The sequence below is a fragment of the Gossypium hirsutum genome, chromosome D01 (genome assembly GCF_007990345.1).
Source record: "Gossypium hirsutum isolate 1008001.06 chromosome D01, Gossypium_hirsutum_v2.1, whole genome shotgun sequence".
NCBI lineage: Eukaryota > Viridiplantae > Streptophyta > Magnoliopsida > Malvales > Malvaceae > Gossypium > Gossypium hirsutum.
Window position 1 is genome coordinate 25,570,301 of NC_053437.1, and position 72,089 is coordinate 25,642,389.

Sequence of the window (72,089 nt, forward strand, 5' to 3'; positions counted from 1 at the left end):
CGCGGCTGTGTCGCCTGGCCGTGTGTCACACATGGTTGAGTTACACGCCCGTTTCTCAAGCCGTGTGGACATGAATTTTCTCAAAAACAAGACATTTCTAACACCAAACCATACAACCATCTAAAGGTCTTTAGAACACCATATCAAGGCATTAACACATGACCCAAAACCTACATAAAATGAGAAAATCAATAGTCTAAGACCATTTAACCAATCTGTCATACAATACACCTCAATAACAATTACCAAAACCTACCAAAACATACAAACTTTACCAAATACATTCATCAACTACAAATTCCAAAAACCTAATAAATATATAACCTAAAGTAGCTCCATGACTCAAGCCATCAAATGATACCAATAAACCATTCTCATTCATTATTAAAAGTAACCAAAAGTACCTTTTAAAGCAAGCATCATTACCAATAATGCATACATGGCATCAAAATACAAACACATTTAGTTATTATATACACATTCATCAAATACCATTTTATAACATCCTAAATACGTTTTGACCCCAAATTCAGGTAGTTAAGTTTATGCATGCCATTACCCTAGGAGATACAAAAACTACCAAAGTCGGTGCATAGTGCGAGCTGAAGATTTGATCCGTCCAAAGTGTTAGCAACAATGATCTACAAAACAATCTACAAAAATGAATAAGCTTATAGAGCTTAGTAAGAACATAGCATATCATTTAATCTATCAATAAATTGAATACATATCATATATTATTCAATTCAGAATTATCAAAGTCTAAACAGAGTACAAAAGTACATCTAGGGGTATCGAAGTACAAACAGGGGCACGTTTGTGCAATTCAGGGGTACCGAAGTACGAACGGGGACACGTATGAGCAATTCAAGGGTACCGAAGTACAAACAGGTGCACGTATGTGCAATTCAAGGGTACTAAAGTACAAACAGGGGCACGTATGTGCAATTTAAGGGTACCGAAGTACAACTAGGGGCACGTATGTGCAATTCATCATTATTCATCTAGTAACGTAATAATTATAGCATGAAAATATAAGTACACAAATAGAAAATTCATTACATATTAAAAACACTATGAACTTACCTCGACAATTATAACGTAGAAATGGAACAGACTAATCCGAGGTTTTAGCTTTTCCCCGATCTAAATCTATTCTTGGTCCATCTTGATATAAATAAAAAAATTCAATCCATTTAATATCTCTATTATTCGATTCAGTCCACATTTCATATTTTTGCAAAATTACAATTTTGCCCCTAATATTTTAACTTTTTACAATTTAGTCTTTTAAGCTCGAAAATTAAAATCTAAGCATTTTAATCCTCATATCATGCCAACCAAATTCACTAGTGACCTATATCAATACATACAAACCTACATTTCACAAATTTACCATGAATTTTTATCATTTTCACAAATAAGCCCTTAAACACAATTTTCATCAAAATTCACTTTACAAAACTAGTTTATTTATTAACAAAGACTCATAATCTTTATTTAAACATCAAGAATCATGCAAGAGCATTCATGGAAAAACCCTAAATCTTTAACAATTTTGCAATTTGATCCCCAAGCTAGCTAGACTAAACTACAATGATCCCGAAAACATAAAAATCATTAAAAATAGGATTGAAAAACATACCATACAAGCAAGAAGAAGTGGTCGAATGTTTCAAACCCTAAAAATGGCTTATTTCCCCTTCAATTTCGGTGGAAGCCTATTTTTAAGAAGATGAATGCTTTGTTTTATTTACTTTTGAATTTTTTTTTCATTTACCTTTTTAACCTTTAAAATCATTCAAAATTACATTAATACATTATCCATAAATGTCCAGTAACCCTATAATTGGTATATTTACCATCCAAGTCCCTTAGATTAAAATTTCATAGCTATTTGTGTAACACCCCTTACTCGTATTCGACAACAGAATAGGGTACGAGGCATTACCAGAACACAAACGCTTGTAAATGTATTTAACCGTATTATAAAATTTCATCTAAATTAAAATTTTCAAATTTTTTTAACATGATTTTATAATTCTTCACAATATATCCTCAAAATATTATATTCATAATAAATAGGGCCTACGAGACCCGATACATACCCATGCAATTCAATGCTTCATTTCTATTTCATTCAATTCACAATTTCTCATGCTCACAATTCAAATCATATCACTAGCAATTTCCATTTAGGCACTTACCATTTCAATGCATAACTTATAGGTTTAACGTGGCATAATCCAGCCACAACTTGGTCAAAGCCTAAGCATGTACATCAAATATGTTAACCAAATAAACATATAGCATAAGCATTATGAGCATGGATGAGCACAACATTTATTAATGTATCAAACTTACCAACATGTGTTAATTCATAAACCATTCATGACATTACTTCAAGCTAAATCATTTTCAAAATATACCATACACACATACTATAAAACTTTATTTTCCCACAAGAGCTTAAATCATGACCAATAATGCGCAAATATAAGCATCATTTCTATTTCATCGTTTATCAATTATAATCAAGCATATTACCAATTATACACAAACCATTCATATATTTCCCAATTTTCCTCCTCCTCCTCTCCATTCCACATCCTTACTGTGTATAACACACTTAAACAACATTATCCATACTTTCACTATTTTCCTGTATGTAAATTCAAACTGCCTGTCTAAGTCACTAATTTATTTATATATCGAGCTACTGAGCTCCAAATTAAGATCTGTTAATTTTTCCTGAAATTAGACTCACATATCTTCTTACTATAAAATTTTTAGAATTTTTTTCTTAGCCAATAAGTACAGTTTATTCTTTAAATTTTCTCCTTGTTTCACTGCTAGGCAGTAGTAACCTTTCTTCACTAAAAATTAATTATTTCATAATAAAAAATTTAGATAATGTTCTTGTTTGTTTCTTTTGAAAATAGACTCATTCAAGATTCTAAAAATATAAATTTTATCCCATAATTATTTTTTTACAATTTTTAATGATTTTTCAAAGTCAGGATAGGGGATTCTGAAATCATTCTACCCTTTCTAACTAAAATTCAAATATCTCATAATATAAAACTCGTTTACTTGTTTTGTCTCTTTTATGTGAAAATAGACTCATTCAGATTTAATTTCACATCTTATTCACTCTCTAATTCAATTTCCACCATTTTTGGTGATTTTTCAAATTCACACGACTGCTGCTGTCCAAAACTGTTTTGTTGCTAAATTTACTCTTTCATAATTTCACTTACTCCATTGCATCTTACCGATGGTTTGATCAAATATCGAGCACATTGTTCATAAATTTTCACACTTATACCTGCACTCATTCATCACATAGTCATATTCAATTACACTTAGTCGTTACATGATCTCATGTATTTTCACTTAGTCAATTTCTCGATGAACACTTCGGAATAATAACAGATACACGGTGGATCAGCACATAGCACCACCCTTATAGTCAATGATACTCGGTGGAATCAGCACATAGCAACCACCTTCATAATCAATAGTACCCGGTGGAATCAGCACATAGCAACCACCTTTATAATCAATGATACCCGGTGGAATCAGCACACAGCAACCACATTTATAATCAATGGTAACCAGTACACGTAGTAGCCTGCACATAGTACTACACACGTGACCATTACTATCTCTTTAACATAGTGGCCTACACACAGCCCATGCCACACATGTGATCATTATTGTCACTTCATTCGTATCTTTTCTATTCCGGAGGTTCAACCGGGAAATTTCTCACTTTTCTTTTTCACTAAACAAAGTCAATTTCTCGTCTTTCTTGATTTATAATAGCACATTTAACTTACTTAACACTCACATTATTCAATTTAGTCCGAAAATCACACTTTGGAAAAATTACATTTTTGCCCCTAAAGTTTCACAAAATTATAATTTTGCCCCTAGGCTCGTAAAATATTTTTTTATTAATTTCCTTGCATTTTAGGCCTAGTCGAACCATTTTCATAACTATAGCAGTCCACAATTCTCACTTATTCACACACTTGTGACATATTTTATAACTTTTACAAATTAATCCATTTAGGCATTTTCATCGAAAATCACTTAGTAAAAGACGTTCATCACACTCCAAACATTCATATTCTTCCATAAAACATCAAAATACATGCATATCATTCATGGGTAAATTTTTAAACACGAACCCTAGTTCAAAGTAATGGTAAAAATAGGTAAATCTTGTTACGAGGATTTCAAAAACGTAAAAATCATTAAAAACGGGGCTAGAACGGACTTACAATCGAGCTTGGAAGCTTGAAAAGCCCTAGCCATGGTTACTCCATATAATTTTCGGCCTAGGGATTGAAGATGGACAAAAATTGGTTTCTAATTTTGTTTTTAATTCATTTTAATAACTAAATGACCAAAATGCCCTTAATGAAAAACTTTGGAAACATGCCTAACCATGTCCATTTTTGTTCACCAACTTAACCAATGGTCTAACTACCATATAAGAACCTCCAATTTAACATTTCATAACAATTGGACACCTCTAACATGTATATCTCAACTTTTGCACTTTTTACAATTTAGTCCTTTGACTAAATTGAGTGTCCAAACGTCGAAATTTTCACGAAATCATTTTGTGAAATCGAAGACCATAAAAATATAATAAAAATAAATTTTATCCTCGTCAGATTTGTGGTCCCAAAACCACTATTCCGACTAAGCCCAAAATCGGGCTGTTACAATTTGATACCTTTAACTAATAAAACTCTACTTTTGTACCTTTTACGATTTAGTCCTTTTTACGTAATTAAGCATGCAAACATCAAATTTTCTTAACGAAATTTTAATACGACCTTACTAACATCCCATACATTTTAAAATAATAATTTAATCTTCAGATTTGTGGTCTCGAAACCACTATTTTGATTTTACTATAAACAGGCTATTACAGATACCATTTCTTTTCTTTTGTTTTAGCTTAATTTACCTAATTAGCATTTTAACCTTCAAAAACTTTAATAATTTCAATAAAACCTTGCCATGAATGTCCATTAACTATTCAAATGGTCTAATTACCATCTAAGTCCATTCACTTTAAAGTTTCATAACCATTTGACCCTTTTAAGTAATGGAACTCTACTTTTACACTTTTTACTATTTAGTCCTTTTCACTTAATTAATCAAGCAAACATCAAAATTTCATAGCGAAATTTTAATACGGCTTTACTAACATCCCATCGACATTAAAATAATAATAAAATAAAAATTCACACGTTGGATTCATGGTCCCAAAACCACTATTTCAATTTTAATGAAAACGAGCTGTTACAACACTCCCCTCTAAAGAAATTTTGTCCCCGAAAATCATACCAGAAAATAAGTTTAGGTATTGTACTTTCATAGCTTTTTCTAGTTTCTAAGTAACCTCTTCTATTCCATGTCGTTGCCAGAGAACTTTTACTAAAGCTATGCTTTTATTTCTCAATTCCTTAACTTCCTGAGCTAGAATTCTGATCGGTTTTTCACTGTACGTCATATCTGACTGAATCTTAATATCAACTGGGGATATTACGTGTGAAGGATCTGATCGATACCATCGTAACATCAATACATGAAATACATTATGAATCTTTTCTAACTCTGATGGCAAAGCCAACCGGTAAGCTACTGGCCCAATTCTCTCAATGATTTTATATGGCTCGATACCGCGAACTAAGCTTTCTTTTTCGACCAAATCGAAGAACTTTCTTCCAACGTGATACTTTCAAAAATACCTTGTTGTCGACTTGATATTCTATATCTTTTCTTTTTAAATCTGCATAAGATTTCTTTTGATTCGAAGCCGCTTTTAGACTGTCTCGTATTACTTTGACCTTTTATTTGGTTTCTCGATTCAAATAAACACCAAATACCTTTTTCTCACTCAACTCAATCTAGTATAACGGAGTTCGACACTTGTGACCATACAAAGCTTCATACGATGCCATTTTAATGCTTTCTTAATAACTGTTATTATATGCAAATTCAACTAACTATAGAAATCTCTCCTAGTTACCTTCAAACTCTAAAACACAACATCGAAGCATATCTTCGAGTATCTGAATTACTCACTCAGATTGACCATCGATATCCAATGACCCACACAGCATCTTTCTTTCTTGGGGATAGAGGCAATCCCGATATAAAATCCATCGTAACATGCTCCTATTTCCACTCTAGAATTATCACAGATTGTAACAAACCAGAAGGTACCTGATGCTCGGCTTTAACTTGCTAACAAACTAAGCATTTTGATATGAATTCTAAGATCTCTCGTTTCTTACCTGGCCACCAATACATCAGTTTCAAATTGTCGTACATTTTATTACTACTAGGATGAACAAATAAGCTACACTGTGAGCTTCCTGTAAAATCTTCTGAATGAGATCAGAACGTCTCAGAATACAAATTTTGTCTTTGACGTACAAACTATCATCTGAACCAACATGGAAATCTAAATTGGGTGTCGTCTTAATCTGTTTCTGTTTAGCGATAAAATCATCATCACTTTTTTGAGCTTCGCAAATCTGTTGTAAAAATGTCGGTTTAGCTTTTAATTTAGCCAAAATTGAATCGTCATCAATCAGCGTCAGTCGTGTGTTCAATGCTCGTAAAGTAAACAGAGATTTTCTACTCAAAGCATCAACAACAACATTAGCTTTTCCCGGATGATAATCAATGATCAAATCGTAATCTTTCAGTAACTCAAGCCATCTATGTTGTCTCATATTCAAATCTTTTTGTGACATCAAATACTTCAAGCTTTTATGATCCATGAAAATGTGACATTTTTCTCCGTACAGCTGGTGTCGCCAAATCTTTAAAGAAAATACAATAGCTACAAGCTCTAAATCGTGAGTCGGATAATTCTTTTAGTGCGGTTTCAACTGTCAAGAAGCATATGCTATAACTTTGCCTTCTTGTGTCAAAACACAGCCTTAGCCATTCAATGAATCATCACTATAAATCACAAATTCTTTACACAGCCTGGCATACGGGTGTGTGAGGGAATTTCGAGAGTTATACGGCCTGGCACACGGCCGTGTGACCCTACTCAGAGAGTTACACGGCCTGAGGCACGGGCGTGTGTCTCAGCCATGTGAGGCACATGGCCTAGCTACATGGGCGTGTGACCCCTGTATTCAAATTTTTGTATATTTTTCCTAGACTTTCCAAATGATTTCAATTTAGTCCCAAATTGTTTCTAATGTATATTTAGGGCCTCAAGGGCTCGAATTACGGACTATATGTATGTGAATGAAGTTTTATAATATATTTATGATAATGTATGAAATATATGTTTAAATGTTCTGTTTGTACAGTATTACTCTATAACCCTAATTCAGTGATGGATAGGGGTTAAGGGTGTTACATTTAGTGGTATGAAAGCCACGGTAGCGGAATAGAACTTAGTATATACATGCCACATATACCCTGTGATAGTGTGATGCTTTTGATCCGTTCTAATATTGTATTTTCTCATAGATTCAAGATGTCTGCTGAACTGAATCGAGCTATAGTTAATGAAGCTAAAAGTAATGTTCAAGCTTTGAATCTTGAATCAAGTAATAGTGCGTCTATTCCACAATCTATTGGTGATAAGATGAAAATGTATTCCTCGGAATGATGAACCAGTGGTTCACTGAGTTCAAGCAAGCAAATCTTGCAACTCTGCCACCTCCACCCCCTATTGTGCCTCTTCCAGCACCCCTAAATACTCAAAACCCTATACCTATGATGGTTACCCGAGTATTAGTAGATAAAATTTGAAAATGAAGAGTGGAAGAATTTAGAGGTAAAGTGGATAATGATACTTTAAAAGTCGAGTAGTGGCTAATGAATACAGAGAGAGTTTTTGCGAAAGTGATATGCACTATCAAAGATTGTTTGAGATGTGCGGTATCATTATTGAAAGATGAAGTGTATTTATGGTGGACACTTTAAGCACGATGACATCGAATAATCGTATTAATTGGGACTTCTTTCAGACTAAATTCAAGAAGAAGTATGTTAGCCGACTGTTTATTGACAGGAAGAAGAAAGAATTTCTCGAGTTAAAACAAGGAAATTGGACTGTAGCTGAGTATGAACAGGAACTTGTGTAGTTGAGCAAGTACACCCATAAGGTAAAATCCAATGATGAGGAAATGTGTATTAGATTTGAGGACAACTTGAATGATGATATACATATGCCCATGGTAGCACTAAAGTTGCAATAATTTATAGAACTTTCAGAACGGGCTCAGAAAGTTGAAGAAATTTGTAAAAGTAAACGACAGTCAGATTCCAAATTTTGAGATTATAACAAAAGGGGGTCATTCAAGTTTGCTCAAACATATCCATTGAAGAAGTTTAGAAATGAGACAAGTCGTTCAACTGCCCCTTCAAAGTTCACGAGTAGAGAGAAACTAAGGCAAAACATTTTCCAGTCTGTTATTCTCCAATAGCTAGTGTTGGAAGTGTAAGGAATGTTGAGAGAAATGTATCTGTTTGTGAGGAATGCAATAAAAGACATTTTGGTGAGTGTCGATCAAAGTCGGGAGCTTGTTTCTATTGTGGATTCACTGGTCATTTCCTTTGTGACTGTTCGAAAAGCTAAATGATTTTGGTAATCAATCAAATAAGCTTGAAACAACTTCCCAGAGAGGTAGACGATCTGGAAATGCTAGGAATGCTACACCCGATCGAGGGAAGAATAACGAGATGAATGAACAGTTTGAAGCAAGAACACTAACTAGAGCCTATGCAATCCGAGCTCGTGAGGAAGCTACTACTCCAGATGTTATTGCAGTACTTTTTCTCTCTTTGATATTAATGTATATGCATTGATTGATCATGGATCAACTTATTTTATATATGCATTGCATTAGTAGACAAAAAGAAATTACCTGTTGAGTTCACAGAATATACTGTCAAGGTTACAAATCCTCTAGGTCAGTGTGTTTTAGTTAATCAGATATATAGATCATGTCCACTGAGTTAGGGGTTACAAATTCTCCGCTTGTTTGATGTGATTCTGGGTATGGATTGGTTAACTCTCCATAATGCTGTTGTGAATTATAGATGAAAGAATATCATGTTAAAATGTTAGAATGGCAAACAGATCTGAATTGAATCAGATAGATTAGATGTTACACCTAATATAATCTCAGCTAGCGTATCTCACTTATATAGTTGATTCCATGATTTCAGAATCGAAATTAGAATCGATTTCAATTGTGTGAGAGTTCATAGATGTATTCCCAGAGGTATTACCAAGGTTACCATCGGTCAGAGAGGTTGAGTTTGCTATTGAGTTAGTTCCAGGAACATCTCCAATATCGATAGCTCCGTATAGAATGACACCTACAGAATTAAAAGAGTTGAAAGCACAGTTGTAAGAGTTGACAGATAGGGGCTTTGCTCGGCCCAGATTTTCTCCTTAGGGTGCTCTTGTGTTGTTTGTTAAGAAAAAGGACGGGTCAATGCGACTATGTATTGATTATCGACAGCTTAATAAAGTCACGATCAAGAACAAGTATCCATTACCATGTATCAATGATTTGTTTGACCAATTGAAAGGTGCGAAGGTATTCTCAAAGATCGATCTTTGTTCTAGTTATTATCAGCTACGAGTTAAAAACTTTGATGTGCCGAAAACTGCATTCAGAACCAAGTACAGACATAATGAGTTTCTTGTGATGCCATTTGGTTTAAGTAATGCACTGCTGTGTTTATGGATTTAATGAACAGAATATTCAGACCGTATTTAGATAGATTTGTTGTTGTATTCATTGATGACATTCTGATCTATTCATGAGATGAGACAGAGCAATCCCAGCATTTGAGAATTGTTTTGCAAAATTTACGTAAAAAAATTGTTCGCTAAGTTCAGCAAATGTCAGTTCTGGCTCTGAGAAGTCAGATTTTTTGGACATGTAGTGTCAATAGACGGTACTAGAGTTGATTCGAGTAAAATCTAAGCGGTGATGGATTGGAAACCTCAAGTCAGAAGTTTTCTAGGTTTAGTTAGATGTTACAGAAGATTTGTGAAAGTATTTTCGATGACTGTTATGTCATTAACGAAACTGTTGCAAAAAGATACAAAAAGTTGAATACAGGGATCAAACGACCGTGTAGCCAGGCCGTGTAACCATCGAACTAGGGACACACGGCCGTGTCCCAGCCCATGTCCTCACCCGTGTAACTCTCTAAGTAGGGTCACACGGCCATGTCACACGTCGTGTAACTCTCAGAATTTCCTCACACGCCCATGTGTCAAGCCATGTGCTAGGCCGTGTAACTCACTGACTTGCATGCAAAGGACCCTTCAGGAGACACACGGCCGTGTCGCCAGGCTGTGTGTCACATACGGCTAAGTCACATGCCCATGTCTCAGGCCGTGTGGATCTAAAATTTGCCTAAAATCAAGCCATTCCCAACACCAATTCATGCATAATCCTATAAGCCTCTTGTGCACCTAATCAAGGCATCAAAACCATATCACTACATTTAATAACCAATTCAAAAGTCCTAAATCAACTAACCAATATGCCATTCAAGGCACCTTAAATATAATCATCAAGACCTACCTAAACATGCATGTTTTACCACTTACTAATCATTAATTACTAGATCCGATATGAACTCGCTTAGGATATGTAATTGAGTCGTTTGTTTGCCCGATCGTAAATTAAGTAGTTTTGTTTTCGGTTTAACAAAAGGTTAAGTTTTAAGAAGATAGTTTAAATAAGCAGCAGATAAAACAAGATAGTTTGATGGAAAGATGGATAAATGGACTTAAAACAAGAAAGAACCCTTAATAGCGATTAAGGACCCGAATCTTATAAGTTTTAAGGTGAAAATGGTTTTGTTGAAATCGGACCGTGACCCACTATCTAATGAGATAGGAACCAATGGTATCAAAAATGAACACTACACTCGGAAGAGTGATAAGTTTAGAAAAGAAACAAGGTTGACGCCACTAGCTTTGCTAGATAAGTCAAGCTGAATCTCAAAGAAAACGAGAGTGAATAACTCACAAAGTTATATTTCATATAAATGATCAAAGGTCAAAAGATCCCTTCAAAGTTTACAAGAGAAACTATTTATAGGCTGTGATATGACCAGCCAAATAGTCAAACATCAAAATAATTAAGCTAACTTAAATGTCCAGCTGAAACTATCCAATGAACTCGGTGAATGCAATTGTTGATCGGTCTTGGTTCATGGCTCCAATAGGTGAGCTGAATGTAGCTTGATTTGGTGAATGGAGTTGATGTTGTAGGTGTGCCAAATGTGAAGCCTGCTGATGAATGAACTTGTTGGCAGCCGAATGGTTTTCAAGTGTGAACATTCGGTTATGTAGGTGTTTCAAAGAATCACTTAGAAGGCTAGTTGATCAGCTCGTAATCTTTGGCAATGGGTCATGGATAATTCGGCTAATGAATGCACCAAGCTCCCCCAAGGTACATACACAATCGGGTGTATGAATCCTTCATTAATTAGCTACATTGGACATCCAATTGAATAATGAATCCCTTCGTTCATGCATAACCAGGTACATTGCTCTTCAATTAAATGGCTCCAATGTATCAGCTAAGTACATGAATGTTTAGCTAAATTGAGCTCCCCAACATTCGTGCATAATTCGGTGCATGCTCCATATTTAATGAGCTCCAATGAATCAGCTAGATTCATGTATATTCAGCCGCATAGATGGATGTGAGTTGCTCTTTTCTAGAAACCTGTAAGAAACAATTAAACACACACACTTAATTAAATAAAAAAACATTTAAAATAGGTAATTAAGGCTGTAGGAAACTAAACGAAATTAATTTAGCTAAAATAATTAAGAACGTCTAAGTTTAGCTAGCTGAGTTAGCTAGCTAATTTCAAATTCAGCCTTGAACAAATTGTAGATGTTCCTTGTGGAAACATGTAGCACTTGATTAATTAGCTCCTTGGCAACATTTTCCCACATTTGATCCACTAGAGCCAAGATAGACTCTTTGAATCGTTTAGCTCGAGCTCCGGTGATTGTTTCAATAGAAAGCTCGATGGAATCTCGATTGGAGTCAGCTGAGTCCTTGAGCTGGTTCGTATCAATATCCAAAAACTTACTAAACATCCCTCAATTTAACCATTACTATACCATCACAAAACATGCCATTTGATCCATTCAAAACATAAAACATGAGGTAACTCAATGAAACAAACCATCAAATGATAATAATAAACCATTCTCAAACATTATCAAAAGTGACCAAAAGTACTTTCTAAAGCAAACATTATAACCTATTAAGTATACATGACACCAAAACACAAACATATTTAACTACTATTTACATATTCATTGAAACACCATTACAAAACATCCTATACATTTCAACCACAAATTCATTTACATAAGTTTATACATGCCACTACCCTTAGAGACACAAAAAATACCAGCATTAATGGATAGTGTGAGTCATTTGATTGATCAGTCCAAAATGTCAACAACAAATATCTACAAAACAATCCACAAGAATTGATAAGCTTTTCGAGCTTAGTAAGAACATAGTATAGTATTTAATCTATAAAAAATTAAGTACGGTTCATATACTATTTGATTCAAAATTTGCAGAGAGTAAACATGGGCATGAAAGTGCATTCAGAAGTACCGAAGTACAAATAGAGGCACGTATGTGCAATTTACAATATTCTTCTAAAAACACAATACTTAAAGCATCATAGTATAATCACAAAAATAAAAATTCGTTTACATATTGAAAAACTACGAACTTACCTTGACGACTAGGGCGTAGAAATATGATCGAGCTAATCCGTAACTTTCGCCTTTCCTCGGTTTAAATCCAGTTGAGGTTTATCTTGATCTAAATAAATAATTATATTCAATTAAGTATTTTGATTAATCTCAAACATTCAATTCAATCCATAATTCACATTTATACATAATTACCATTTTTCCCTTAATGTTGTAACTTTTCACAATTTAGTCCTTAAGCTCATAAATTGAAATTTAAGCATTTTAATCCCCCATTCAAGCTAACCGAAACTATTAGGGACTTATATAAACTCATACAAACCATCATTTCATAAATTTAACATGAAATTTTACTAGTTCTACAAATTAATCCTTATATATAAATTTTATCAAAAATTATTTTACAAAACTTGTTTATTTAACAACAAAGATCCATAATTTACCATTAAACATCAAGAACCATTAAAAAAATTCATGGAATAACCCTAAATGTTTAACATTTTTACAAATTAACCATCGGACCAGCTAGATTAAGCTAAATCAACTTCAAAAACATAAATATCATTAAAAACGAGATGAAAAATACTTACCATGCACTAATTAAACCTAACCAAAACAAGCTATCAACCATAAAGTCTTTCTTCTCCAATATTCGGTCAAACATGAAGCAAAATAGAAGATGATACCATTTATTTTCTTTTGTTTTAACTGAATTTACCTAATTACCATTTTAACCTTTAAAAACTTTAATAATTTCAATAAAACATTGTCATGAATGTCCACTAACTATTCAAATGGTCTAATTACCATATAAGTCCATTCACTTTAAAGTTTCATAACCATTTGACCCTTTTAAGTAATGGAACCCTACTTTTTACACTTTTTACTATTTAGTCCTTTTCACTTAATTAATCAAGCAAACATAAAAATTTCTTAACAAAATTTTAGTACGACTTTACTAACATCCCATAGACATTAAAATAATAATAAAATAAAAATTTACTCATCGGATTCGTGGTCTCGAAACCACTATTAAAATTTCACTGAAAACGAGTAGTTATACAACTGCAAAAATTTCAAAAGTGAAGGAGGCAAAATAACCTCGAAGAAGACAACTCATAGAATATATATACTTATCTCCCAAAATGCACCAATTTGAAAAACAGGCAACATCTAATGGCAACTCACCACCTATTTGAAAATGATATTGTTCATCATTATCACGATTCCTCAAAAACATAGTCCTCAGAATACATTTATGGTTGAATCTCATGGGTTTTTGACACAACGTTTCATTTTCAATGAATACCACTATTTTTTGAAAGGCAACTAGACAAAGAAGGTATAGCAGAACAAGATGTCTCGAGAAGGGCCACTTTATAACCCCCCTCTCTTGACTTGAATGGGGGGAATATTGTTATGCCCCTAATCCATATAAGGATAAGTGGCAAGCCAAAAAGACACCTGAGCAGCAAGCCAGCCGACAGCGAACCGGGAAGTCATCCATGAGTCTTACCTTCTAACACAACCATCCGACAACCGCAAGCTATACAATACCTAAACCTTTAGGCTTCCATTGGGAATGTGTGTTGTTGGTCACTAACACTATGTGGGTTCAACTGCTCTATACCATCAAGTTAGAATGAGCGAAATGATTTATCCAATCACAAACATCCTCATCCTCTCGAAGACATCCGCCCCACGTGTTTTGTAATGATGACTAGATGGAAAATCTAACATGTTAAAATCACCTTACATAGGAGTTCCGCTTATAAATACCTCCGGGAGCGATGAAGAAATAATCGACTCTCCAAAGATACCAAGCCTATACAGTGTCAACTTAACTCTAGCTCTCAGCCTTAGTACTCTTCTCGCATCTACTCTTTATAACATCTAGTTCTCCGTCTTGACTAGGTGAGCCAACCTTCGCGACAACTGCCACCTTCTCTTCCATATCTCTTCCTTGTCATTATATCAACAAGGTTCGAACTTGAATTATTTATTTAAGAGTGCAATATAACTTAAGACTGTACCTAGAGGGTAATATCAATTCGATTCAATCGGATTTTTTAGATTTTTTTTAACCGCCAATCATAATTTGATTTGGTTCAGTTCGATTCTTGATTTTTCTAAATGAATTTTTGGTTTTGAATTTTTAGACTTATTTTGACAAAATAATTTTTTTATGGCTTTTGAATATTATTTGATAAAATTTTAAGTTTTTTTCATAAATATTTCTAAAAGAATACTTTATTAAAAAAATTATTATTTTTACTATTTTAAATATAAAATATTTATTTTTATATTATAAAAAATTAAAATTAATTATATATTAAATAAAAGTAGAGTAATCACAATTTTAAAACTTTTATTAGATTCTATAAACCTTCCAACCAACTCGGTTGGGTTCATTTTCAATTATTGTTTGTGAGACCGGCAAAATTAAATAATACGGTAGGATTTGAGGAAATGAAAAGAATGAAAAAGGGCGGCCACGGCTATGGGTAAGAAAAATTTGGCGGGTTAAAGTTCGAATTTAAGATTTTGGGTTCAGCGCCTTCTAAAACAATCTTCATCCGTTCCTATTTCTAGTTTCTTCCGTCGCTTATTCTCTCTCTCTCTTTTCTCTCAAGAAGAAGAAAGGACAATTCATTCCCAAAAATGGGGGATCCAAGTCACCTCGAGAAAATGGGCAGGGAGCTGAAATGCCCCATTTGGTATTATTCTCTTCACCTCTTTCCTCTTTCTTTTAATTTGCTTTTCTTAATTTTAACTACTTTATTAAAGAAATTAAATTATGCTGCAGCTTGAGTCTTTTGAACTCTGCCGTTTCGCTCACTTGCAACCATGTCTTCTGCAAGTATGTTATATAGTCCTTTAATTCCTTCCACAGTTTCTTTTTATTTATTTTTGGATCTAATTTTCATCCACTACATTGCAATCCCTGATACCCAAAACTCTCTGTCACTTTTCAGTGTCTGTATTTTGAAATCAATGAAATCGGGTTCCGATTGTCCCGTCTGTAAAGTACCCTGCCGGCGTCGAGGTATGCTTCATTCTTGAGTTTCTGTCCTTTTAAATTGTTAACCTGTTCGTTGTTAGTGAGTTTAATCCTTCCATCTGTCTAAACCACAATTGGGGCCAGCAACATTACTTTGTTCATTCTTGGTTGTTCATTTTTGTGTTCTTTGCTACTGTATCAGACAATGTTGTTTCAATTGGTATTACATTTTAGTCATTTGCTTATATTCAACCATTGCTTTAATTTGTTGAAATAAGTGGCACATGACAATAACTAACAATCAAGCTTCAGTTTCTTGGCTGCTACGCTTTTCAACTTCTTTATTTAATGTTTATGCTGTAGAGGTTCGTCCAGCCCCTCACATGGATAACTTGGTTAGCATCTACAAAAGCATGGAAGTTGCTTCAGGTTTCAATATATTTGTCACTCAGGACGCGCCTCTGGACACTTCAGCAGGTAATATGCCCGGACTTTCATTTTCCACAAGATGTCATAAGATTTATGAACAAAAAAAGGACGTATAATAAGATTTACCCTTTTTTTTTCTTCGTAAAGGCATAATTGTAGACAGGGATATTCTATTTAACCTTATATGTAGTTTGAGTGCTTCCAGTCATCCTCCTTTTTTATGTTCATTACAGATTCTGGAAAGCGAGTTAAAAATGATCTCAATTGTTGTGAAAGAATGGATAATCAGGGAGCAAACAAAGGAAGAGGATCAAGGGAGGCTAAATCAACGGAAACTTCTGATCCCATTTCTGTGAAGCCTTCTTTTCCAACCAACAAAAGGGTTCAGGTGCCACAATATCCCCTTTCAGAAACATCCATGCTGCCTGAAAAGAATGGAGGTGGATTGATTGAAGTCACCGAGGATGAATCTAAAATGAGTTCAGATATTCTGAAGGAGAACAATCTAGGAGAAAAGGGGGAGCAAATACTTTCGCCCTTTTTCTGGTTGAGGGAGGAGGATGTAGAAAGGCCAAGTCAGCTTAGTGATGGGGATCAATGTTTGTACATAACACCACCTGGACTTCCTTCTTTCAGTGATATGAAGGATTCTGATGATGAAGGTTTTTCTAAGGTAAGTGTTCACTTGCTTATGGCATTGCCAGCTAAGTGCATTTCCTAAAATTTGCTAGCCAGTGTCCAAACAATTTTTATTAAACAATAGCATGTGAATCTTCCTTTTATTTATATACTAGTTTTTTGTTTAAGCTACAATTACATTTTACTTAGCTGCCTCTCGCTGCTCTCATGCCTTTTAATGGCAACTGAACTCTGCAAACAGACATGATTTTGTAATGGCCTGAAATTTTTTACTTATTTCTTTCATAAAATCATGTAGGAGGAGGTGCATGGAAACCGTGATCATCTGAATCTTTTTGATAGTGAAATGTTTGAATGGACACAGGGAGCTTGTTCCCCAGAACTTCTTTCAAGTCCTGATAAAATGCAGGTAAAAACAATCTCCTTTAAACCCCCCACCTAAAGCTATTTTGCACTTTTTTCTTTTCCAGGGAAATATTTCATCAGGTTTGGTCATTCTCATTTACTGTTATTTCAAACAAATGCAGGTTGCAGACACCTATGAACCTGCATCACAGGGTGCAAGTACAGCTGAGCCCTGTAATAATGGCACATGCATGATAACAGGACATGATGCTTCAGAGGAGATGCTGCCTAATATAGAATCTCTCAGAATCCAGTGTGTTAGTAGTAATAAGATCAGGAGTTGTAAATCCAAGGAGTTGGGTAAGAAACAGAGAAAGACTGCCCAAAAGAATATAGCTGACAGAACTAGCAGTCATATTTCTGGAGATCATGTCAATCTGGGAAAAGGGTCTGAAGATTTTAATAAAAAACAAAAAGATGACTGTAGTAGTTCTTCATATTTGGCTAAGACTAGGAAAAATTGTAAGGTGGCTGGTTTGGATCACCATGTAACTGAACCAATGGCATCACATTTTTCTGCCAAAGCTCCTAAACAGGAAGACACACCATTGGCTGCCATAGTGGGTATGGGGAAATGTGGTGATGAAAATGAGAATTTGAGGATGGTAAAACGTTGCAGGAAGATCACTGCCCAGTGCCAAAATAAATCTTGTTCAAAGTTGAAGAAACAAAAACTAAGTTTGGTTAAAGTTGATACCCCTAAAGAAGTTTTAACCGTTTGTGGGCAGGCAAATGAATATATGATTCAACAGAAGTCTTCTCTTCCCGTTCCCTTAGCTCATGAAAATGCTGCTGAGCAGTTCAGAAAAGGATTGAGTAAACATACTAGAGAAGTAAAGTTGGCTCCGACTTTGAAAAGTGAAAAAAACTCGGGTTGTAAGAAAAAGATTAAAGTTTATTTTAGTGATGACATGAAAAGCTGGTTGCCTGAAGACCAACAGCAGCAGGGAGGAAATGCTAACATTTCTCTAGAGAGAGTAAGTGAAAAGGTTCATGGGAGGACTACTGTTGGAAATTCAGAGAGCTCAATAGTAAAGAAGTTGCCTCTAGCTAATGGAGTGGCACTGCATAAATGTGAGACCATTACAATTAAAATACAATGTGCTTTCTGTCTTTCTATGGAAGAAACTGAGGTTAGAGCTTTAGCATTTCATACCAACTATTATATGACTAAAACAACCAATCTTTTCTATAAATTGCCCAAGCTTATTTTCTAAATAAAATTGCAGGCTTCTGGAGAGATGGTTCATTACTATGAAGGCAGTTCTGTTCCTCTAGATTACAATGGTGGCTCCAAGGTCATACATTCACACAAGAACTGTACTGAATGGTAAAAGAATTTATACTCTACAAATTTTATTTTGATTTAGACTTTGATTTTATAATCTTGGCATTGTTAATATATTATAGTGAAAATTTTTTTGCAGGGCCCCTAATGTTTATTTTGAAAATGACAAGGCAATCAACCTTGAGGCTGAACTCTCCAGAAGTCGAAAAATAAAATGCTCCTGTTGTGGACTCAAAGGTGCAGCGTTGGGCTGTTATGAAAAAAGTTGTCGGAAGAGTTTCCATGTTCCCTGTGCAAAACTAGTCTCACAATGCCGGTGGGATGTCGTAAGTATTGTACAGATCAAGCACCTTTCCGTTCTTGATGTGATTTTATTGAGAAGTTAAGACAGTTTCTTTTAACATGTATTTATTTTGGATCTCATCTATAGGATAACTTTGTAATTTTATGCCCTCTCCATGCCTCCTCTAAGTTGCCTAATGAAAAGTCAGAGTCCCAAGGAATCCGAAAAAGACGCAATTTAAGAGGGTATGCAGAACATTCATTCAGTTTATTTTAGTTTCCAGATGTACTTACCCAGTTCATGCTCATAAAAATTTCATTATATTCTTGCTTCTTTTACAGACAGTTGCTGATACACCACAATGAAATTCCTATAAATGATGAAGTTAGTGTGCAGAAGAAATGGAATACTTGTGAATCAGGCAACAAATTGGTTCTCTGTTGCTCAGGTCTCACAGTTGAGGAAAAGGTAAGTGAAACTGACTGTTATGCTTGTGCTTCTTTTTTTTTTTATTCACAGAAAGAAATCCTTAACATTTATCTAACTTTGAACTACAGGAAATCATGTCTGAATTTGAGAAATTAGCTGGTGTTACAGTGTTGAAGAGATGGGATTCAATTATTACCCATATCATTGCATCCACCGATGAAAATGGAGCATGCAAAAGAACCCTTAAAATTTTAATGGGTATCTTGGAGGGGAAGTGGATACTGAATATAAAGTGTTAGTGCTTTTTTCACGGAAAAAATTCTTGAATTTTAGTGTTTTAAGATTTTTATGAGCCTAGTATAACTGCTTAAATGCATGCGCCGATTATAGCTGCATCTTGTATTCTGAACTTCTGTAAAACATGTGCTATAGCTTGCATAAATGCATGTGCCAATTATTATTGCATCTAGTAATCTAAATTTCTGTTTGTGTAGGGGTCAAAGCTTGCATCAAAGCCATGAAACTTGTTGATGAGTTGAAATATGAAATAACTATTGATGTTCATGGAATCAGGGATGGTCCCCGACTTGGAAGGCTGAGACTCCAGAATAAGGTCTGTTCCTTTTGGTCTTGGTCTTCAAACTTTTATATTTTTGAAACCCTAGAATGTAGCTGTTACGATGCTCTTGATCTGTCCTAAACTATTATTTCAGTTCTTCATTATTTTGACTCTATTTCTAAAATATAAGATATAGATCAGGCTTCTCGGAAAACTCTTGAAAATGATGCTTGTATGTGTATTTAATATGATCATACTGGTTTATCTGATTTTGTTCTGATCGTTTTTGTTTTCACTGACAACAATGATCTTTGCAGCAACCAAAGCTTTTTGATGGGTGTAAGTTCTATATAATGGGGGATTTTGAACCTTTTTATAAGGGAGATCTACAGGATGTTTTAATCGCAGCAGGAGGTACCATTCTGCATAGAAAACCCATATCAGGTGACCCGGGAGCCCGATTATTGGGTTCCCCTGCATTTCCAATCTTCATAATTTATAGCGTCGAGTTGCCTGTCAAGTGTGATCCCAGCAAGAAGCACATGATTTTAAGCCGCAGGCAATTAAATGCGGAAGCTCTGGCAAGTTCAACTGGAGCCAAAGCAGTAAGCAATTCTTGGGTTTTGAGCTCCATATCTGCATGCAAATTGCTAAGTCTTGGCGAATAATGATACAGATTATAGAACGTTCCTTTCCTTGTATGTCTAAGCAGTTCTATAATTTGTATCTTATGTTTAAATATGGCTTCTTCCAACAATAGGTTTTATATTTTATCGATAGCTTTGACTGCAAGTATGATCACTTGTACCTGTTGGGCTACTTTACGCACCGACAGTTTACTCTTGTATTGTGTAAGACGCAGCAGGCAATTAAAGAAGCGGAATTGTTTTCTGCGCATCCAATACATGAACTTGAATTTTTTTTTTTCAATTTTGTATCTAAGTTTTTTTCTTTTTTTTAATTTGGTATTTGAATGACTTTTTTTAATTTGAGTAAGTTTTTTTTTTCAAATTGATTTTAAACTTTACATTTTTTCTTAATTTGAGTATCCAATGTTATATAAATTATATTAAAACAATATTGTTAGTTTTAATGTATGATTGATATGAAATTTAAAGACATGAATGATTATATTTATTTGGCGAATGTATTTTTGATGTCTTTTTATTACAGAGATTTGATCAAATTAGTCTCTATTGGATCAATTTAGTTTTTATATTGTTGAAAAGAAATAGATAAGATCAAATTGTAATTGAGGTAACATTTGTTATTTTAAAAACTACGATTTATTGTTTAATTGAGTTAATATTTTTAAATTTTTTATAGTTTTGTTTGAAGTTGAACTATAATCGAAAAAATAATTTAAAAGACAATTTTTATATGATAATGTTAATTTTGTTACAATTTGGATTTATTTGATTTTTTTATTAGTATAGAGATTAAATTGATTCATTTAATAATAGAGTGACTAATTTGATCAAGTCTTTATAATACAGGAACTTCTTAGGTATTTTAACCTATTTATTTGGAGTTTTTTTTGTTTTGTTAAACAATATTCTCAAATTTTACTTTTCATAAGAGTTGAGATTTCTTTTCATAGGAATGGTTCAAGAAAGGATGCATTTGTCATGTCTTAACAGAATTTGGCATCCATATAGGCCAACAAACGAGTACAAGCACCATCAAATGGCCTAATAATGCTACATATGGGTTTTTAGTCTACATGAGTCTATAATGCCTTGGAAGATTTTAGATATCTGTAAATTGGCTTGTCCACACTTGATCACCCTTCTTGTATAGCATTTAATGAGTAGTTGAGAGTTAGTAAGGAGTAGATCTCCATTGTACATAGTGGAACTTATAACTCAATCTCAACAGTTGATGTCCATGAGGCTTTGCCTATAAATAGAGGGACACCCTACCCTCATTTGCTCATAAGTCATTTGAGTAAACAGAGCTCCCATTCTTTTAAAGCTTTCTTGTTCTCTTTACCAAGTTTGTTAGGAACAATTTGATTCAACGAGCAAAGTGCTTACTCGAAAGCTTACTTAGGTATACTTGCGATCAACTTTTCAAGCCTAAGGTTACACGATTGCTTAGCTTAAGTTCTAAGCACGTGACAAGTGGTATTAGAGCCTAATCATTTCGAGGTGATCGAAGATGATGAGCTTCGACGTTGTTAACCAACATGGCAATCATGATGAGAATAATGTCGTCAACAAGGGGAAGAAGTGAGGTTTGTCGGCTATTTCAAAGGATTAGGGTCCTTGGAGAGTCGCATGGATAAGATGTCCTTAGCCATGTCCGAGTTTGTCACTCGAGTGGAAGACATCGAGGAGAAGGTTGAGGCACTCAAGACAAAATGTGAAGAACTCAAGAAGAAGCTCATGGATGCGGGCGAAAGGAGTTTGTCTGAGACCGTGAACGACTTTGTCTAACGGAATGAAATCTTTGAGGCCATTCTGTTGACATTTCAAAAAGAAATGGAAGAGATGTGCGGTGAACTCACAAAGTCCAAGATGACTATTGGGAGAGGTGTGCTTGCTATGGCACCAAAACGAGTTGAGGTGACGAAGCCCAAAGAGTTCCTACGCAAGAGGGATGCCAAGGATGATAATTTCCTTTGGGGCATTGAGCAATATTTCAAGGCTATCGACATCGATGACGATGCTACTAAGGCATGCATGACTTCTTTGTATTTGTTTGACATGCTTTTCTTCGGAGGAAATGTAGGAGCGAGGATTCAAAGCGAAACAAGAAAGTCGATATTGAGATGTGGGAGCAATTTCACAAGGAGTTTCGAAAAAATTTTATCCAAAAATGCCAATGCCGGGGTGAGGTCAAGATCTAAGGACTTACTTAACGTGAGGAAGTTCGTGAGTATGTTTGGGAATTTTTAGAGCTTATTTTGCGAATATCCAACCTTGGGGACGAGGAGGCCTTGTTTAGCTTTATGGATAGGCTCAAGCCTTAGGTAAAGCTAGAGCTGCAAAGGAAAGGGCATCCAAGACTAGACTCAAGCTATGTTCGTTGCAGAGTCATTTCTTAAGTTCAAGAAGCAAGACAAAGTCGAGCCCTCCAAGCCTAAAAACAAGGGAAAAGGTGGGGGAGAGAAGGACCGACCATTCAGAAAAGGAAACGAGAAGCCACCATCCGAAAAGTGGAAGTCCTCCAAGGATAAGGACAAGAAGAAAGAATGGGGGTCGATAACATACTTCCTTTGCGAGGGGCCACATAGAGCCTAAGATTGCTCGACTAAAGCCAAAATTTTGGAAATCATTAAGGAGGTCAAAGAGTCGGTAAAAGAGACACTCAAGCTTGGTGATTTGCCATAAATTGATATGGAAAATTAAGTCTTTTTTAACACTTAATGAGCTGGTACTTAAGCAATTTAGGGCTTTATTTCATGTTTTTTTTAGTATTTATTATATTTTTACTTTAGTATTTAGTTTTATGCGTTTTTAGTATGTTTTGGGACCAAAATGGGAAAACTTGCCTTTTGGAGCTTAACAGTTAAATTTGAGCTTGTGCAAGAGGTGACTAAAGCAAAAACCTGAAAAAATCTTCTTGTTGTCTTTTAGGTGGCGACACTAGACTCTTGGTGTCGTGGCAACAAAGCTTTTTGTCACCTTGGCAACTTGAAATTTCAACAATGAAACATTAAAGGTAAACTGGTGACAGAGACGGGACATTAAATGGTGGGAGTCATGACATCGACCTTCATGGTTGCGACATTAAGATCGTAAGGTCGTGACATTGAGGGCAATCACCATGGTTAAGGAATCCTAGCCATCTAAGGGGCCAAAGTTGCGACATCGAATCTGCTAAACATACCTAGGAGTAAGTTGTTGGCAAGGTCGCGACACCAATGCCTAAGTTTCGTGACATCGAGGCTCAATGAGGTAATTGATGCAAGGGCATTTCTCAGCCAAAACAAGCCAAACCAATTGTTACGTAGGGGCAATTTTGTCCATTTTAGGTTAAGCTTGTTAGAACTATATAAGTTAGGGGTGAGCGTTCGATTGAATCGAGTGAAAAAATTTCAAGTTATTCGAGTTGACGAGTCCTACTTTATCATCCTAACTCGATTTCAAATTTTTTCGAATCGATTCGAGTGAAATGAAATTTGAGTTGAGTCGGATCGAGTGAAATTGTTCAAGTTAAATTAAAAAAAATTAAACATGTCAATTTAAAATCTTGTTACAATATAACTAATTCCATGTTAAAACACATAAATTTGAAACCATATATATTTGAAAAATTTTTCAAAGCAAAATAATAAAAAATACTTTAGTATGATAAACTTGAATAATTAATTAACTTATTTAGGTCTCCAAAATTATTACCCTATAAAATTTTTAATTTTTTAACTTTCTTTATATATATTTTTTAGAATTTTTAGAATTTTTTTTATAATATTTTAAAAAATATAAATTCTAAAATTTTTATAAATATTTTGAAATTTAAAAATTATTTTGAAGTTTTTAAAACTATTTTGAATTATTTTGTAATTTTTGTTGAGAGAGACCAATTTTCTCATTTTCAAACTTGATAGGGACCAAAAAGGTATTTGTACCAATCTGTTATTCAAATTATTTGAGTTATTTGAATTGTAAAATTTAACTCAAAAATCAAATTACTTATTCGAGTTGGCTTGAATAATTCGAATAAATCGATTCAATTAACTCAAAATTTGAATCTTTTTTTGATTTTTTTTGAATCGAATCGAGTTTTGCACACTCCTAGTATAAGCTACTTTTAAAACATGCTTAAAGAGAGTTTTTCATTAGGTTGATTTTAGACTAGTGGTTGCTACACATTTAGGATATTTTCTTTGCAATTTTCATCTTTTTCCCCTAAGGTATAGGGACCTTTGATCTGTCGTATTTCTATACATCAGATTAAGTTCTTTTGACACTTAAAAAAGCTTGTTCTCATGTGTTTTATGAAGCTTTTTGTTGCTTTTCATTACTTATTAAATTTTATGTTAGAAGTTAGTTTTATTGTGTTTCTCCTACATTTGATACCTAAATTGACAAAATTATGTCATTGGAAGTTTAATGATTGATTTGAGCTTGTGTAGAGAGGTGATTGAGGTCGAACATCAAAAAGGAGTTCTACTGTGGCTGAGGTCATGACACAAAACCTTCTACCACATTGGGGAAGTTGAAATTCACTAAAACTCAACCTGGAGTAGCTTGTTGTGGAGGTCACAACACTGAGTATAAGTGTCATGACACTGAGCCTTAGAGTTGTGGTTCCAAGCCCTCGAGGTTGCGGCTCTAAGCCAAACCTTGAAGTGGAGGGAATTGTCACATCCCAAAAATCGGGTTAGAAGAAATTAAGATAGTGAAACCAAGAGTGGTCACATCCTATTTTTTAAGTTAAGATACTGAAGATTATGCAAAGTGAGTATTTTGGTTCAGTGGATAGGTGGTGAGCTTGTGTGTGTGTGAGGTTTTGGGTTCAAACCCTTCCCTTGTGATTTTATTATTTTTTTATTCAATCCCTAGCTTTGGACATTTGCCTTAAGTTTAATTTTCGCTCAATTGATGACAGAATGAGCCTGTTGGTTTTGCGGTAAGGTGTCAACTTACCTTCTAGTCTTGTGTTTGAATCCTTGCTTATGCAAAGTAGGAATTATTTTTTGTTTTAAACTCTAGGGAAAAATCTGATAAGAATAATTAGTTAGATTTGGTGGGAGTTAGTAGGGATATGGGTGGTTTTAAAAAAATATATATTATTAACAATTTTATTTCCCCTAAAATTACCCCTCCCAGTCGTCCATGTTTTTCCACTTTTCCCAAAATCCCCATTCTATTTTTCACGTTTATTTCTTTTCTCATCATCTTCTCCTCTTTCCTTCTTCTTTTCTTTTCCTTCGATTATTCTTGTGATTTTCTTTTGTTCTTCTTGGTTCATTTCTTGTTCGCTACCATTTGATTGTCATAGGCCTACGTGGAAAGGTTGTTGCGATTTTAATTTAATCAATAGTGTAAGTTTTGACCATTATTTTTCTGCTATTTCTAGTTGTATTTTGTTTATTGTTCAAGATTAAGTTTGAGTTTTAGCCATTCTATTCTATGATTAAATGTTTCCATGATTGTTGGTTAGGCGAGGGTTTGGAAGATCGAGTTTCTCTAGTAGGGTAGTGCTCATTTAGACGTTGCTTTAGAGTGGTAAGTGCACGAATCGCATATTAAGGATTGAAATTTTGACGTTATAATACGTTTTTGGTCAAGGTTTTTGATGTTTAATCGAAGTGAGTTTAATTAATATTTGTAGGTTTTTGATTTCTGGTGGTGTGGTTTATCAAATCAGTAATCAGGGGTGTGGTTCTAACTTGAAACGACGTTAGAAACTCGAGAAAACTTGAAAATAAATATTATTTTTTGAAAATATTTTGCATCACGTGGCCGTGTGGCAAACTGTGTGAGCCACACGACCGTGTGCCAGACTATGTGGACCACACAGGTGTGTTACACCTTGTCCCAAGCCGTGCGAGCCACATAGGCTTGTGGGCCCATTTTCTAGAAAATTTCACTTAGGCCCGTTATATTCTAAAATTTGTAATTAGACCTTCCATGGGTTCCATTAGGCTTAAATATGATTTTAAAATATGAAATATGATATTTTGAAAATGTACGTGATAGGGATAAGGTATGTATTACAATTGCAAGTGTGTGTAAAATGTGAAATTCGTATATGATCTGTAATCTGATAAGTCTGTTAGTATGTTCTAATGTGAAAAGCATGTATGACGTATGTGCATATGATGTCTGTTAGTATTGGCATGAGTATTGGGGTAGGATATGATATGTGATGGAGAAAATGTGATTCTGGCAGTATTTATGCATCTTCTGGAGGTGTATTTGCAATATCAGTCATGGCAGCTTGACTGCAATTATAGTGGCTTGACCACATATATTTGATTTTGGCAGCCTACTGTAATATTTCTGTTTGGCATCTCAGCTGCACTTATATGTGTAGCATACCACTATGACCCGGTGTGATTGGATGGATGGACTATTGTAGTCCTAATTGGTGTGATTGGTTAAACGAAGTTGGTGTATAGCGGATAGGGGTAGGATTTGTGTCTGCATTTGTTCCGGTCTATCATGACATTCTAGTATGATATATGTGTTTATGAAAATATGATATTCTGATCCGAAATATGTTCAAGAAATATGACATTATGATTTGATATATGTTTCTAGTAATACAACATTATGATATGATATGATATTTGTACATTATAAGTAAAATTTTGTGATGACATTTACACATGAGCTTGTTAAATAAAATTTTGCTTGTGGGCTGAGTCACACATTGGGCTTCTAGCTCATTCATTTGTTTAATACGTTTCAGGGTTAACTTCCGATTTAAGACTGGACGACATGCGAGAGCTTGGACAGGTTTTACGCTTAAGTTGGTTTGGTTATTTTTAATTAATTAAGTTTTTTTTCAGACTTTTGATTTTTGGACTAAGTTTTTTGTTTCAGTTTTGTTTTGGGTTTATGTTATGTTCATCGGCTTTTGGTATTTTAACGTTAGACAACAAAATCGTATGATTTACCAAATTGAAATTTTGATTTTCAAAATTAAAACTCGAGAAAAATTTTGCTGTGAAGATTAAGTAATCACTTAAGTGTTTTCTGTAAATAAATATGTGGTTTTAATGAATGTTTGTTTTTGTACTAGAAATGATCTTTCAACGTTGTACTTTCAAAGCACACGACATGAATTTGAATTTTGGGTTTTAAATAAGTGTTTTCGGATTTTTTTTTCTAAACATGTATGAGAGTTTTGTAAACATTTTATGCTTTCGAAACATGGACTAAGTTTGGTTAAAACAAATGCTTTGAACAAGTTGATGTAATTCCTCAATATTCGATCGTAACTTCTAGGTTGGTGGGGTTTTACAGGAACCCAGTAGCCTGTTGTCAAGGTCGCAACACCAGTAAGGCTATGTCACAACACCAAGTGCCCCCAAGACAAGCTACTGCCCACTGCCATGGGTGCTGCAACACCAAAGCATGAGTGTCGCGGGATTGAAGTCTGACGAGCAAAAAAAATTGCAGGGGCAATTTTGTGTCAAAATAAGCTTAAATAACTTTTCATTTAAAGGCATAATTGTCAATGTTAGGTTTAATGTTAGTAGACTATAAATACTACTTTATAAGTTTTTGGGAGTAGATTTTGGAGGGTAACCATTTTTCTTTACTTTCCATTGGGTAACCATTTTTATATTAGTTTTCTTTTCTTCTTATTTTAGATTAGGTTTTTCCTTTCTTTTTAGAATAAATTTTTATTTTTTGTCATTTTATTTCTTCTTTCTTGTTAAAGACTTTTGTAAATGGAGATGGATTAAGCTTTTAGGTGACATTGGTTCCACATCTAAATGAGCATTTCTTACCCTTACCTTTAAATTGTGCATATTTAAATGTTTACATTGTGTTGACATTGCTTGTTGGTTAATGATGAATTGATTGTTAGATTAAGTTAATGTCTATACTCGATTTTTGGTTATTCTTTTATATCAAAATGATTCATACACTAGAATTGACGCCTCTTGAGGAAGATTTAGATAAACGAGATTGAAAGGAGAGTTTATCATAGATAGTTTGATATAACTATTTCGAATAATGAGATTGAGAGGAGAGCTTAGGTGGTATCTTTTAGTCTAGGATGGGACCAAAAGGAGATTCCTAGCTAAGAGTGGCAAACAATATAATTAGTATAGGTTTATTAGTTTAGTTAGCAATTAACGAATCAATCTACCATTGTTTTAATCATTTACATTGTCTAAAATAATAGGAAGAAAGTTCAGCTTAGTTTGTTTAATTCATAATTAAAATTTAGTTTATAAACAATTTATATTTGAAGTTGCACTAATAATTTCTGACTTGATAGATTAGTAATTGCTTAACTTGTAATTAACTTGATAAACACATTAACCAATATGACAATCCTATAACAACCCATTTTTCAATGGTGCCAAAAACAATGGTTTCGGAACCCCTTTTTTCGATGATCGAGTCAGTAAATATTATTGTTTAATATTTATGAGTCTATCATAGTGTTATATTGATTTTTGGTCTGATAATTTTATTGAACAGTTAGTAATTAAGGTATAAGGACTAAATCATAAAAACTGTAAAAGTTGATCGCTATTGAATTTTATTAGCTAAATGACTTAAAGAGAAATTGCTCAAGGGTTTAGGTGGAAATTAGGCCATATTTAATTGAGTTGGACGGTTGGTGCTTGTTTTCTAATTAATTATATGTTAAATAAAGTTAATAATAAAGTAAACTATGTTAAAACATAAAAAAGATAAAGATATATTCTTCCATTTTTCTTTCCCCACCATTTTTTCATAAGAAGAGAGAATAAAGAAGCCAATTTTTGAAGCTTAAGGTTTGAACCTTGCATGTAAGTGATTTCAAAGCTTGTTTTTCGTAAATTTTATGTTTTTGAGGTCTTAGGAGCTTGATTTAGCTAGCCCAAGTACTAAATCGTAAAACTATTAAATTTTTGAAATGTCACCATTGATGTTTTTTTTTATGCTTTTGGTGTTAATATGTTAGCTTATAAGCTTAGAAATGAAAATGGGACTAAATTGTAAAGTTTAAATGGTTGTTTTGAGTATAGGGACTAAAATGAAAAAGAATTGGAAATTGATGTGAAATTTATATAATTATAGATATTAGAGGGATGTGGACTGATGTGATTGAAATTATATTAAAAACCGAGGCTTAAATGTGAAAGATATGATTGTTTTAGTTTTAGGGACTAAATCGAATGAAATGTGAAACATTGGGGAATTTGTGAAAAGTGAGATTAATATGACATATACATGGAATGAGATAGTATAAGTGATTAGAAATGATAAATTGAAATGAACCACTTAATAGATCAATATTTGAATCAACTGATAAATAATCGAGGAAAAGGGAAAATTACAGATTAATCATCGACACATCGCCTACTATAATTTTTTCCAGGTAAGTTCATATGGTATAGTTCTATATGCAAATGTAATGTATGTGTTTGAATTGTAAATTTATGTTGTGTGAATATATTTTAAATTGTATACGAATTGGGATAATAATGTGAGAAAATGACTAAATTGTAAAGAAAGGAATTAATGTGTTAAATGTGATCAAATGAAAATAAGAAATGGTAGGATACAATTGGCATGCCAATAGGGTTATTTGTGCACTATATGGGATATGGTATGTGATGATACTAATGTACAAAAAATTCACTATTTGTACTGGAATCCAACATCTGTTGCGAATTATCAAGCTTTGTCTTTATAGAGACCATTGTTACTGGTTGTCTTTATGGAGACCTTGGTGCATTCTGGAGGGATGTAATTGTAGGAAAAACAGGGTTGGAAAATGCAGCAGAAAATAAGTTTAAGAGAAAAACCAAAGTTTTAATTTTTTTTTTCTAAAAATAAGAACTTGGTTGTGATAACTAAAGTAATAAATACTTAATCAAAATTGTACCTTTTCAAGTCATCTAGGATGAATGCTTCGACTGAGTAGTATTCTCCGCTATCCCTAAGTTCATCTTTTCCGAGTGTGGGCTCGCTTCAAATCAAAAAAATTTTCACAAAATTACCAGTGGGGCAATTTTGGAATTTCTCTAAACTTCTAGGACAAGTTGTAAATAAAAAATATCTCTAGAAATCTTCTGAAATAATTTTTTCAGAGAATTTTTTCTCTACAACTTTCTCTTGAATTCAAGTTTATGAAAAATAATGACCCACGACTCTCTTTATATAAGGAGAGTTTAGAGAGTTCAACTATGATCAAACTTAATCACTTTAATATTAAATTAATATTAAATCTATTAAATTAATAGAATATTCATCTACAAGATAAATATTAAATTAAATTTAATATTAAATTTATTAAAATAATATTATTTTTGGAATAGTTAATCTGAAATCAAATTATCCGATAGAGTCCCAGCAGGAGTGTGATTCTTCCACTACTCAATCGCTAAAAAACCACAACCGTCGACCACCGGAATTCCAATGTTGCAGCTGTCAGCACCACTATGCCCGGTGGTGTAGGCGTGACACCCTCACGACACCCTAAGCCAGTTCAGCTGCTATTGATTCGGTTTGGGCCAGTGACGACCCGACCAGTCTTGTCTAGCCATTGGTTGGATAGTTGACATGGTTTCACATACTAGGCCCAGTTCGACTAGTTTTGGATCTCGGTATCAATTTTTGGTTCTCGATTTCAACTTTCAATCTCAATTCCAAATTTCAAGTCCAATTACCCTTTGGACCAATTGTTTGACTTGAAAAATAATTTCTAAAGTATCATATTTATTTTAATTAATTTTATTAATTTAATTTTGCTTGATCAAAATTAATTTTCCCAAAAATCACTGAGATTTTCCAAAATTAATTTTTCAAGAAAACTTTTTAATCAAATTCTCTAGTTTAACAATTCTCACTACCGTCTAATTTAATTAAATATCGAATAAATCAATTAAATTAAATTATTTCTAAAGTCGTAGAATTTCCTTTTGATTCAAATGTAGTTCGGTCGAGCTTTTGTTGAGTTAGCAGAGGGACCAATCAAACATATACAATTAGGCTCTAGTAATTGTAATTATGTCTAGAAGCATCGTTCCGATAATTTACAATTTACTTAATCATGGAGTCAGTCCATAAAAAGTACCATGATTGAAAACTCATTATTGTATACTCTTTAGGAAAGAAATTCATCCAACAACTTTGTCCAATGACCTCGTCATGTGTTTGTTCCCCTCATATAATATCCTTGATTCCTTTGAGTTAAAGCTGTCCACTCAACACAATCTTATTTATCTCATTGTCACCATTATGTCTTTTTAATGATTAATATGATCACTGTCAAAAAATGATTGTAACAACCCTCATCCATCTCCGTTGCCAGATTAGGGTTACGGGATGCTGCAGTAAGTAACAAAATAGAATCATACTATTTCATTTCAAAATTTCTTTAAACAATCATTAATCATCAATCATTCATTCAAAACATGTTATTCATACTAAATCGAGATTAAATCGAGCTTATTAAAGCTCTAAAAACAATTAAAACTAAGAAGGGACTAATTTGAAACATTTTAGAAAAATAAGGTAAAAATACAAAAGAGGGGTCACTCGGTCATGTCGCCAGCCGTGTAACTAACTGTGGTCATGTGGACCTAATTGTAAAACATTGAAAACATTCATACGGTCGTGTGGTTGGACCATGTAAGAGACTAAGATAGTGTCAATAATCCTGTATCTAATTTAGCAGTGGCACACGACCGTGTCAACCAACCGTATGTGACACACAGCCGTGTGGCAGACCGTGTAACATCAAAATGGCTATTTTTCAAATTATGCAATCCAAACCTTTAGAAATTACCAAAACACAAGTTTAGGTGCATTTTATCCTGCCTAAATCACTTCATAAACTCAATTCAAAACATGATATAATAAATCCTAGTAGTGCCTAACCAATATGCCATTATGACACTATCACGTCCAAACATTAAACATGCAACTTAACCATTCATACAAGCATAAATAAGCATCATTGTTGTAGCAGCCCGAATTTAGGGCTAGCCGGAATAGTGGTTTCGAGACCACAAATTCAGCGAGAAAAAAATATTTTCATGATATTTTTATGGTCTACGATTTCACAAAATGATTTCATGAAAATTTCGTTCAAAAATTTTGACGTTTGGGCACTCAATTTAGTCAAAAGGACTAAATTGTAAAAAGTGAAAAAGTTGTGTTCTATATATTAGAGGTGTCCAATTGTTATGAAATTTTAAATTGGAGGTTTTATATGGTAATTAGACCATTGGTTAAGTTGGTGGACAAAAATGGATATGGTTCGGCATGTTTCTAAAGTTTTTTATTAAGGGCATTTTGGTCATTTAGTTATTAAAATGAATTAAAAACAAAATTAAAAGCCACTTTTTGTCCATCTTCAACCCCTAGGCCGAAAATTGCATGGAGAAACCATGGCTAGGGTTTTTCAAGCTTCCAAGCTCGATTGTAAGGCCGTTCTATCCCCGTTTTTAATGATTTTTACGTTTTTGAAATCCTCGTAACAAGATTTACCTATTTTTACCATTGTTTTGAACTAGGGTTTGTGTTTGAAAATTTACCCATGAATGATATGCATGTATTTTGAAGTTTTATGGAAGAATATGAATGTTTGGAGTGTGATAAACGATTTGTACAAAGTAATTTTCGATGAAAATGCCTAAAATGATTAATTTGTAAAAGTTATAAAATTTGTCACAAGTGTGTGAATAGGTGAGTATTGTGGACTGCTATAGTTATAAAAATGGTTCAGCTAGGCCTAAAATGAAAGGAAATTGAATAAAAATTATTTTACGAGCCTAGGGGCAAAATTGTAATTTTGTGAAACTTTAGGGGTAAAAATGTAATTTTTCCAAAGTATGATTTTTGGACTGGAATGAATAGTGTGAAGGTTATATAAGTTAAATGTATTGTTATAAATCAAGAAAGACGAGAAATTGAAATTGATCGATAAAAAGAAAAGTGAGAAAAAGTGAAAAATTCCCGAATGAACCTTTGGAATAAAAAGGGATACGAATGAAGTGACAGAAATGATCACATGTGTGGCACGGATTGTGTGTAGGCCACTATGTAAAAGTGAAAGTGATGGTCACGTGTGTAGTACTATGTGCAGGCTACTACGTGTACCGGAATGATAGGTCGCATGTGTAGTACTATGTGCAGGCTACTATGCGTACCGGATAGTTTCGATCACGTGTGTAGTACTATGTGCAGGATACTACGTGTATCGGATGGTAATGGTCACATGTGTAGTACTATGTGCAAGCTACTATGTGAACTGAACATCATTGATTAGTTAGGTGGTTGCTATGTGCTGATTCCACCGGACATCATTGATAATAAGGTGGTTGCTATGTGCTGAATCCACCGAGTATATGTTATTATTCTAAAGTGTTCATTGGAAAATTGACTAAGTGTAATTGAATAATGAATATAGGTGTGGAATTGAATTGAATATCGACTTAGAAATGGAAAAGTGTATTTTTAATTGAATTGTGATTGAAAGTGAAAAAGTGAAATTATGAAAGAGTACATTTAGCAATAAAACAGTTTAGACAACAACAGTTGTGTGACTTTGAAAAACCACCAAAAATGGTGGAGATTGAATTAGAGTTTGAATAATATATGGAATTGAAGCTGAATGAGTCTATTTTCACGTAAAAGAAACAGATCAAGAAAAATAGTTATATATTTTGAGATATTTGAAGTTTAGTTAGACAGAGTCAGAATGAGTTTAGAATCCCCTGTTCTGAATTTGGAAAATTGTAAAAAATTGTAAAAAAATAATTATGAGATAAAGTTTATATGTTTAGAATCCTGATTGAATCTATTTTCAAGAGAAACAAATAGAAACAATATCTGAATTCTGTACAACGAGATAATTAATTTTTAGTGAAACAAGGGAAACTTTAAAGAATAAAATGTACTATTTGGCTAAACAAAAAATTCTGAAAAGTTTATGGTAAGAGGATATGTGAATCTAGTTTTAGGAAAATTTACAGATCTTAATTTAGAGTTTTCTGTAGCTCTGGGTAAAAATAATTTAGTGACTCTGACTCGAATAGATAGCTTTGAATATACATGTGAGTGAATAGTGAAATTGTAGTTAATGTTGTTCAAGTGTGTTATACACATTAAGGATGTGGAATGGAGAGAAGGAGGAGGAAAATTGGAATAACATATGAATTATTTGTGTATAATTGGCCATATGCTCGATTATAATCGATAAACGATTAAAAAGAAATGATGTTTATAATTGTGCATTATTAGTTATAGTTAAAGTTCATGTGAGAAAATAAAGTTTCATAGTATGTGTATATGGTATACTTGGTATATGATTTGGTATGTAGCAATTTCAGAAATGGTTTATGAATTAACTCATGTTGATAAGTTTGATACATAAATGAATGTGGTGCTTATCCATGCTTATAATGCTTATACTATATGTTTATTTGGCTAGCATGTTTGGTGTGTATGCTTAGGTTTGGCCAAGTTGTGGCTGGATTACACCACATTAAATTTATAAAATTATGCATTGAGATGGTAAATGTCTAGATGAAAATATGCTTGTGATTATAAAAGGGTGGTAAGGTTTAAAGTTTGTAATCTTTATTAAAATGGTTTATCATGTGGTTAGTCTTCAAAAATGCTAGCTTGCGACTACGGTTTAGTGTAATGTTGATATATTGTGTGATATGCATAGGAAACAAGAGTGGAAAGGAAATGAAATACTAGGTTCATTCTTGAAGTGTAAAATGATGCAAAAAGGGGACTTTAAGTTAAACGATAAATATGTATTAGTATTGAACTTAATGAAATTGAATTGTACGTGAATTAAATGGAAATTGCAAATGATATGATTTGAATTAAATGAATTATTGTGGTATTGAAATGTATATTGGATTGAGAAATTGAATCGTGAAAATGAGAATCGTGAATTAAATGAAATGGAAATGAAGTATTGAATTCATGAGTATGTATTGGGTCTTAGAAGCCCTATTTGTTACAAATATAGTATTTTGAAGTTATAACGTGAAGATTTATAAAAGCATGTTAAAATTTTGAAGAGTTTAAATTTGAATGAAATTTTATAACTTGGTTTATCATGTTTATAAGTGTATGTGTTTTGATAATGCCTCGTACCCTATTCCGGCATTGAATACGGGTAAGGGGTGTTACAATGTGACATCGCCAGATTCGGTCATAACGTTTAGACCGGATTTGGGGTGTTACAATTGTGCATTTTACCATAAATACCTATCAAATCTTACCTTTCTATCAACAAAAAATATGTTTTAATACAAACCAATATTGACCATATAAGTCTCATGCAAAAAATTAAACATATAACATGCAAAGTTCATCTAAACCTGAATTTTAATTCATCCATTCATGATTCAAGGAATATCATATGACTGACTAATAAGCAACCATTCATCAAAACATTACCAGTTCATAATCTTTTTCATGATTCAAGGATAAGCACACATCCAAAGGCATGTTTAAACCATTCATTCCATCAAGCATGCTAAATAACCTTGAATAACACATTACATATAGACCATATAAATCACATTACAACATTTACCACATAATCCCAAAATAATCTATATACATGAAATATATCCATTCAAATCATAAAACACAATCAATAACCAAAGTGCCAATATTCAAGATTTACCAAAAACAAAGCGCCTATATACATGCCACAAAACCAAGTTTTAAATGATAAAAAATACTACTGGAACAATACTAGGATAGTGTGAAATTTAGATGATCTGCTTGACATGGTCCACAAGTTGGCAATCTACAAGGAAAGAGAAAAACAAACGAGGTAAACATATACAATGCTTAGTTAGTTCATATGTATTAAACCAAGTAAATTAACTCAGGTTATAAATATACACTACATGATACTTAGCTTGATGAAGTTTGTCTATCATGGCAAATCAAATATCAAAAGGTAAGTTCAACATTTATCATATTATATTGTAACTCAATCACATAACATTTTAGTTTACTTATTCAACATTTCATTAGCATTCACAAAACAAATAATCATTTGATTAATTCACTATCTTAATCATATCATACAATCTTCTTACTTGCAATATAATCCATTTCAGATGAATGCCAAACATTATTTTCATTTCATAATTTGAATTTCTCAATCCAATTAATATTAAACCATATGAACTTTATTCTCGTATCATATCAATTCATCTTTATACCATAGATATTAAATGTCAATCACTACTTTGTTTCATAGTACGAATTTTGAATCACTTTCATCGATTTGTCACGTTTTCACATTGGCCCTATGGGCTTGTATAACCAATTCTCAATATATATATCATCCGATCATCACATAAACTCAATCTGGATATCATTTATTCCATTTACATTATACATGACAGATACATGGATCCAACCAACACACTAATTTGGCACATAGTGCTTGTTAGATAAATTCGAAAATAATAAGTCGTGCCCTAAACTGGTTGGTAAAATTGAAAAATAGATGTGCCTAGCTTTGGTCAGTATAACCGGCAAATGGGGTGTCTAGCACTCCTCGACACATAGTCAAATAACCTTGAACTCTTCCTATCCTATGGCATTCCAACTATATCCGACTTTGCCCGAATAGTTAACAGGGTAACAGTTTCTCAATTTCATTACATAATTTCATCAACCAAACAATCAATTTTCAAATATAATAGCATATCACATAACCATACTAATTCAATTTCTCGTTTACAACATTATATCATACTTTCACATATATTCAATTCGGTCCTTATCACTATCAACCTGTCTGAATCAAATAAATTCCGCTCATTTCATCACATCATCACATAACATATCCTGTTTTAGTCCAATTTAAGGTTAATTTCATAATTATTTCAATTTGCAATTCATCGTATTCAATTTAATCCTCTATCTCACCTTTTTGTTCCGAATCATAAAAATTAAAATTTTAATTAAACATAATTACAATTATAATTCTAAATACATAACAATTTAACACAAACATATTGTACGAACTTACCTAGTCTAGACAACAAACAAACAACTCTCTAAGGACTAGTTAGCAAAATTTTCTTTTTTCTTGATTATTTTCAATTTGGTCCAATTTTTTTTATCTATTCAATAATACAATTCTATTTATCAATTCAAAACATTCTATATCATCCTATTATAAGTATATATGTTTAATTTTATTATTCAAACACCCCTAAACTTTTGTATTTTATTCAATTTAGTCCCTAAAATTGAACTTATTATATCTTCAGAATTTGAACTCCAAATTTTAAACCCACTTCAATTACATCCATATACAGCCTCTTATTATTACAATTTATAAAAATTTCATACCAATTTCAAGATATTCACAATTTTGTCCTTAACCCAATACTAACAAAATCCACTTAACAAATTAATCTTATTTCATTTCTAAGCTTCAAAATATACTATAAACATTCAAAAACTTCAATTAACATCAATGAAAACTTTAAAAATCTTTAACAGTTTTGAAAACGGAGATACAAATTAACTGGACTTAATTGCAATGATCTCAAAAACATAAAAATTACTAAAAAAGGGTTTTAGAGGGCTTACCATGCAATGACCGAATATCTTGAAGCAAAAAAATGGTTTCATGGCTTTCTTTTGATGGTTTCAATTGAGAATAAGATATAAAAAGATGGTGATTTCTTTTTTATTTCTTTTACTGTTAATATATATTATAATATTTCTTTAATAATTCCTTCAACAAATTGCCCACTTTATGTTTAATGGTCTAGTTGGAATTTAACAACATTGGTTTACTTAACTTTTGAGAAATTATAATCTATAGCAATTAAAATTTTACCTCTTTTACGATTTAGTCTTTTTACCTTAATTAATCATCTAATCACTAAAATTTTTGGACCAAACTTCAATTCACCTATATAACAACTCCGTAAATATTTAATAAAAATATTCACAGGCTCAGTTTACAGAAACGAGGTCTCGATACCTCATTTTCCAAAACCACTTGACTTTCGATTGCACCACTTGTACATTGACTAGTTAATCGATTAATAAAATCTATGAAATCACGATTCACTATTATACTATATTTAACTATTAACTATTAATTAAATATATCTATGGACTCTCTCGTCGGAATTGTTCTCCCAAAACCACTGTTTTAGACTCCACTAAAAAACAGGCTGTTACAATGATTATGATAAATTGCTTGTTCGAGAACAAGCAGCCCGTGGCCATGTTTCATATTTATCAATCCACACAATGCCAATGAGTAGATATCTATAACACCCCATACTTGGTCCAATCGCTGGATCCGATCTATTGGATGTCACAACAGTAAATAGAAAATTTTGTATACAAATTATTCAATAATATTCTATAATTCAATATAAATAAGTTAAGTCTACGCTAAACATGCATTACAAACAAAATTGAGTCTCATTCGGGCTTATAAAAGCCCTTAAATAAGCTCGAAACATAAGTAGACAGTTTCTAAGGGGCGTAGGCCTCCCAAAAGGTAACGGAAGCGTGCAAAGGTTTCCTCATGCCGGACGGAGATTGGCCTTCAAGTGCAAAGGAAGAAGGGAGTTTGACTGCAAGACCCACCCGTCAAATAGGGACGAAAGTCGACTTTAGTGATCCGACAGTGCCGAGTGGAAGGGTCGTCGCTCAACGGATAAAAGTTGCTCTAGGGATAACAGGCTAATCTTCCCCAAAAGATTACATCGACGGGAAGGTTTGACACCTTGACGCTGGCTCTTCGCCACCTGGGGCTAATTTGAAATATTTGTAAAATATTGGGTAAAAAGGAAAAATAGGGGTCACATGGCCATGTGGGGTAATATAACAGTCGTGTCCCTAACGCGTGTAATAAGCTGATGTCGTGTAACCCAAGTTCACATGGTCGTGTCGCTAGGCCGTGTAACTCATTATGGTCGTGTGGACTAAAAGCCATCTTGAATGTGTTGAACACATGATCTTGTCATCCAACCATGTGTGAAACATAGCTGTGTGTAATCCATGTGCAACAAAAATGACCTATTCTGAATCATTTGCAATCCAACCATTCAAGTGATATATAATGTTATTTTTATGCCAATCAAACCAACACCAAAACTTACATATTTCAAAGATAAAACACTAAATCTCCTAAACATATAAACATAAAACTAATATGCCCTCATTGGCACCAATAATTCAATAAACTCAATTCACGTCTCAACCATTTCATGTCACAACTCAATCATACCAAACATATCCATTTGATTAACACAACCAAATTCTATAGCCATTTCATACCACCATCATAAACATATGTATAATACCATTCACCTACACATTTTTAATATTAAGCCTTGTAACAAATCAACCATCACATGACAAGTTACCATATGCATATATTCATATATTTATATACATCCAAACTCAACCATGCCAAACACACACTTTACCTTTTAATATTTAACCCTCCTAAGTACATGCCACAAATAACCAAGCTCGAAACATCAAAAGTCTACCAAATTCAGAGACAAAAGGTGTATGCTTCTCATTGATTTGATTGACACGTTTCGTACATCCAAAATCTACAGAAAAGTAGTAACACGAGTAAGTATATAAAATATTTAGTAAGCTCATAGAATATAAACAAATAGCTTAACCATTTAACAGTTACATGAATCAATATGAAACAATTTCATCTATCATGACATTCAAAACAACATCAACCAAATGAGATTTAGGCCAAACCACTTATATAATTTCAAATGGTAAAATACCAACTTCAACTCAAAATACATCATGAATCCATTTTTTAATTTATCACTTTGCTCACTTTCATTGTAACACCCCAAACTTGCCCTAGACGTTATGACCGAATCTGGTGATGTTACGATAATAGGTTTTGAAAACAAAGTCATTTTGATAAATCATGGTTGTTCGATAAATTATCCAAGTTTTATAACCAATACTGAAAGCGTTGTTTAATTAATTCATTTGCCAAAACATAATCTACAACGGAATTATAATCAATACTGAAAGCGTTGTATTTTGGAAATCCAGTTCGTGTATTCGGAAAATCCTTTATTTTTGTAAAACCAGGATTTTAGTTAAACGCGGCAGTAAAAGTTAAAATGCATCCAAAATCGAAATAAAAATTCAAACACTCCAAAAAGTCCAATTATTACAAAAATTCCCATAAATAATCCTTAATTTAAATAAAACCCATAATTTAAATAGTTTTACGAACTCGTGGTCACCGTGAGGCTCCGTCACACCGATCCACCTAAGCCTGTGAATTACCTGAATAGAACAGACAAATAGATGTGAGTTTTCGTAAACTGAGTGTGTAACCCAATAGAAATAGACATGCAATGCATACAAAAGAAACAGTCAGATACAGGTTCGGACTCATGTCCATTTTAGATACAGATAACAGAATCAAATATGCAGTACAGATATGTAGAATCCTACCCCTATCCTCTACACACCATCTCCGACCATCCTATCACACTATGTAGGGTTATAAACACCCACCCATCCCTACACATCATATAGTGTTGATGCGACACATTACAGATAATACGCAGTCAAGCTGCTAGAATATAGGTGACGTGTCACCGTACATATCACTTCCTCTACATATACAAAGCCCACCCTAGTCACAGATATAGAAATAACAGATACAGTAATATCATGCATAACATGTTCATATACATATAATGTATATATAGTTAAACAGAACAGATATACGTATCGATATCTTATACAAGGAAAACTACCGGAGTGTCAGATCACATAATATAGGGTTTGGTTAACCCTTACCAACCTTACGGTAGGCCCACAGTCGATCGAATTGAACCGTGAGACCCTAGGGAAAATTCCAGAAATATGAGCCCACACGGCCTGGCCCAAAACCCATATGTTCGTGTGGCCTACAAGGCTACACTCACACCACCACACGGCCGTGTCTTGCGCACGGCCACACGGTCACACGGTCACACGGTCGTGTCTCACACATGGCCGGCCACACGCCCGTGTGACATCGATAGTGCCCTTTTTCGACTTTCACTGAACGTCAATTTTTCATGTTTAGGGTACACACCTGGTTCGTTTTTGCTGTGAAACAATCTCGAGACTCCTGAAACCTAAGAAACAACACCAACCAATCAATCAATTCCAAAAATTGAAGCACCAGTCTATCCAAAATCCCAAACGACATACATGTAAAATCTACTCCAAACGAAGGTTCGATCACTTACCAAAACGGATACGATAGCCCAAACACACTGCACGATGGAACACGAGTTTCGATCTCTTTGTACAACACCTACACAAGAAATCACCATATTACTATTCTCGAAAACGATTCTCAAAAACCCAAAACTTCGAGAATATTTACCTACCACAAGCCGAGCAGGGATTACGGAACCCAAAACACAGAAATTGAACAACTGAACAGCGAATAGAAATTGAAGAAAGTAGAAATAACAAGGAAACCTTTGGAAAACAGGATTTGGAGAAGAAAATGTCAAAAAGCTTAAAGAGAGAGAAAAATATCAAAATAATAATAAAGATTTAATTTGGAACTATTCCACTACATCCACTAACAACCCAACCAACCCAGAATTTCAAAACCACCCAAACTCTTTTAGCCAACCGAAACAAAAATTAACATCCACGCTCACACAGGCACTCAAACACAATACCTCCAACACACTAAATCCATAACACTCAAACCAACAGGCTCATTCTAATTTGAATTAACAAACAATCTTATAAAAGCTCACACAATAAGGACAAGACTTGACCTAAAAAAACAAAATTTTTCCAAACATGAGACTTGAACCCAAGACCTCATACACACACCCAGAACATTTAGCCACTGAAGTAGATACATATTTGTGCCAGGTATTTACAGAAACATAAATAATTTTATCAGGGTGTTAAAACTATACCCTCTAAAAGAAATTTTGACCTCAAAATTTACTTGATTAGAACAGATAGGGATACTGCTAATGCATCGAGTCCTCAGGTTCCCACGTGGCTTCTTTAGTGCCATGATTCCGCCACAAAACCTTAACCAACGGGATGGACTTCCTCATTAGAACCTGAATATCACGATCCAAAATTTGAATCGGCTCCTCCTGAAAAGTCAAGCCTAGTCTAATCTCAATCTTTTCAACAAAGGCAACGTGAGATGGACCAGACCAGTACCGCCTCAATATCGAGATATAAAACACATCGTGGAGATGATCTAATTTCGAAGGCAGCTCCAACTGATAAGCAATTGGTCCTACACGCTTCAAAATCTGATATGGCCCAATGAACCTAGGGCTCAACTTACCCTTACGATCGAACCTCATAACTTTTTTCCACGAAAAAACCTTAAGAAAAATGAAGTCACCCACAAAGTACTCGATATCTCTCCTTTTCAGATTTGCATAAGACTTCTATCTATCAGAAGTTGCCTTCAAGCGATCCCGAATTAGTTTAACTTTATCTTCAGTCTTGGAAACCAACTTAGGACCCAAAACCAGATGCTCACCCAACTCAGTTCAACATAGCGGAGTACGACACTTACAACCATACAAAGCCTCGTAAGGTGTTATCTGGATGCTAGACTAAAAACTGTTATTGTAGGTGAACTCAGCTAACGGTAGAAAATCCTCCCAACTCCCTCGAAAATCAATTACACAACTCAGAAGCATATCTTCCAGTATCTGAATCACCCTCTTAGATTGACCATCGATTTGAGGATGGAATACAGTACTAAAGTCCAATCTCGAACCTAGAGCCTCATACAATTTCTTCCAGAACCGAGAAGTGAAGCGAGGATCCCTATCAGAAATTATCGAAGCTGGAACCCCATACAGTTTCGCTATCTCAGAAATGTAGAGCTTCACTAACTTTTGCAGAGAATAATCTGTCTGAAGTGAGTGAACTTGGTCAATCGATCCACGATGACCCAGACAGAATTTTTCTCAGTGGGTGTCAAGGTCAACCTACTAACGAAGTCCATCGTCACTCATTCCCATTTCCATAAGAGAATCTTAACAGGTTGTAGCAAACCCAAAGGTAATTGGTGCTCAGCCTTAACTTGCTGGTACGTCAGACAACGAGCAACAAAATCCGTAACCTCATGTTTCAAACCCAACCAACAGTATAGCTCACGAAGATTGCCATACATTTTATTACCACCGGGATGCATAACATAAGGACTACTATGCGCCTCCCTTAGAATCGACTGCTTTAGATCAGAATCATTCAGTACACAAACTCGACCTTGAAAACACAAGACTTCATCCCTATTCAGGTCAAAATCTGAAGTACTTCCACTCTCAACCTGACGAAATCGCAGAACCAAAGACTTATCCCCTAACTACTTTTCTCGAATATGCCTAATCCAAGTCGGCTTAACTTGTAACTCGGCTAACAGACCCCTATCATCAAAAAAACTAAGACGAGTGAATAGCACTCACAAATCAGTCATTACTCTACGGCTAAGAGCATCGACCACTACATAGGCCTTACCAGGATGATACTATATCGTGCAGTTATAATCTTTGAACAGCTCAATTCATCGACGCTGCCTAAGATTCAACTCCTTTTGAGTAAGGAGCTACTTGAGGCTCTTGTGACCAGTGTAGATGATACACCTCTCATTGTACAGATAATGCTTCTAGATCTTTGTAACACCCCGAACCCGAGTCCGACACCGGAGTCGAACACGAGGTGTTAACAAACTTTGAAAAATTTCCAGACACTGCCCAATCTGTGTACTAGTCGCTTTAAAAATCATATCTTGAGCTTCACAACTCGAAAATCAGTTTCGTGATTTTTCCCTGAAACTAGACTCATATGCCCATCTACATATTTTTTTCTAGAATTTTTGATCAGGCCAATTAGTACAGTTTATTAGTTAAAGTCTCCCATGTTACAGGAATCGACTACCCTGACCTTTACGCATTACGACTTGGATATCTCCTTGTACAGGGCTCCAATACTGATGCCGTTTATTTCTATAGAAACTAGACTCAGAGAGGAATCTATACATATATGGTATAACTCCTAATTATCTCTGGTTAATTTATAATCAATTTCCAAAGTCGGAACAAGGAATCCAGAACCCGTTCTGGCCCTGTCTCACGAGAACCTGAATATCTCTTAACATACTGTCCATATGATTGTTTCGTTACTTTCCTATGAAAGTAGATTCTTCAAGGTTTGTTTAAATAATTTATTCACTATTTAATTCCATTCCTACTATTTTTAGTGATTTTCCAAATCTACGTCACTGATGCTGTCAGCATCTACCTTTAAGGTAGGCTTTACCTATTTCATGGTTCAACTAGCCCTTTTTGCATACATAGCACAATTTATGAAAGTGATTAACCATCCCCGTGGCCAATCCTTGTCAAGCATATCCACACTAAATGATTATAACATTATACTTAAACACATATAAGCCATTTTCACATGGCTATCCAAAACTTATACATCACATAAAGTACTCGAAAAACAACAATGGGTCGTCCTAAACATGCCATATCAAAATTCAACCAAAAGAGTACCCAAAAGAGCCTTTGATAGTGTGGGGACTTCGACTTCAAGATCCCGAGTCCGATAGCTGGAGAACCAAAAATCTATAAAACAGAGGAGCAATGGAACGAAGTAAGCAATTTATGCTTAGTAAGTTTTGAGCAAGAAATTCCAGCATAACGAAAGAATAGCACACATTTAGCTAAACGGAATATTTCATAATACACAATTTTCCGATATCAAACTTACTTCACAACGTTAACCCTTATGTACATACACAAAAGACCAACTTAGCCGAAGGCCGGTAGCTCGTTCATCAACTGAGCGAATATTTATTTGTAAGAGCTCGATTGAATTCAACACATACGTAACATATCCCAATATTGGGATGTTTTTCGAGTATTAGCTGGAATTTTACAGCAAGCTCATTCATTTCCAAATCACGTACCTTCGGAATTTAACCGGATATAGCTCCTCGTTCAAGTGCCTTCGGGACATAGCCCGGTTATAGTAACTCATACAATGCCTTCGGGACTTAACCCGGATTTTAAAACTCGCACGAATGCCTTCGGGACTTAACCCGAAATTAGTATCTCGCACAAAGGCCTTCGGGACTTAACCCGGAATTAATAACTCGCACAAATGCCTTCGGATCTTAGTCCGGATATAGTCACTTAGCACAAAGCCTTCGAGACTTAGCCCGGACAGCATTCAATTAATCATGCACATCTAACAATAATTCATGGCACATTCGTATTTCTTTTTCATTAGCAAAACTCAAACACAAGGCACATACCATCCTTGCACATTCGGCTCAATAGCCACACATAGAGCATGATTTTCATTTGCTTAAAACATGATTTAATCACATCGTAATTTAAGCTCTCTTACTCAAGAACTTACCTCGGGTGTTGTCGAACGATCCCGCTAACTATTCGACCACTTTTTCCTTCCCTTTATCGGATTTATTTCCCCTTTGCTCTTGAGCTTAATTAAACAAATAAATTGATTTCATCATTTAGGCATCAAAAAGATGAACACGAAGCACTTAGCCCATATTTATACATTAGACATTAAAGTCACATACATGTGAAATCATGCATCAACACAACATATTAGCTAATTTTTCCCCCTTGGCCGAATATGCATGTATATTTTTGGGGTCGATTTCAACACTTAATACACACATATACACACTAGTAAAGCATCCTCCCCCTTTTCATCGATTTAACACATGCATTGCTCATTAACATGCAAAGTTACATTCGGCCTTAGCACACAACTTGCTAGCCGATTCTTCTCCATTTAGCAACCAATGCACATATGTGCTCACACAAAAATGCTAAAAAGGAGGTTCAAGAATCATCAAGTCATCATCACATGCATCATTAACAAGCTTCATATTTAGCATGCAATGGCATTAACACAACCTCTACCTAGGTCGAATCTTAACTCATCCTCATGTCTCATCACCACCACATCAAACATCAACCAAGAATGATGCATCCATGGTCAAGTGTCATTTCCATCACATAGCAAGATTTAGACCATGGGCTAGGTAGAACTCAAGCTAACAACTAAAACATGCATGCATCTCATGGAACATCATCAACATACCTTAGCCTAGCTACATGCATGGCCGAATCTCTTCACCTTTCTTCTTCTTTCCTCCTTAAAATTATTGGCCAAGGATGAACCAAAGGATGAGAAATTTTTTTCTTTGTTTTTCTTTCTAGTTTCGGCAAGTATGAAGATGAGAAAAGGATGAACAAAATTCTCTCCTTTCTTTTCTTTAGCTCACGGCAAAAGGGGGGAAAAGAAAACAACTACACACATTTTTCTTTTTTTTTGTATTCACCATACTCCTTTTCATTATTTAATTTCCATGCCCATTATTTTATTTTTTTCCACCCATGATGCACCAACAAGACATGTCTATGACATGTCTTGGCCATCAAACTTGGTCTACCATGCTTGTCATGGCCGGCCACTACTAGTAGGGGGGAATTTGACATGCAAGTCCCCCCTTTGTCCACATGCACTAATAGGTCCTCACACATTGACCTATCACATTTTAGAATTTTCTCACATAAGTCCTATTGACTAAATTCACATGCAATCAACCAAATCGAAGCTTGAAATTTTCACACATTCATAATTACATATTCTAGACAATAAGTATCACATTCAAACATTTCGGTGACTCGGTTTAGTGGTCCCGAAACCACTTCCCGACTAGGGTCAACTTTGGGCTGTCACAACTCTCCCCCACTTAAGAAATTTTCGTCCCCGAAAATCTTACCGGTGAATAGGTTTGGGTATCGCTCTTTCATCGAGCTCTCGGTCTCCCAAGTAGCTTCCTCGATCCCGTGTTTGAGCAATAACACCTTTACTAGCGGAACTCTTTTCAAGCTCAGGGGGCAAAATCAATCTATACGCAACCGGACCAACTCGTTCGGAGATTTCGTACGGCCCAATGAATCTTGGGTTCAACTTGCCCTTACGGCCAAACCTGAGTATCTTTTTCCAAGGTGAAACCTTAAGGAACACTTTGTCTCCCACCTGATACTCGATGTCTTTTCGTTTCAAATCTGCGTACGACTTCTGACGATCCGTGGCTACCTTCAGACTTTCACGGATTACCTTTACTTTCTGTTCAGCATCTTTAATCAAATCAACTCCGAAAATTTTACTTTCACCGAGCTCGGTCCAAAACAATGGTGTACGGCATTTACGACCGTACAAAGCCTCGTAAGGTGCCATCTTAATACTTGATTGAAAACTATTATTGTAAGTGAATTCAATCAAAGGTAAATACCGTTCCCATGAACTACTGAACTCGAGGATACAACATTTCAACATATCCTCAAGTATCTGAATTATCCGCTCGGATTGACCATCGGTTTGGGGGTGAAAAGCAGTGCTAAAATGCAGCTTGGTACCCAGAGCTTCTTGCAATTTCTTCCAAAATCGTGAGGTGAATCTCGGATCTCTATCCGACACGATAGAAACAGGTACCCCGTGTAATCTCACAATTTGAGAAACGTACAATTCAGCTAGTTTATCCAATGAAAAATCCGTACGTACGGGGATGAAATGAGCCGACTTAGTCAGCCTATCAACAACAACCCAAATCGCATCCTTCTTACTTGCTGACAATGGCAGTCCAGACACAAAGTCCATTGTGACTCGATCCCACTTCCACTCGGGTATCATGATCGGCTGGAGTAATCCTGAAGGCACTTGATGTTCCGCTTTCACTTGTTGACATATCAAACATCTCGAAACAAAGTCGGAGATGTCCCGTTTCATACCATGCCACCAAAATTGACGTTTCAAATCGTTGTACATTTTCGTACTCCCCGGGTGAATTGACATTCGGCTACAATGGGCTTCGTTCAGAATCATCGAAATGAGTTCCGAATTCCTTGGAACACACAAACGATTTCTGAACCTCAAACAATCATCATCATCAATTTGAAACTCCGATTCCTCGTTCGGAACACACTTAGCCCATTTTGCAACCAATTCATCATCGACTTTCTGAGCTTCACGAATTTGATGAGTCAATAATGGTTTAGCTTTTAATTCAGCTACTAACACAAGGTCTGGTAGAACAGACAAATGCACGTTCATCGCTCGTAAAGCAAACAATGACTTCCGGCTTAAGGCGTCCGCAACCACGTTAGCCTTTCCCGGGTGGTAATCAATGGCAAGCTCGTAATCTTTCAACAACTCAAGCCAATGTCTTTGTCGCAGATTCAAGTCTCGTTGAGTCATCAAATATTTGAGACTTTTGTGATCCGAAAATACATGGTACTTCTCACCAAACAGATAATGTCGCCATATTTTTAAAGCAAACACGATGGCAGCTAGTTCGAGATCATGGGTCGGATAATTCCTCTCGTGTGGCTTCAATTGTCTCGACGCATAGGCCACGACTCGACCTTCTTGCATCAATACGCAACCCAACCCAAGTAGGGATGCGTCACTATAAATGACAAACTCTTTACCTGATTCGGGTTGCACCAAAATTGGAGCTTCAGTCAAATGAGTTTTCAGTTGGTCGAAACTTTTCTGACATTTCTCCGTCCACTCGAACTTAACATCCTTTTGAAGTAGCTTCGTCATTGGTGTGGCTATCATCGAGAAACCTTTGACAAATCGTCGGTAATAACCGGCGAGCCCCAAAAAGCTCCGAACTTCAGTAATATTTCTCGGAGGTTTCCAGTCAAGTATGGCTGAAATTTTGTTCGGGTCAACTCGAATACCCGACGCGGATACCACATGACCCAAGAAGCTAACCTCTCTTAACCAGAACTCACACTTACTGAACTTAGCATATAACTGCTTATCCCGCAAAATTTGCAGCACTAGCCTCAGATGCTCAGCATGTTCGGTCTCATCTCTTTAATAGACCAAAATGTCATCAATGAACACAACTACGAACCGATCCAAATACGGTCTGAAGATCCGATTCATCAAATCCATAAATACCGCAGGGGCATTAGTGAGCCCAAACGGCATCACTAAGAATTCGTAGTGACCATATCTCGTTCTGAAGGCAGTTTTGGGAATATCTGAATCTCGAATTCGCAACTAATAATAGCCCGATCTCAAATCTATTTTTGAGAACACTGAGGCTCCCTTCAGTTGGTCGAACAAATCATCGATGCGCGGCAACGGATATTTGTTCTTTATCGTCACTTTATTCAACTGACGATAGTCAATGCACAACCTCATGGTTCCGTCCTTCTTTTTCACGAACAATACTGGTGCACCCCAAGGTGAGAAACTTGGTCGAGCGAAACCTCTATCTGTCAATTCTTGCAACTGAGCTTTCAACTCCTTTAACTCGGTTGGTGCCATACGATACGGAGTTATCGAAATCGGCGTAGTCCCAGGTACAAGCTCAATACCAAACTCTACCTCCCGAACAGGTGGTAAACCCGGTAATTCTTCCGAAAAAACATCCTGGTATTCACAAGCCACCGGCACAGATTCGGGTTTCTTTTCTAATTCTTTGTCATCAAGTACATACGCAAGGTATGCTTCGCACCCTTTTCTTACATATTTCTGTGCCAACATTGCTGATATTACAGCTGGCATCCCCTCCAAGTCCGCAGACTCAATTCGGATTACTTCGTTATTTGCGCACCTCAAATCAATAGTCTTGCTCTTGCAATTCACAACCGCATCATGCGCGGTCAACCAATCCAAACCAAGGATAACATCAAATTCATCAAACGGCAAAAGCATCAAGTCCGCCGGAAAACAGGAACCTCGAATTTCCAGGGGACATTTCTTACACACTTTGTCGACAAACACGTAACGACCCAAGGGATTTGACACCCGAATTACGAACTCAGTAGACTCAATAGGTAAAGTCTTACTGGATGCTAAGGTTTCACATATGTAAGAATGAGTAGAACCGGGGTCAATCAAAGCAATTACATTAGTATCAAAGAGAGTGAATGTTCCGGTAATAACACCAGGCGAAGAAGCATCCTCGCGGGCACGTATAGCATAAGCTCTAGCAGGCGCACGAGCTTCGGATCTGGTTATATCATCTCTAGATCCTCTCTGACCACCACCATCATTGCCCGCATTTCCAGATGGTCTACCCCGAGAAGTGGTAGCACCCGGTCTCCCACTCTGATTTACATTCTGTCCCGACAACCTCGGGCAATCTTTAATGAAGTGGTCAACTGATCCGCATTTGTAACAGGAGCGGTCAGGGAATCTACAACTCCCCGAATGCCATTTACCGCAATATCGGCATTTCGTTCTGTCTCGACGTTCATTCCCAACACTGGCGACTGAAGTGCCTCGTGTACCCACAAGGGGTCGATCACGATCTCGTCTAAAAAAGCCCGAAGTGCCTCTAAACTGGCCCGCATCATCCCGAAATCTCTTCGATGTCTGTTGAAGAGACCTTCCCGAGGATCTTTTACGAAACTCTCCAGTTCCCTCATCAACTCTTTGCTTTTCTTTTCTAAGCTCTTCGGCTTTACAAGCTCGTTCAACAAGTACCACGAACTCTCGTATTTCAAGAACGCCAACGAACATTTTTATATCTTCATTCAGCCCATCCTCGAAGCGTTTACACATAATAGCTTCGGACGAAACACATTCCCGAGCGTATTTGCTAAGTCTAACAAATTTTCGCTCGTAATCAGTAACCGACATGGAGCCTTGCTTAAGCTCAAGAAATTCCTTCCGTTTTTGATCAACAAATCTCTGACTGATATACTTTTTCCGAAACTCAGTTTGGAAAAACTCCCAAGTTACTTGCTCTCGGGGCACAACAGAAGTCAGAGTACTCCACCAATAGTAGGCAGAATCACGTAGCAAGGAGATAGCACACTTTAGGCATTCATCGGGTGTACAAGATAGCTCATCGAGTACCCGGATAGTGTTGTCCAGCCAAAATTCAGCTTGCTCGGCATCATCGCTATCCATAGCCTTAAATTCAATAGCCCCATGTTTTCGGATTCTGTCAACTGGGGGCTTATTTGACCTTATTTGGTCCGTTACCGGTGGTATTGTAGGTGCGGGGGTGGTATTAGTTGGGAATGGAGGTTGTGGGACAGCCGTATTAGTTCGAATGTATTGGTTGAACCAATCATTCATCATGCTATAGAAAGCTTGTCTAGCTTCATCATCCGGGTTACTAGCATTAGGTTGAGAGTCCGCCGGCGCTGTCCCTTGTGCGGGAGCAGGCGCTACACTCTCAAGATCATCAGCTACCTCTCGGTTGGGATCGGGATCCATTACCATAAATAAACACATTTACAATTGTCAGAAATCACCACACTATCAAGTAATCACATAAAATGGCATGTATAGCTAGACCCAACACATTACGGTAGTCCTAGAATCGACTAAACCGTAGCTCTGATACCAATAAAATGTAACACCCCGAACCCGAGTCCGACACCGGAGTCGAACACGAGGTGTTAACAAACTTTGAAAAATTTCCAGACACTGTCCAATCTGTGTACTAGTCGCTTTAAAAATCATATCTTGAGCTTCACAACTCGAAAATCAGTTTCGTGATTTTTCTCTGAAACTAGACTCATATGCCCATCTACATATTTTTTTCTAGAATTTTTGATCAGGCCAATTAGTACAGTTTATTAGTTAAAGTCTCACATGTTACAGGAATCGACTACCCTGACCTTTGCGCATTACGACTTGGATATCTCCTTGTACAGGGCTCCAATACTGATTCCGTTTATTTCTATAGAAACTAGACTCAGAGAGGAATCTATACATATATGGTATGACTCCTAATTATCTCTGGTTAATTTATAATCAATTTCCAAAGTCGGAACAAGGAATCCAGAACCCGTTCTGGCCCTGTCTCACGAGAACCTGAATATCTCTTAACATACTGTCCATATGATTGTTTTGTTACTTTCCTATGAAAGTAGATTCTTCAAGGTTTGTTTACATAATTTATTCACTATTTAATTCCATTCCTACTATTTTTAGCGATTTTCCAAATCTACGTCACTGATGCTGTCAGCATCTACCTTTAAGGTAGGCTTTACCTATTTCATGGTTCAACTAGCCCTTTTTGCATACATAGCACAATTTATGAAAGTGATTAACCATCCCCGTGGCCAATCCTTGTCAAGCATATCCACACTAAATGATTATAACATTATACTTAAACACATATAAGCCATTTTCACATGGCTATCCAAAACTTATACATCACATAAAGTACTCGAAAAACAACAATGGGTCGTCCTAAACATGCCATATCAAAATTCAACCAAAAGAGTACCCAAAAGAGCCTTTGATAGTGTGGGGACTTCGACTTCAAGATCCCGAGTCCGATAGCTGGAGAACCAAAAATCTATAAAACAGAGGAGCAATGGAACGAAGTAAGCAATTTATGCTTAGTAAGTTTTGAGCAAGAAATTCCAGCATAACGAAAGAATAGCACACATTTAGCTAAACGGAATATTTCATAATACACAATTTTCCGATATCAAACTTACTTCACAACGTTAACCCTTATGTACATACACAAAAGACCAACTTAGCCGAAGGCCGGTAGCTCGTTCATCAACTGAGCGAATATTTATTTGTAAGAGCTCGATTGAATTCAACACATACGTAACATATCCCAATATTGGGATGTTTTTCGAGTATTAGCTGGAATTTTACAGCAAGCTCATTCATTTCCAAATCACGTACCTTCGGAATTTAACCGGATATAGCTCCTCGTTCAAGTGCCTTCGGGACATAGCCCGGTTATAGTAACTCATACAATGCCTTCGGGACTTAACCCGGATTTTAAAACTCGCACGAATGCCTTCGGGACTTAACCCGAAATTAGTATCTCGCACAAAGGCCTTCGGGACTTAACCCGGAATTAATAACTCGCACAAATGCCTTCGGATCTTAGTCCGGATATAGTCACTTAGCACAAAGCCTTCGGGACTTAGCCCGGACAGCATTCAATTAATCATGCACATCTAACAATAATTCATGGCACATTCGTATTTCTTTTTCATTAGCAAAACTCAAACACAAGGCACATACCATCCTTGCACATTCGGCTCAATAGCCACACATAGAGCATGATTTTCATTTACTTAAAACATGATTTAATCACATCGTAATTTAAGCTCTCTTACTCAAGAACTTACCTCGGGTGTTGTCGAACGATCCCGCTAACTATTCGACCACTTTTTCCTTCCCTTTATCGGATTTATTTCCCCTTTGCTCTTGAGCTTAATTAAACAAATAAATTGATTTCATCATTTAGGCATCAAAAAGATGAACACGAAGCACTTAGCCCATATTTATACATTAGACATTAAAGTCACATACATGTGAAATCATGCATCAACACAACATATTAGCTAATTTTTCCCCCTTGGCCGAATATGCATGTCTATTTTTGGGGTCGATTTCAACACTTAATACACACATATACACACTAGTAAAGCATCCTCCCCCTTTTCATCGATTTAACACATGCATTGCTCATTAACATGCAAAGTTACATTCGGCCTTAGCACACAACTTGCTAGCCGATTCTTCTCCATTTAGCAACCAATGCACATATGTGCTCACACAAAAATGCTAAAAAGGAGGTTCAAGAATCATCAAGTCATCATCACATGCATCATTAACAAGCTTCATATTTAGCATGCAATGGCATTAACACAACCTCTACCTAGGTCGAATCTTAACTCATCCTCATGTCTCATCACCACCACATCAAACATCAACCAAGAATGATGCATCCATGGTCAAGTGTCATTTCCATCACATAGCAAGATTTAGACCATGGGCTAGGTAGAACTCAAGCTAACAACTAAAACATGCATGCATCTCATGGAACATCATCAACATACCTTAGCCTAGCTACATGCATGGCCGAATCTCTTCACCTTTCTTCTTCTTTCCTCCTTAAAATTATTGGCCAAGGATGAACCAAAGGATGAGAAATTTTTTTCTTTGTTTTTCTTTCTAGTTTCGGCAAGTATGAAGATGAGAAAAAGGATGAACAAAAATTCTCTCCTTTCTTTTCTTTAGCTCACGGCAAAAGGGGGGAAAAGAAAACAACTACACACATTTTTCTTTTTTTTTTTTTGTATTCACCATACTCCTTTTCATTATTTAATTTCCATGCCCATTATTTTATTTTTTTCCACCCATGATGCACCAACAAGACATGTCTATGACATGTCTTGGCCATCAAACTTGGTCTACCATGCTTGTCATGGCCGGCCACTACTAGTAGGGGGAATTCGACATGCAAGTCCCCCCTTTGTCCATATGCACTAATAGGTCCTCACACATTGACCTCTCACATTTTAGAATTTTCTCACATAAGTCCTATTGACTAAATTCACATGCAATCAACCAAATCGAAGCTTGAAATTTTCACACATTCATAATTACATATTCTAGACAATAAGTATCACATTCAAACATTTCGGTGACTCGGTTTAGCGGTCCCGAAACCACTTCCCGACTAGGGTCAACTTTGGGCTGTCACAATCTTTAACGTAAAAACCACAGCAGCTAACTCAAGATCATATGTCGGATAATTCCCCTCGTCTGACTTAAGCTAACGAGACACATAAGCCACAACCTTACCATCTTGGATCAGTACACATCCCAAACCGATGTGCGATGCATCACTGTACACCATAAAATCTTTACCACATTTAGGCTGTATCAGAATAGGAACTTGAGTCAGAACAGACTTGAGCTTTTCGAAACTCGATTGTTACACATCAGACCATACAAAAGGAACACCCTTGCACAAAAGCTTAGTCAAAGGAGTTGCAATCATCCTCCCTAAATCTAAATGCCGTCTTATGAATATCTGCCTCACTAACTCTAAGTTGATGATACCTAGATTAGAGATCAATTTTTGAAAACACTGAAGCTCCTCTGGATTGATCAAACAGGCCGTCAATTCTCAGAAGTGGGTACTTATTCTTCACAGTCAGTTTATTCAACTACCGGTAGTTAATGCACATCCTTATGGTACCATCATTTTTCTTAACAAACAAAATCGGTGCCCCTCACGAAGACACACTAGGATGAATGAAGCCACAATCTAGAAGCTCTTGAAGTTGAGTCTTAAGCTCTGTAGCTCCTTCGGTGCCATACGGTATGGAGCGATGGATATTTGAGCTGTACCCAGTAGAAACTAAATGCTGAACTAAACTTCTCAATTCAGAGGTAAACCCGGACACTCCTCAAGAAAAAAATCAGAAAATTCCCCCACTGTTCTGATATCCCTGACAGAAGCGTTCCTCGAAACTGAAACAATGGCAAAAGCCATATACGTTTCACACCCTTTTTGAACCAATTTCTCAGCCACAAGAGCAGAGATCACATTAGACAGATAATCTCGATGCTCACCAATCACAACCACCTCCTTATCATCCTCAGTCCTCAGAACGTCCCTCTTAGTCACGCAATCCAAGCTAACCTGGTGCTCAACTAACCAGTCCATACCTAGAATTAAATCAAACTCCCAAAATGGTAGCTCTATTAGATTTACCAAAAACACAGTCCCTTGTACTTCTAATGGCACATTTCTATAAAGCCTACTAACCCAGACAGATTGCCCCAACGGACTCAATACAGTAATCTCACTAGAAGTACACTCAACAGAAATCCCCAAGTTTTCAGAAACAGTACTAGCTATATAAGAATGAGTAGAACCTATGTCTATCAGAGCAGTATAAGGAACATCAAAAATAAAGAACGTAGGCTTTGTATATATGGAAGAAGTGATTTGTACGGTGACACGTCATTTATAATCTGGCAGTTTGACTGCGTATTATCTGTAATGTGTTACATCGACACTATATGGTATGTAGGGATGGGTGTGTGTTTATAACCCCACATGGTGTAATGGGATGGTCGGAGATGATGTGTAGAGGATGGGGGTAGAATTATGCATATTTGTACTGCATATCTAATTTTGTTATCTGTATCTGAAATGGACGTGAGTCTGAACCTGTATCGGACTGTTTCTTTTGTATGCATTACATGCCTATTTCTGTTGGGTTACACACTGAGTTTACGAAAACTCACATCTATTTATTTGTTTGATTCAGGTAATCCACAGACTTAGGCGGATCGGTGTGATGGAGTATCACAGTGACCACAAGTTCATAAAACTGTTTAAATTATGGTTTTTATTTAAATTAAGGATTATTTCTAAAATTTTTTGTAATAATTGGACTCTTTGGATTGTTTGAATTTTTATTTCGGTTTTGGATGTGTTTTAACTTTTACTTCCACGTTTGACTAAAATCACGATTTTACAAAAATAAAAGATTTTCTGAATACACGAATTGGATTTTCAAAATACAACATTTTCTAAGAATTCTGTTGTAGATTATGTTTTAGCAAATGAATTAATTAAACAATGCTTTCAGTATTGGTTATAAAACTTGGATGATTTATTAAACAACCATGATTTATCAAAGAGACTTTGTTTTCAAAATCCATCATCGTAACATCACCAGATTCGGTCATAACGTCTAGGCCGGGTTTGGGATGTTACATTCGTCATTCAAATTTCATCATATATCCTCGTCATAACCATTCATATCATGTTTTTCCTTTTTGCCAACACCAACTTCATAATTTCACCTGTCCATATTTTATTTCTACTCAATGAATCTTTGTAAAATAACTCCGTATACATGTTAAAGTAATAGTTTCTGGTCACTTGTTAGGGTTGAACCTACTAGATAAATAGCCTGGCTAAGGCTTAGTATTCTTGTATTCTCAAGTTCGTAACATATGTAGGAGCTCGAAACCTAAACCTGTATTCTCGAGTCCACAACATATGTAGGAGCTCGAAACCTATTCCTGTATTCTCGAGTCTGTAACATATGCAGGAGCTTTGAACCTATTATTGAATTCTTGAGTCCACAACATATGCAAAAGCTCGAAACCTAGGCAAAACTCATAACCTTGTAGATGAGACTTTTACTATTTTTATCAGGATTTAACCCTAAATTATACCATTTCGTAAAAATCCATTTCAATTTGATTTAATTCTTAATTTAGGTACTAATTTGTAAGCAATTCAAATTGCTAATAAAACATTAATGAACATACAAATACAAGTCAACAGCAAATGAAACTTATTTATACTGTATGAATTTACTTGAAAAAATGGTATCGCTTTAGATAATAAGGACTATTCGACAGTTTTCTCTTTTTCGCCTAAGTCAACAACTTGATCTATATGATAGTTAAGATTCAAAATATCAATACCAATATCAATATTAACTGTTTCCCACCTAAAAGAATCTTATTATCAAAATACTGTTCAGAGAAAGGGTCAGATAAGATGAGTTAGAAGTGAATAGTGTCTAAGCCAGTATAAATATAAGAACCATTTGTGTGCGCCAGTAACGCCTTTGGATTTAGCAAATATTAGGTTAGCACGAAGAGAATAATAAGTAAGCCGATAAAGAAAGGTTCGCCCCTAAAAGCCTTTGTTGGCATGTATAGGATAGGTGAAGTCTGTTATAGGTAAATGAACATTGTGAGGAGAAGCATATGTCAGTAATGAAGAAAACCCCTTAATAATGGCCTTGAGCCGGTTAAGTTATAAGAAAATAATAATTAAAGCTTAACTGAATATGAACTACTTAGTTAAGAACAAAAGGAAAGCACTGGATTAGTATTTTTGGAATCTATAAGATTTGGATAAGACTACCAAATGATTGGTGTGATGTTTGCTGAGTCCCAATAAAGTCAAGGGACAAGTCAAAGCGTATAAGACAAGGAAAATATTTGATATCCCTTCTCGAGAAAGCAGAACCAAAGGAAGATAGGAAAGCTCCTCTAGGTTAAGTATAAGGCCAGATGAATGGCGAGCCCTGTAGCCTCAAGGTTAAGTATAAGACTTTTGATGTATATATGAGCGTGTTGCCTATAAGAAATCTGATGCGAGATGCCGCTAGAAAAGGACGCCTAGTAAAACATATAATAGACTCGAGTAATAGAGTCATTGCTGAGAAAGCGTGATGCGCCAATGCGTGATCAATTGAGCTATCAGCTACGCCCTAGTGAAGGATAGGCTAAGACCTAGGCATAAGCTATGTATGTGTTTGTATGCCCGTACATGTTTCTCTATAGTTTTCGTGCATCTAACTGGTGATCATATGGATTAATACATGTGTCAAACATCAAATATTTGAACATCGGGTAACTGCTAGGAACTTTTCATTACTTCGTCAAGAAGTATTCGCCCTCTATATAAGGATGAATTGTGGGCGAAAATCCTTCCATCCTTTGGGATGAGCAGAAAATGAGAGGATCATCTTTGAGATACCTTTGTTAAGGTGAGTTTCGTAACCTCACTAGCATGAGAGCAAATCTATTTAGCTTAGTAACGAGAATGGTAAAGCTTTTTTGTACGATTCTAGTGTTTAAGTGAGAAATGAAATGAACTAGAAGGAAATATCTTGACAAGTTTTTGCAATTTAACATTTAGAGTTAGCTAGTCTACTCGATCGAAGCCCAGGTCTGATGTTTGAAGCTGTAAAATGTGAGGTTTAGGTGAGGATATCGTGAGGGTGGTTCCGAGAGTACCTCACGAATCTCTAATTAATCTCTTTGTGTAAACATGTATGTTTGTATGTTTGCATGTTGATCTATGTATGTTTATGAATGTTTTACGAAATGAGAAAGAAATGAATGCAAATGTAATATGCGATTCTATGAAGATGAATGCTTGAAAATCTATGCATGTGTGATATGCTAATTCTGTGAAAATGTAAATCTGATAAGTTTGCATGTGTTGCTTAATGCCTAAACGATAATGTGCCTATGTATTGTATTATTAAATTAATTTATGTGTTTTATAATAATATTATTAAATTAATTTAATATTAAAATAGTAAAAAAATAAAGTTGGGATTCATCTTTTTCATTCTTTAGTTAGCAAACTAAAACACCAGTTTTAAAGGTTGGGAGCTTCAGTCTTATATTTGTTCACGCGTGATAGTCCTCTAGCTACTGGTTTTTAATAATTTTTATGTTTTTGAGATTGTTGTCGCTTAATCTAGCTAACCTAGGGCCTAATTTGTGAAACTGTCAAATTTTTTGAGTTATGCCATTGAGGAGTTTGTGACGTTTTTGAAGCTTGATAGTTAAATAAGACTATTTTGTAAAATGGTTTTGGTTGATTTTAAAGTTTAAGGACTAAGTTGTTAAAATATTAAACTTATATGAAATTCTTGTGAAAATTTATTAAATATGGGCTGTATAGGGACTACATAAAATTTGGCTAGCATTTTTAGGGTTAAATTGTGATAGATTTTAAAGTTTCAGGTTTAAAGACTAAATTGAATAAAAGGTAAAATCTTAGGGTAAAAGTGTAAAATGTTGATAAAAGGTTGTATATGTGAATTTAAGTGTTTTAAATTAATTTAATTGGTTAATTGAATGAAAATATTATGTTTAGATCAAGAAATGGATCAGTCTGTTGATAATCATGAGAAAGAAAAAGTCGTCGAGTAATCGCCGTTGAAGTGTTCGTAGTTATTGTGTTTTGGTAAGTTCGTAAAATTAAATTAAACAAATTTATTTGTTGTTTTTGTGATTTAATACCTATTTACATTTGTTGTGATTGAGTTCATTTGCTTGATAAATGGTAAGCAATGAAATGGATTAAGTTGCAATGTTAATTAAGTTAAAGTTTATGTTTGAAGATAATAAACTTCATAAATGAAATAATGCGTATATAATTAAGTGATATGGATATGAGACGTGACCCGTATGAACCTCATGAATGTTTAGGATACAAATGACATGTTATTAGGGTTATTATCATTTTGAGTGCTAGTCTTAGATGTCCTACCGATGGTGAGGTCCTACATTTGTTGTGGATTCTCCAAAGCTCGTGTGAATAGTATCGTGTAGCCTAACAGCCCGACCCATAGCTCGTGTGAGCAAGCCCATTTCACAGCTCATGTGAGCAATTATAGTTACAACTCGTGCGAGCATTTACAGTCACAGCTTGTGTGAGCATTGTTCCCACGTATCCAACGATATTTCATTATGGTTCGTCGGGTGAAAAATGAATAAATGGGATGGTTATATGAATCTGTTATGTGAAAAAATAGATATATGAAATGGTTATATGAATCGATTATATGGAACTAGATATACAAAATTATTATATGAATCAATTATATGGAAATAGATATACGAAATGGTTATATTAATCAGTTGTATGGTAATAGATATACAGAATGATTATATGAAGTTAAACGGAAATAGTTATATGAAATGTTTAAACGAAATGTTTTTATGGATATAGATATGTAAAAATGGACATTTGAAATGAATAGTTGAAATGAAAATGTGAAATGTGAAATGAATAGATGATGGATGAATGGTATATCAAATGTGTTAACTTGTATATGTTTTATGACATGATGAGGTTACACATTTTTATATATATGAATTTACTAATCTTATGAGACTTGTGATGTGTATAGGTAATTAAATGAACTCATGACCTAAATTATGATTTTTTTTGTGAAAGGTTTAAGTTAAGTCCTTTATGGTAAGTCAAAGTTTATGTTTAATATGAACTAACTAAGCTTTACACAAGCTTACCTCGTTTTGTTTTTTCTTCTTCTAGATTATCATATACGAGCTATCGATTGGATTGCTTTTGGAGATCACATTATCCGAAAACTTAATTAGTAACTAATTATTTATTTTGGCTCGGTTATAAATGGCATGTAAAAGGGGTTTTGGTATATATATATGTTATAAGAATTATGGATGTGCTTTGTGTCAATTGAAGTGTGATATGTATATATTGATGTAAATCTAAATTAGTATTTTGGTTTATTGTGGTGTGTGATAGCAATGATATGTCTTTGGTTTTATATGCATTTTGAATGGTTGATTTGGAATGGTTGACTTGGTACAAATTCTTAGGCAGCTTGGTAAACCTTGGTTAATGATTCTGGTCATGAAAAATGAGGTATATTTGATAGTTGAATAAGTATGAAATGCTAAGTAGTAGTATTTGAATGGGTTATGTTTTAATATTTGAGTTGTGGTGCCAATGAGGCCATATTGGTTAAGCACTTAGGTTGAATGGTATTTGGTATATTTTAGCAAGTTTAGATACATTTTGAATAGATTTTATTGTTGGTTGTTGCATAGCTTAAAACCCAAGCATTTGAATATGAAATGGCTTATGTTTGAAGGTGAATTTAGGCTTACACGGCCTGTGACATGGTCTGTCACACAATCGTGTGCTTCACAAGGTTGTTTGACACGATCATCTGGTCTATTTAATTTTGGTGCAGGTTTTTCCCACACAGTCACATGTTGTTAAATGGCCTGGTGACATGGCTACGTGACCCTATTTTTGAATTGTACACGGTCTAAGAACATGGTCGTGTGGCAACCTCTAGACATAGAGCCTTTCTTCATACGAAAGAAGGTAGGAAATATTAGTAGTAGCCGAACTCAAAGCCTATAGACATATAGTGCCCTAGGGGAGGTAACCTAAGGTATTGCCTTCGAGAGAAGTAAACTACTGTAGAAACCTATGGAGCAGTAGAATATTCACGACTATTTGGTGACATTAATAGGTACTGAAGGTACATTCATTAGTAATCCCAGCCGTCCTAATCAACATAGTAGTTCCTCAACCCTTTTTTGTAGTGATTTTGCCGTGACATTCTTGTTCCGTTTACTGGTTTTGTTTTGCACATTTTATACATCATCATTCTCTTATTTTTCCACTACATTCTTATTCTTATTTTGCTTTAGCATTAATCAAACTTAACTATAATAATTTGACCAAATTATACCTATCTAATCCCTGTGGAGACAATCTCACTCATCGCTTTACTACTTGTTTGATGTGTATACTTGCACAACTTGCAAATCAACTGTGGAACCAACAAGTTTTTGGTGCCATTGTCGAAGATTGGCAATTGGTGAAATTTGGTTTTGTTATTTTTATTTTGTTTCATTAGTTTTGTTTAACTTAGGTGTTACTTAATTTCTATAGGTTTGCCATCAGTGCATGAGTGGAGGCATTCCTGTTAACGAAGAGTATCCTTTTGACCCAGAGCTCAAGAGAGCTTTGTAAAGAAGGAGAAGAAAATTACGTAATATGGCTAGGGAAAGGAACGATCCTATTCTAAATGACCAATTAAATCCTAATGGTCAGGATGTTAATCGTTCTATTCATCGTGTGATAGATGACCGAGATAGACCAATTCGAGAGAATGTAGTTCCCATTTTGGATGACCTAAATCCAGGAATAGTCAGACCACACATACAAGCTCAGCATTTTGAGTTGAAACCGATAATGTTTCAGACGATGCAAACAGTTGGACAGTTCAGTGGGTTGCCAACTGAAGATCCGAGACTACATTTGAGACTTTTTATTGAATACTCTTAAATTACAAATTGTGCTGAATGGTTTTGTAAAATGATCTAGTTAGGAGCCAACTGGGTTGACTGGTCAAATATCAAATATACAGAATTCTCATTTATGTTGCTTTCGAAATCTGTAGGTCATTATGAAGGACAAACTCTGGATCAAGTAACACTTGTTAAATTCCACTAAAAGAAACTAAGAGTATATATATAGTGAGAAGACTTCGTGTGGAGGTTTTTCTTCCTTCAAATTTCTATTCTCTTTTTTTTAGACTTGTATGTTATCTTCTTCCGTATCAAGATGGAGCTAAATTTTTTTGAGTTAACCAGTGGACTTTTCATCTCCTAGTAAGTCAAATGACTCTACATGTTAAGTTTTTGAAAGATTAATGTTGTTAAGAAGCTTATGAACAGTAAGTTATGAATACAAGGGGTTTTCTATGATTGAGATGTGAACAATTTGTATGAAAATGGGTTTTAATGGTGAATCTATGTTCTTTAAGTAATTCTTATTATTGGTTCGAGAAGGGTATTCAAGTTTGGAGTTCAAGCTACAGTTTAGGTAAGTATCAATTGAGTTTCTATCTTGACTCTTGCATATGGACTATTCATATTAGAATATATATATGAAGAAAATATCTAGGACAACCGATAAATATATATGAGAAATATTGAAAGGATTGTAATATAATGAGGTTATGTATGGGATATTGTTTGAATAAGAAGTTAGATAGTAAGTAAGTAAGTGAAATCTGATATGAGACTGTAAGAATCAATCAGGTATGTGAATAAGATATGGGTAAGTAACTTCTAAGTGAAAACCTCTCTTTGTGATGCCTCTAGTAAGGCAAACATATTGTTAACCAGATTGGCATATTACAAATGAAGGTATGTGTAAATCCATGAGGGTTAAGACCCATGGCATTATATGACATCGAAAACACTTATGGTGATGCCTCTAGTAAAAATAAGTCTGGATTGGCAGATCACGACATGAAGATGTGCAAGTCAATGTGGTTGAGACTCATAGCATGATATGATAAAAGGAATATTCATGGTGATGCCTTCAGTAATATGTAAATTGAACTGACAGATCACAACATGAAATTATGTATAAGTCCATAAGGAAGAAACCCATGGCGCATTCTGTGAAAGTTCGCCAAGACAGTAAACACGTGATTATGTATGATGCTTGTGTGGCGTTATCTACAAATCCTTTGTGGCATATTCTGTTTAGTTTTGTGGCGTATACAATATTGCCCTTGAGGCGTAATTTGTAAAACCTGTATGGTTTGATCTGCTAAGCCTTAGTGGCGTATTTTGTATTTGTCTTCGTGGAAATTCTGTAAGGTAGAGGTAGTAGAAACTAATTGATTGTCTATGTAGTAAGACTTGGATATATTCTGAGACTTTTTCGATTATTAGTTCTATGATAAGAATCTAGTGAGTTTGAAGATAGCTTAGTTGGTTTGACCTTGAATTAAAGTTTGATAAGCTTTAATGGATGTACTCATATATATAAATGGCCTAAGTGTCCACTAGAATGAGTTCATTTATGTTATGTATTGGTGATGTCTGAAATTTAGTATCTTTCACATTTGAATGGTTTCCATGGTTCGTTTAGAGAGTATTTGGACTCAGAGATGTTTTTCAATCTGGGCGTACTTATATGACATGGACATTGGGAATTCTTCTGAATGAGTTGGAGTGTTACATTTTTTGAATGGATAATTTTGGATTTGAATCAGGGTGTGATTTGGTTGGTAGTTTGATAGTATCAAACTCAGTTTAGGGATCCACCAAATGTGAATTCAGGTAGTAAATATCTGCTCATGAACAGTATCTGCGAGTAACCATTTTGGGAAAATTATTAAGTGTTGATTTTAAAAGAAACATAATAGAATATTGTCTGTTAAGGTCTAAAGTCAACCAAGTAGTGAAGTGAAAGTTGGTTTGTTACGTATGGTATTTGGCATATAAGTGCGTGTTTGATTCTATGTATGTGTTCGCCCAGAACAGAAATGATATGCTTAGTATGGAAACTGATGTATAGGCATATATCTAATAACATGAAAGTACCCGCCAAGGTATTTTGTATTAAAGCTCACTAAGTTCTCTTAATCTTACAAGTGTTTTTTCTTATTTTAGGTACTGGTGCATAAATGAGTGTGCCAAAAGAGACATGTTAGGAACACGCCAAAAAAATGACGATTTGAGAAACTATGCATACAGGGAATGTCTTAGGAGTAGGGTGTATAGCTCTCTAGGCCATGAGAGTCTGTTATTTATAAATTGTCGTGATGTAATGTTTTAAATCACCTTTAAATGTATGTTGTACTTTTAGATGTTATTCATTATATCTTATGTAATTAAATAAAATAGAAAGTAATAGGTAGGAAAAGAATTATTCATAGTATTGTTAAAATTTATGTTAAATGTTTGTATGTGGTAACAACTAATATCCAGATTTGGTTATTCGGATTGGCTAAAGGGTGTTAGACTTGGCTTTGACAGAACGCACAATTGAACCAAGCCTTATTGATGCTTTATCTAGCTCATCATCCCTTTTAATGGCAGAAAACACAAATTTCTTTGAATAATCACTCACCATATACGGGTTATCACAAAGGAAGCATTTCAGTATCCCTTTTGGTTTGTTGTTGGGCCTCAATTTCCTATTAGGTGGTCTCTTATTGCCACCATTCTTACCATTGTCACTATTTCCAATTTTGTATTCCTTATTGTCTCCCTCATCATTGCCCATCTCTTTTGGCTTGAAAGACTCAAACTTGTCTTTCCTCAGACCAAGATCAACAAAGGATTTCGCCTTAGCCATGACTACAGTAAGCTTAGCGATACTTTATCGATGCAACTCTTGTTTTACCTAAGGTTCCAACCTATCCTTAAACTAATAGAATGTTTTTTTCTCGCTCAAGTCAGGAATTTGAAGCATCAACTCATTAAAGTCTTTAACATACTCGTGAATAGTGCATTGCTGTGTAAGCCGTTGCAAATTAGCTCGAGCCTCCTCCTTGGCATATTGCGAGTAAAACTACTTTTTGAACTCTTTTTGGAACTCTTTCGAAGCCCCAATCGCAGTCCCACCTTATCTCTCATCTGTGGACTTACGACACCACCATAAAAGAGCGAAATTAGTAAAATAAACTATAACAGTGTTTACTTTAGTGACATCATCCTTGATGTTTATCGTATGGAAGTATTGTTCCATCCCTTAGAGAAAATTGTCCACATCTCTTACAAACATCATCCGTTAAACTCTTTCGGCTTGGGGATATCCATTTTGCTCTGCTTAAGGACCGAAGCTATCATCATTTTTCCCATAGCACCTCTGCACAGAACAAGCTCTCTCTCAAGCTCCTTAATTTTTTTCCATCATGGCCTTAGTTTTCTCTTTCAAAGCCACGACTATAGCTTTGAGAGCATTATTCTTCCTAGTCAGCTTCTCAGTCTGATCATCGATGGAGGCATTTATAGCCTCTTTCACACATCCCGATTGGCACTAAAAGCCTCCTTTATATGGTCCCTAAGCTGCACTCTCATTGAGTCTAACTCATCAGTACGTCCCTCAACTACCTCAAATGTTTCCTTTACACCACCTATGGATACCTCAAGATTGACAATTTGATTTTTCAAAACCAACAACATATCCCTCTATTTGTTATTTTTCTTGTCCTTCCATGGGTTTCCAATGGGACATTTTGCTTGTCTCATCCTTTCTTCATCTCAATCAGTGCTTTTGAATACTGGCTCAGATACCAACTGTCACGATGCTAGAACTTTAGTCTAGCAAATCGCACAGCCTTAGGTAATTCCTTGGGTTCAATTCTTGCCTAAGTGAGCCTACTCTCGAACAATGAGAATTCTTATAGAAATTCTTTAAGGCACTAAAGCAAAGTAGAAGCAATATCGAAAGAAAAAATAAGCTACGAACGAATAAGAAGCCACAGAAAAATAACGCACACCAAGTATTTGAGTAAATGTTCTAAAAAATATTCTATTACTTTGAAGGTTTGCAATTGAGTGAATACAAATGAATAGGAAGACGTTTATTTATAGTTGAGCTCCCCCAAATTCAAAGATATAGATTGAGTTACATCGACGATTAAGATTTGTGTCTATCTACAAAATTCCAGTTATAAGGGATTTAAACTCTATACATCTTTATCCTTTAGAATTTACATTAATTACCTTGATAATTTTAGTTTTACCAGAGTGTTGCTTTGAACTAGATGAACTTTTCCATATGTTTCACAAATCGGGTCAGTTCAAGCGAGTCAAATTATGTGAATTTAATAAATTGACCTTTATAAAATGTTTTGTGCACAATTATCACAGATTTGATATATGACCCGTGACTGTATGACCATATATGTCAACAACTATACTAAAATGTACAACAGTACGAGGCTAACTTACGCAGCTACCAAAGACGCTAAAGTGAGCAGTCAGCTAATGACGTGGGCCTCTTTCAAATATAATAATAGTATGGAAAACGCACTCATGCTAGCGTGGAGTGGGGTACAGTGTTTTAATTAATTAAAGGTAGCAAAAATGTGCCTGCTTTCGCCTCCTCCCTCTGCTTTGGATGCTTTTGTCTTTGGGTGAGCTCTTCTCACTTGACGCTTCTTTCTTTTTTTCTTTCTCTTTCTCTCTCTCTCTCTCTCTCTCTCTTTGGAAAGCTAAGCAAATAAGAAGTCTTTCACCTTTCTTTTTGGTGGCGGGTGCTTTTCATCTTTTAAGTTTTAACAAGTTTTTGCAATTCCTCTCATTTCCCTTCTGTTTCGAGTTTTGACTTTTTCCTTTATCAATGTTTCAGTCATAAGGTAGATTGCTTCCTTTTGTTTTTACTGTTTTAGTTTTCCAACAAGAAAGAAGAAGCATGTCTCTGTCGCTGGCAGTTTCTATTACAGTCACATTGTCTTCTTGTCGTTTTTTCTACCTTTTCTTTCCTTTTAGATATTACTCAAAATCATCTTACTGAGGAACCCTTTTCTCTTACTGAGGAACCCTTCTCTCTTTGGTCTTGGAATTGCTGTATTGCAGCTTTAGTTTGAGCAATGAAGATTTTGGAAGCTAGGTGCGTTTTTTTTTTGTTTGTTCTTTTTGCCTTGTTGAGGATCTGAATCAGCGGTCGTTGAAAGGCATCTCTAATGTAAGAAATTTGGGTTTGAAGTTTTGATCTTTCGCTATATAGATGATCACTTTGATTGAGAAGCCTTGTTAGAATCCTAAGGACAAAGGCATCCATTTGAATCTATTGCTACTTTATGGTAGGTAGATGATATGATAGCATACAAAGCAACTGGTTTCTTTTTCTTGTTTCCTAGTCTTTTTCTTTTGTCTTCTATGAGGCCTTTGGTCTCCGTAAAAGTAAGGTATGAAGATCCTGCAGAAGCAACAGATTGTGGTTACGAGTATCAGTTTACCCAAGGGAATCTGACTGCTGCTTTGTTGATGCATGAGTTGTAAAATTTCTTTGAGATTAACTACTCGCTTTGCGATATTTGAGATCTTTGAATGTCCCGGGAAGGAATTCATATGTATGAGAAATACAAATTTGGCTTTTAGGGCGTTGGTGTGTTCTTTTTATGGTTGTGATCATTTCAGCTTAATGGAAATAGAATGCATGATTAACCATAGAAATAGGATTGGGTCTTAATTTTTTTTTCTTTTTCAGCATTATAAGCAACACTTAAGTTGTAGAGAAATGGGCTTGATTTTGTGTAATGCAGGTTAAAGTAGATACTTTAATGATCCCTGATTAAGAAAATGGGCTGTGCTGCTTCAAGGATCGAGAGAGAAGGGAGGGTGCAGGTTTGTAAGGAGCGGAAGAAGCTTATGAAACAATTGGTGGGATATAGAGGAGAATTTGCAGATGCCCAGTTGGCATATTTGAGGGCATTGAAGAATACTGGTGTAACCCTGAGGCAGTTTACTGAGTCCGACTCATTAGAACTTGAAAATACCTCTCATTGCTTGACATTGCCTCCCTCTCCACCTTCCCCATTACCTCCTCCTCCACCACCTTCTTTTAGTCCTGATCCAAGAAAGGCCGGTGAAAATGGTATTATCGAAGCTGCCCTAGATGAAAGCACAAAGATTAATCAGGATGAGTGTTCTACCCCACCACCTCCTACTGCAAGCTCTTCATGGACCTATTGGGACCTTTTTGAGTCTACTTCACCTCTCCATCATCCAAAACAGAGTGAAACAGTGGAACCAATTCAGGAGGAAAGTTGGGCAGAGAGCAAGATGCAGTTTGAGGATGAAAATCCTGGAGAAGAGCTTGTCGAAGGTTTTGCCATAAATACTCTCCCTGAGAGGTCTCTGCGAAGGGAAATAGTTGATGATAGCTCATCAATCATGAGCTGGTATAATAAAGACTCGATAGATGTAGCCATGTTAGTATTGAAGAACAACAAGACCTTAGAGGGAATTATGAAGGACTTAGATGACTACTTTTTGAAGGCATCAGCTGGTGGGAAGGAAATAGCTGTTTTTACAGACATCAACATAGGGAACAATTCTCTTCCATGGAAACTCAATGAAAACAAAAGTAAGCAAACCTTTTAATGATTTGTTATTTTACGAGTATCATTTTCCCTATGTTTAAGTGCTTTTTTTTCTTATGGTAAAAACATGGATAGGAAGCTCTATCTGATGCAATTGACTAAGCCGAAGCTGGAATTATATTTCTCTTCATGCTTCTGTGCTTTTTTCTTCTCTTGGTAATATGGATACCAATTTAGGCCTTAAAGTGAATCCTAAAGAACTTTTTACTTTGGTAATTGTTATTTGATCTTGTAATAAGTGATTTGAGCATTAAATAGCCAGTATCTGGCTGGCTGCATTGTGTTGTAAAAAATGCGCACTGTTTCCAAACTTGTCTACACTACAGGAAAGAGGAGCAATTCTGCAAAGGTTTTTAGTGTGTTGTCATGGAGCTGGTCTTCTAAGTCCCTTCAGCTTGCAAGAGATGCTTTTCAGTGTCGATATAGCGAACCATGCAATCCTGGAGCTCATTGCATTACTCTTGATAAGCTATATGTTGCAGAGCAGAAGCTTTACAAGCAAGTAAAGGTAAGAGTGATACCTAGCCTGGTCATTTGATTAAAACTTGAATAAATTATAATGTGCTATTGATTGTGATTTTGGTGGCAATGTCAGAATCTTTTAATGCATACATCGGTAGTGTGTATATTGAATATTTTATGACCATGCTTTGCCTAGGTTTCTGTTTCATTTTGACTTCTGTATGAGTCTTATTCTAATGTGATGATGTTTGTAGGAGGAAGAAGTTACCAAATTGGAGCTTGAAAAGAAATTGATGTTGCTCCAAAAGCAAGATGAAAACCGTGACTGGACGAAGACTCAGAAAATCAAATCAAGTGTTGAGAATCTGGAGAATGACATGACACGCTTGCAACATTCAATAAGTACAGCCTGTTCATCTATATTGGAGCTCATTGATGAGGAGCTTTACCCACAACTGGTTGCATTAACTTCGGGGTAAGATCTGTTTGCTATGCTACATGAGTACATATTTAGATTTCTTTAACCGGTTCGGTGATACGCAGAGGCATAGTTAGGGGAGAAGGCAGGGGCTTTGACCCCCTGGTTAAATGGGGTCTCTTACCATTATTCATAGTACAGTTTTAGTCCTTTTTAAGTAAAATTTTTAACTTTGTAACCCCCACCCCCACCAAAAAAAAAAAAAAAAAAGTTGGCCCTCCAAATACTGAGATTCTAGCTTTGCCCTGGTGATACCTAAATGAAGAGATACTCCAAAAACCTCAAAGTTCTGGTGTGATGCGGTTGTCAATAGGGTCCTCGTTACCAAAGTAATTTAGCATGATTTGATTTCTGGAAATTCACTTATTTTTGAAGGGGCTTTCAAAAGGTGTCAAGTATACATTAATTCAAGAAAAAACCATAAGTGTATGATGAAATCTTCTTAAATATAATTCCAACTTAAATTATCTTCCCTGTCTTGTTTCAGTTTTTAGTGAAATTGTCAATAAGCCTTAAGCAGTTATTGATTAGGTGTTTTTTTTTTAATGATCTTGGGGTGATTGAACTATTTGAATTATGGTTTATATTTCAGTAGTGTATAAGATTGAATTTGCTCAAATTGTCTAATCTTCCCAATTACAGTCTGATGGAGATGTGGAAGATGATGTACAAATCTCATCAATTTCAGAACCATATTTCAAAGCAGTTGAATCATCTCACTGATAATTTAAGCATGGATCTGACTACTGAATCCCGTCTTCAGGCTACAGCTCAGCTTGAAACTGAGGTTTCTTTCTGGTATTATAGCTTCTGCAGGCTCATAAAATCTCAACAAGAGTATTTAAGAACACTCTGCCAGTGGATCCAACTTACTGATTGCCTTGTAAGCAACCAGCAGCAGAGTCATTGCTCATCTGCAGTTCGTAGGCTTTGTGAAGAATGGCATCTTGGTTTTGAAAAATTACCTGATAAGGTAAACTTTACCATGATTTTTATACAAGTATTAGGGATATGGTGCTCAAGCAGTTCTTTAGTTAAATTATCTCCTCTATGCTATCATTTTGAGTTATATCTCTACTGTGCATGCAGGCGGCATCAGAGACCATTAAGAGTTTTTTGTTGGCTATCCAATCTATAATCCAACAGCAGGCTGAGGAGCACAACCAGAAAAAAAAATCTGAGAAGCTTCAGAAAAGGTTGCAGAAGGAGTTAATTTCACTGACTGAGATGGAGAAAAAGGTTGAGGGAAGTGTATTAACTTTAGATATGAACTCCACGCTGAGCCCAAAGCATCCTCTTTCATTGAAGCGTGCCAAAACTGAAGCCTTAAAGAAGCGAGTTGATGTGGAGAAAGGCAAACATCTGAACTCAGTCCAATTAAGCAAGACCATGATTTTAAACAATCTAAAAACTAGCCTGCCCAATGTATTTCAGGCATTAATGGGATTCTCGAAAGCTTGTGTTGAGGTCTTTGAGGCCATTCATGGCAACAGTCAGCCAAAAATTCCTTGTGCATCATAGAACTCAACAAACTAAATTTTATTGAATGGTGGAAATGTATGTAAATGCTTTCTACCGTAAATTGTCTGTCAAGGTGAACTGAATGTCTTGCCATTCTAGA

General features: G+C 35.3%; 3 protein-coding genes across 11 annotated transcripts in view; 2 read left to right on the plus strand and 1 right to left on the minus strand.

The window, feature by feature from the left end:
• Nucleotides 1–15,272: 15,272 nt before the first annotated feature.
• On the plus strand, nt 15,273–20,781 carry LOC107920972 (protein BREAST CANCER SUSCEPTIBILITY 1 homolog). 2 transcript variants are annotated; one of them, XM_041086455.1, is made up of 15 exons: nt 15,273–15,291; nt 15,424–15,504; nt 15,594–15,647; nt 15,763–15,833; nt 16,152–16,265; nt 16,451–16,890; nt 17,155–17,265; nt 17,384–18,394; nt 18,491–18,591; nt 18,689–18,875; nt 18,980–19,077; nt 19,174–19,300; nt 19,390–19,555; nt 19,756–19,874; nt 20,138–20,781. In XM_041086455.1, the coding sequence occupies exons 2-15, from the start codon at nt 15,449–15,451 to the stop codon at nt 20,486–20,488; spliced, it is 3,006 nt and encodes a 1,001-aa protein (XP_040942389.1). In that variant the 5' UTR covers nt 15,273–15,291; nt 15,424–15,448; the 3' UTR covers nt 20,489–20,781. The 2 variants fall into 2 exon arrangements, with proteins under 2 accessions (XP_040942389.1, XP_016706298.2); XM_016850809.2 differs by lacking the exon at nt 15,273–15,291 and having other exon boundaries at nt 15,306–15,504.
• Nucleotides 20,782–42,471: 21,690 nt separating this feature from the next.
• On the minus strand, nt 42,472–42,822 carry LOC107921652 (uncharacterized). The gene has a single exon (XM_016851481.1). It carries the CDS (start codon nt 42,820–42,822, stop codon nt 42,472–42,474), a length of 351 nt encoding a protein of 116 aa, XP_016706970.1.
• Nucleotides 42,823–67,456: 24,634 nt separating this feature from the next.
• LOC107922166 (protein ALTERED PHOSPHATE STARVATION RESPONSE 1) overlaps nt 67,457–72,089 on the plus strand; it is a 4,655-nt gene continuing 22 nt past the window's right edge. Inside the window, exons 1-7 of one of the 8 annotated variants that reach the window (XM_041086457.1) lie at nt 67,457–67,557; nt 68,000–68,108; nt 68,689–69,512; nt 69,855–70,036; nt 70,245–70,465; nt 71,111–71,441; nt 71,558–72,089. The exon at nt 71,558–72,089 is cut by the window's right edge and continues 22 nt beyond it. In XM_041086457.1, coding sequence (XP_040942391.1) covers nt 68,726–69,512; nt 69,855–70,036; nt 70,245–70,465; nt 71,111–71,441; nt 71,558–71,989 — 1,953 coding nt within the window. In that variant the 5' untranslated portion in view covers nt 67,457–67,557; nt 68,000–68,108; nt 68,689–68,725 and the 3' untranslated portion in view covers nt 71,990–72,089. Of the gene's footprint in view, nt 68,227–68,688; nt 69,513–69,854; nt 70,037–70,244; nt 70,466–71,110; nt 71,442–71,557 lie in introns of all 8 variants that reach the window. The other 7 variants (XM_041086458.1, XM_041086456.1, XM_016852054.2 and 4 more) reach the window with 7 other exon arrangements.

Coding starts and splice junctions, on each gene's coding strand:
- LOC107920972 (XM_041086455.1), top strand. CDS start 15,449: ATGGGGGATCCAAGTCACCTCGAGAAAATGGGCAGGGAGCTGAAATGC. Junction 15,834..16,151: donor AGTACCCTGCCGGCGTCGAG/GTATGCTTCATT, acceptor TTTATGCTGTAG/AGGTTCGTCCAGCCCCTCAC. Junction 16,266..16,450: donor GCCTCTGGACACTTCAGCAG/GTAATATGCCCG, acceptor TGTTCATTACAG/ATTCTGGAAAGCGAGTTAAA.
- LOC107921652 (XM_016851481.1), bottom strand. CDS start 42,822: ATGAGGTTCGATCGTAAGGGTAAGTTGAGCCCTAGGTTCATTGGGCCA.